This window comes from Cupressus sempervirens, chromosome 7, assembly GCF_028749045.1.
Source record: "Cupressus sempervirens isolate cs-2001-9-10 chromosome 7, ASM2874904v1, whole genome shotgun sequence".
Taxonomy (NCBI): Eukaryota; Viridiplantae; Streptophyta; class Pinopsida; order Cupressales; family Cupressaceae; genus Cupressus; species Cupressus sempervirens.
The window spans coordinates 862,726,250-862,798,338 of record NC_143124.1 but is presented as its reverse complement, the minus strand read 5'-3'; the positions used below and the strand labels follow the sequence as shown (position 1 = coordinate 862,798,338).

The window sequence follows — 72,089 nt, the reverse complement described above, 5'->3', positions numbered from 1 at the left end:
AAAGGGAATAACTTCTCAAACACACTTATGGTTCTATAGAATACATTGTTAGTTAAAACTTATGAGCAAGCAAAGAATTTTCTATTAAAGTCTAAAGAAGATAAATAAAATTAGATATAGTTTTAATCATTATCAACTATATTTTTTTCCATAAAAAAATCTGCCACTAATAGATTACTGATAAAAATGGATTCTCAACAAACAATAAGAGATAGAAATATTCTATTGCACTAAAGAGGGTAAAGTAGCTTTACCTTTTGAATGTAGGACTTCCAACTCCATGGCCTGACTTTGTTTCAATTCTTACAAAGATGGGATTGGTTTGAGGATTTTTTTCTCTTACATAGAATGTACTAAATGGTATGCAATTGTTAATCACAAAATATTTTAGCAAAGACAACCAATCTATTTACCTTCCACAAACAACTAAATATAGAAGAGATGGCCATTGAAGATTTGGAATAGTCAAATTTTATAGAAAATGATCCATAAATAGAGTGGTTATCGCATGGTCTAGCCCTTTGTAAATGAACATAGTTTGATGTGAATATCTTAAATACTCTAGAATTTCCATCAAATCAAATATTAATGAGATGAGAATTTACTCTCATTCATGTATTCAAATGAAACTAATTGCAAAATAGTTATTAAAACTGCAACACATTTCTGCAATAATAATAATAAAAAAATTCAATTATTAGGAAAGGGAGTAACTTCTCAAACACATATATGGTTCTATAGAAACACTATGAGTTAAAACCTATGAGCAAGAAAAGAATTTTGTGTTAAAGCCTAAAGAAGTTCAATAAAATAAGATATAGTTTTAATCATTATCAACTATATTATTATTTGTTAATAATAGATTACTGACTAAAATGGTTTCTCAACTAAGAATAAGAGATTGAACAATTCTATTACACTGTAATGTCCCTTTCATATTTCAGTTCAATTATTCCTTCAAATATACTTGTCTCAGAATTTAGTCATAAGTCTTGTTCTTCAAATTATTATTTTATAATGTTCATTCAATCTTCCTGTCTCTTTCCATTTATCCCTATTTTCCAATTACCTAAATATGATACCTTCTAAATTATAATATTCTATATAAATAAGTTCTCATACCTAGAGTCATGTCCTTTCATAAGTAGTCCATATATTATATTAGTAATATGTGTTATATTAAATATAAAGTTCTAAATTATATTTTTATTAGTAATACTAAATAGTTTTACTTTTTTATATTAAATTTAATTCTCATATTTTAGTAGAAATATAGTATGATAATAAAAAATTATAACTATATTATTATCGATTTATAGTTTCTTCATATTTTAATTATATTTATTGACAATAAATTTATAATTTAAATAATAATTATTCCTATATATATAATTTTATTAAATAATCATAAAAATGATTATTATAAACTTCTTTTATCTCATTTATCGATATTGTCATAATTAGGGCGATATGACAAATCAACCCTTCCTCAAATTGCTTCTCTTCAAGTAATGAATATTTTTGCTAAAACTTTTCTTGTGAAGTGATACACTAGGATGAAAGTGTTGGTTTAAAGAATAATTTTGATAGTTGAGTGTCAATACACTTAACCATTTTTCACTATAAATGCTGAGCAAAGAGTAGGTGCTGAGTTATTTAAGTGCCGAGTAATATCAAGTGCCGAGTTATTCAAGTGCCGAGTGATATCAAGTACTGAGTTATTCAAGTGTCGAGTAACATAAGGTGCTGAGTGATACAGTTTTGTTTAGGTGCCAAGCTATCCAAGAAATAGCATGTGCCGAGCATCAGTAATGCTTCAGGAGCCGAGTAACTCAGGATATCAGCATAAGAGTTTGTAATTGCACAAACTATGATGTAAACCATTTTTGTAAGCCGACATAAGGTAAATCTCGAAAGATCTAGAGATAAGAATGAATCTTTCACATTTTCTATGCAATCTGCATGCAACCAATTGGAAAATTGGAAAGGCATGCAACCAATCAGCAAAAAGGGAAGTATTGAGTGGGAAATTGAGATTCAATGTGGATCGTAGATCCATATCTAACCCTAAGTCTTCGAAGTCTTTTTAAGGAAGAAAAAAACATTCACTGTAATGATGATGTGAGAAGGAGAATAGTGTTAAGGGAAAAACATATATGAATTCAGTAAAAGAAGACATAGAGAGTAAGAGCAGCAATTCAATATTCAATTGATCATAACAAAGCAAAGGTGATGAACAGAAATTAGATCTCAGAGGATCAAAATCAAAGAGAGAGCCAGAACAAGTGCCTACATTCAGCAATCAAGGATTGCAAACTATCAGGTTTATAATACCTAATACTCTATTAACATTGTATTAGAAAAGAAATCCTATATATATAGATTGGCTTAACAGCTATTTGTACATCCTTATCAAAAGGTGATTAAATCCTTTAACAGGGTGACACTTCATGTTAAGTGTTTGTAAATCCTCTAACCAGGTCACTATTGACACAGTGTAAAGCCTTTAATAGGGCAGAACTTTAACAGGGCAGACCATCAGAAGTGGTTGAACAATATTACTGCAGTGAATTTTTTTGGGTATCATCCCCACCCCAGTTTTACCTTCTTATTTTTGGAGGGTTTCTAGGTTACCAAATTCCACGTGTTATGTGTTGTTGATGCATGTCTTAGTTTCATATTTTCATTATGTATTTACATGCATGCAATTTACTTTCAGATAAAAAATTTATTGAATAAAGTGTAATACTTCTGATTCATAAAAAAAATTCATAAAAAAATTTACTTTTGAAAAGATAGAGACTATAGATAAATCTACATATTCAATTGTCAATATCTATATAATAAAAATTCTTGAAGCTCTTATTATTATTTTTGATAAAATGTACTAGCACTTTTACTTGAATGTGTCGATAGTAGCATATGTTGTACAGTTTCTTAAATGTGACAAAAGAAGGGAAATACTTTTTTGGTATAACATTGTAGGGAAATCTATCTAGAATCCATTCTAAATATGAAGGAAATAGTTTTTAATTGCAACAAAATAAAATTCGAATAAAAAAATGGAAAAAAAAATAATGAAATAGGAATTCACTCATTCATGTATTCAAATGAAGCTAATTGAAAAAATGCCATTAAAACTACAACACATTTCTGCAATAATAATATTTTTTACTTTCAATTGTTAGGAAAGGGAATAACTTCTCAAACACACTTATGGTTCTATAGAATACATTGTTAGTTAAAACTTATGAGCAAGAAAAGAATTTTCTATTAAAGTCTAAAGAAGTTAAATAAAATTAGATATAGTTTTAATCATTATCAACTATATTTTTTTCCATAAAAAAATCTGCCACTAATAGATTACTGATAAAAATGGATTCTCAACAAACAATAAGAGATAGAAATATTCTATTACACTAAAGAGGGTAAAGTAGCTTTACCTTTTGAATGTAGGACTTCCAACTCCATGGCCTGACTTTGTTTCAATTCTTACAAAGATGGGATTGGTTTGAGGATTGTTTTCTCTTACATAGAATGTACTAAATGGTATGCAATTGTTAATCACAAAATATTTTAGCAAAGACAAGCAATCTATTTACCTTCCACAAAAAACTAAATATAGAAGAGATGGCCATTGAAGATTTGCAGTAGTCAAATTTTATAGCAAATGATCCATAAATAGAGTGGCTATCTCATGGTCTAGCCCTTTGTAAATGAACATAGTTTGATGTGAATATCTTAAATACTCTAGAATTTGCATCATATCAAATATTAATGAGATGGGAATTTACTCTCATTCATGTATTCAAATGAAACTAATTGCAAAATAGTTATTAAAACTGCAACACATTTCTACAATAATAATAATAATAAAATTCAATTGTTAGGAAAGGGAGTAACTTCTCAAACACATATATGGTTCTATAGAAACACTATGAGTTAAAACCTATGAGCAAGAAAAGAATTTTGTGTTAAAGCCTAAAGAAGTTCAATAAAATCAGATATAGTTTTAATCATTATCAACTATATTATTATTTGTTAATAATAGATTACTGACTAAAATGGTTTCTCAACTAAGAATAAGAGATTGAACAATTCTATTATAGTGTAATGTCCCTTTCATGTTTCAGTTCAATTATTCCTTCAAATATACTTGTCTCAGAATTTAGTCATGAGTCTTGTTCTTCAAATTATTATTTTATAATGTTCATTCAATCTTCTTGTCTCTTTCCATTTATCCCTATTTTCCAATTACCTAAATATGATACCTTCTAAATTATAATATTCTATATAAATAAGTTCTCATACCTAGAGTCATGTCCTTTCATAAGTAGTCCATATATTATATTAGTAATATATGTTATATTAAATATAAAGTTCTAAATTATATTTTTATTAGTAATACTAAATAATTTTACTTTTTTATATTAAATTTAATTCTCATATTTAGTAAAATATAGTATGATAATAAAAAATTATAAGTATATTATTATCGATTTATATTTTCTTCATATTTTAATTATATTTATTGACAATAAATTTATAATTTAAATAATAATTATTTCTATATATATAATTTTATTAAATAATCATAAAAATGATTATTATAAACTTCTTTTATATCATTTATCGATATTTTCATAATTAGGGGGATATGACAAATCCACCCTTCCTCAAATTGCTTCTCCTCAAGTAATGAATATTTCTGCTAAAACTTTTCTTGTGAAGTGATACACTAGGATGAAAGTGTTGGTTTAAAGAATAATTTTGGTGGCTGAGTGTCAATACACTTAACCATTTTTCACTATACATGCTGAGCAAAGAGTAGGTGTTGAGTTATTCAAGTGCCGAGTAATATCAAGTGTCGAGTTATTCAAGTGCCGAGTGATATCAAGTACCGAGTTATTCATGTGTCGAGTAACATAAGGTGTTGAGTGATACAATTTTTTTTAGGTGCCAAGCTATCCAAGAAACAACATGTGCCGAGCATCAGTAATGCTTCAGGAGCCGAGTAACTCAGGATATCAGCATAAGAGTTTGTAATTGCACAAACTATGATGTAAACCATTTTTGTAAGCCGACATAAGGTAAATCTCGAAAGATCTAGAGATAAGAATGAACCTTTCACATTTTCTATGCAATCTGCATGCAACCAATTGGAAAATTGGAAAGGCATGCAACCAATCAGCAAAAAGGGAAGTATTGAGTGGGAAATTGAGATTCAATGTGGATCGTAGATCCATATCTAACCCTAAGTCTTCGAAGTCTTTTTAAGGAAGACAAAAAGATTCACTGTAATGATGATGTGAGAAGGAGAATAGTGTTAAGGGAAAAACATATATGAATTCAGTAAAAGAAGACATAGAGAGTAAGAGCAGCAATTCAATATTCAATTGATCATAACAAAGCAAAGGAGATGAACAAAAATTAGATCTCAGAGGATCGAAATCAGAGAGAGAGCCAGAACAAGTGCCTGCATTCAGCAATCAAGGATTGCAAACTATCAGGTTTATAATACCTAATACTCTATTACCATTGTATTAGAAAGGAAATCCTATATAGATAGGTTGGCTTAACAGCTATTTGTACATCCTTATCAAAAGGTGATTAAATCATTTAACAGGTTGACACTTCATGTTAAGTGTTTGTAAATCCTCTAACCAGGTCACTATTGACACAGTGTAAAGCCTTTAATAGGGCAGAACTTTAATAGGGCAGACCATCAGAAGTGGTTGAACAATATTACTGCAGTGAATTTTTGTGGGTATCATCCCCACCCCAGTTTTACCTTCTTATTTTTGGAGGGTTTCTGGGATACCAAATTCCACGTTTCTTGTGTTGTTGATGCATGTCTTAGTTTCATATTTTCATTATGTATTTACATGCATGCAATTTACTTTTAGATAAAAAATTTATTGGATCAAGTGTAATACTGCTGATTCACGCCCCCCCCCCCCCTCTCATTAGTATTCTTTCCATATTTGAATATTCCAACAATTGATATCAGAGTGGATTAGGTTCTCATAGGAAAAAGCCTAATAGCTTGGAGGAAAAGATCTAAAGATGGAAGTTTTCAAACTTGGAAAGATCATTGAAAATCAAGTGATAGATGTGCAACTTGCTCTGCATAGCTTGGAGGAATCTAGAGATAATTTGAGAAACTCATTGAAAAGAAGGAAGGATTTAGCCATAGCCAAAAATGAGATAAACTACAAGGAGATTGATACCACAAGTATATTTTCCAATGGAGATACTAAAGAGTTTGATGCAGCAATTGTAGAACTGATGGAGAAAAAAAAAGTTCTAACAGATGAGATGAGATCTCTCAAGATGGAACATGAATCACAGGCCATAATGTTATGTGAAATCACTGAACAAAAGAAAAGAGCAGTCGAAGATAAAGCTATGATGGAAAATGACAAAAGGAATCTTTCAAATAGACTTGAAGAAAAATGTACTGAATTAACAAGGATCTCAAACATGCAGATGGATACACTTTCCCAAATGATGAACCTTCATCATGAACTTAATGTGAAAGACATTGAGATCTCTACACTAAAGATGCAGAATGAACAATTGCAGAATGACTTAAGAAGAGAAAAGGAAATTTCAGAAAACTTCAACAAACCCAATGAAGCCATCAAGTATTTTGAGCAATTACTGAAATCCCCAAGATCAACCCATGATACATCAGGACTTGGATACAACAGCACTAAAGTTGGAGAATCATCAAAGAGTGCTGAACAAAGAAGCAACAACAGTAAAAATGTCAAACTTACATGTCATTTCTATGGAAAGAAATGACATACATCTAATGTATGTAGAAGCAAGAATGCCCATTAGCATGATAAGCCTAAGAATGCAAACTATTGTCATAAGTGCAAGAAGAAAGGTCATCAAGCATATGAATGTAAAAAAAAGACTATTAAGACATCAATATTTGAGGGTCACTATCATAATTGCAAGAAATATGGACATAGAGCTTTTGAATGCAGATCAAAGCCTATGTGGACATCAAATCAACCAAAAAAGACATTAAACCATGAATTTTGGGATGGTGTTGTCACTATTGTCAAGAATATGGACATATACCCCAAAATTGCATAAGAACACATTTTAGGGGAAACTATAAAAGATGGTTGAGTCAAATCACATGTTTCAGTTACTTAAAAACTAGTCATATCAGCAGAAATTGCCCAACAAGGTCAAAGGCACCAAGTTCTAAGTTCAACAATGGAAAGGCAAAGATAGATGTTGAACACATCAGAAGTGAGATAAATAAGACATGGAAGAAGAAAGATGAGTGTAGCACATCAAGAGAAGAGATCACTTCACCTAATAGGTCAAGTGATCACACTTCATCAAATTAAGCAAGAATGAGTGTGTGGGATTGATAAACTAAGTTACATCATACATCAGTCCCAAAACATAGAAGAAATCAGCATAAGCAAAGATGCTAAGTCAAAATTAAGAGTTTTGCAAAATTTTCCAAAATTGTCTTCAGGTGCCAAATTGCTAACAGTGACCGAGTTGATAGATGATGCCGAGTTGTGAAATATCAATGGGAGTCGAGCAAAGTGAAACACAATGAGTGCCGAGTCATGTCAAAATCCTTCAGGTGCCGAGTAGACAGTTGTTAGTGCACTAAGCATTAATTACTCTATTTTGAAGAGTACATAGTTCAATTTTTTATCATTTCTTACAATTCAAACACGAAGCAAATACGAGAAGAGTGCAAAAGATCAAGGCCAGCTTAGAAGCCATTTGTGAAGATTTCCACAGTGATTCAACACGAGTCTCATCGATTTGAGGTATTTTACTTAAGTGTCGAGCTACGTAGTGTTTATAAACTTGTTTAAACTATAAACCCTAGTTTGGAAAACAATGGCATCTAGGTCTGGAACCACTAAGAGAAAAGAGAGTCATGAGATACAGTTGGTTAGTAATGAAGTTAAGCAACCAGAATTCAAGCCCATTCCAGAAGTTGCATATAAAAATGATCCCGCAGGTGCATTATCAGTTATTCCTGATAAAGTTGTTATGGCCCAAGATGTTCGTAGATGCTATAACTACAAAATTGGAGCCGTAGGAGATTTAGAAATTCACAATGTGTATGACAAGCTATGTGAGAAAAACATATTGAAAGATGAGTTCTCAATAGTCGAGAGAAAAGGATTGACCGAAACCCTAGAATTTTTTATCATTTTCAAAGTTGAATGGGTATGCATAGTTTTGAGTAGAATACATGATGGAGCCTTTTGGTTAGAAATAGGGCCAGTGAAATTCACCAAGAGAACTATTCATAGGGCTACTGGTATTCCAACCCGAGACTGGCCAAAGACCCTGCGTAGTGACAAAACGGAAGTAATAGAGAGAAACATGGGTGCTAAATGGAATAATAGGGGAATGACTATTTGATACAATTATAGAACCCCTACTGGATTTTTCTATGAGAATCATCTCACACAAATTCTATCAGTCAAGTAGGTTAAACAGTGTGCCTTGTATAGCAGTTGATGTTGCATACAAATTGATTAAAAAGGATCATACCTATGATCTAGCAGAGCTCATGTTTCAACAGATTAATGAGAATCTGGGAGCTATAAGGAAGAGAAAGGGAGCTCAGTGTAAATTTGGATCAGTTTTGATGTGCATTTTTTTCTATGTGATGAAAGAATTCCCTTCTGTGGGTAAGGTGAGATGGAGTCTAGACAAAACAATTTTTGAACAAATCAATGGATATATTGAACAGATGGGTGATAATTTTGATGCCCAAATGACTAGTTATTTTGAGGACTTCAAATAGTCCATGAAACAAAGAATGAGGATTCCAGTCTCATTGACTGACAAATATGAAAAAGACATTTGTTTTCTTGTAGATATTGATTATACATATATACAAGCAGTCATACCTAGAGTAAGATGGCTTAGGCCACTAGGTTATGAACTCGACATTGATCAAGCCTCTATAGCAATAATAGCCCTCCTTGCAGAAGAAGTTGATAAGAATGCAAAAGCCTTTGGAACCTATGATATTGTAAAATCAAGGGTGAAAATAGATTTGAAAATTGCCTCAGTAGTAAAGAAGAAAGAAAAATTGGTAAGGAAAATCAAACGAAAATTTGGTGTTGGAGAAGAAGGAATAGTAGAAGAGAAAGAAGAAGACATTGAAGATGATGGAGATGAACCACAAGGCTTGACTCAAGGGTTAGGAGAAGACAAAGAGGAAAGTGCTGAGGAAGAAGAAGCTGAGGAAGCACAAGTTGAAACCAAGGTCACAAAAAGAAAGGCCACAACTCCTCCTGCTCCTCAACCCAAGGGAAAGAAAGTAGCTGCTCCAGCACCAAAGAGACCTACTACAAGGGCTGCAATACAAAAAGCCCCAGAGGAGGCAAGAGAGAAGAAGAAAACTTCAAAGAAGACTACTGTTGAGCCAAAGAAGAAAAGAAAATTTGTTGCCTAGCCTGAAATAGATGAGGAGAAGACTGAGTCAGAGGACAACAACCAATTTCAAGTGTTAAGGCACAAACCTCAGACTACTATTAATAAATTATGTTCAAAGATCAAGAATGATGATTTGAAAGGTTTAAAGAACCTAACCTTTTCTAAGCTCACCAAAGAAGAAAAAAATAAATTAGAGGAATCAGTGTATGCTATGGTGGCTGAGTATAAGCACACACCTCTAGAATTAGATGAATCAATGCCTAAAGATTTGTACAAAATTGTAGAGGATAAATGACATTTTTGTTTACAAATGGAAAGGGAGATAAGGGAATCAACATTAGCTAGATTGTTGCCTGATTTGACTAAGGATCAAGTAACAAATGCAGTCAAGAGGCATAACAATAGATTCACTCCCAAACATAGAGTTTTCAACATTTTACAGAACAAAATTGAGGAGGTAGTTACAAAATCCACAAGATTGTGAAAGATAGTTTACAAGAAAATAGAAGATGTGTATAATGAAGAATATAAGGCAGAGGCAAGTGTCAAGATAAAGGAGAAGAAGGCATCAGGAATCAAAGAAAAAGAAAAGGAACAAGTGGAGAAGAAGGTTGAAGAAGAAAAGGAAGATGAAAAGGCACATACAGAGGAGAAAGAGAAAGAGAAAGATACAACTGTGCAACAAGATCAAAGTGTGCAAGACACACAGGTATACCCTCCTAGTCCTCCTCATGCCACCATCACACCTGAAGAGATTATCAAAATCAAGGATGTTACAGACACTTCAAGTCCAAAAATTAATCCATTAACTGCAGAGGATTTAGAAATCCTTGACCAATCAACACTAGTAGCAAAATTATGTTCAAATCCTATATTGGTCAATGTTGATGAATTGCAAAATCCAGTAGTCAAAACAAAGGCAGTCAAGGTGAAAAAAAAAGAACCACCTTCGATCATACAACCTACTGGTATTCTATTCCTTCCTCCACCACCTCCACCAAGTGTAGTCACTGACACACTTCAGATGCCGAGTATAGTAGCAGGGGAAATTAAAGAAACATCTGAATAGCTAGCAAGTTCAACCCCACCTAGTGTTCATCAAAAGGATATACAAGCTGAAGAAAAATATAAGATAAGCAAGAAGGAGGAGTCTGCAATACAAAAATTGGTTGCATTACCCAAATCTAGTACTCCAACATAGACTCTTCAACAGTCGAGCACCGATAGGTTACAATTACAAATCAGGACACCAGGCTCGAGCTCATCAAAGGTAGTCAGGAAACTTCACTATGGAATTCCTGAGCTTGATGAAGAAATAAAGATCCCATATTATGAATCCAACACTCTCACTGAAGAGAAGATCAATGAAATTCAGAGTGCATTGGACAGAAGAAGGAGACGAGAAGCACTAAAAAGAGAAGACAAGCACAAGCTTACCTTGAATGAAATAAAAGACATATTCACAGAAGCTTTCTGCTTACAGACTCTAGATGAGTCAAGGCCAATTGTAGAGCAACTATCTGATATAGTTGACCAGGTGACTAGTGAAGACTAGGAAACAAATGCCAAACTACTGGAATGGTCAGAAAGAAAATTCCAAGGCAAGGTAAACAAGAAAATATCTGGTGATATAGCACTATCACAAGTAGAGCTGGCTAAGAAAATTGAAATAGTCAAAACTATACTTGGAAATATATCTTCCCTGTACAACAAGTTGTATGACTTTTCCACATTCACATAGGACACTAGCCAGAAGATATTGAGCTCGTAGAAAAATTTGAAGATTTCTAGCATGCAACTCCCTACAAATCCAGCTCTGAGTGAGAAGCATTTTGCCCAATCGCTTCACACACAAAGAGAGTTAGTTGTCTTAGCAGCAGAGGAAGCAACCACAAAAGCTAAATTGATGAAAATTCAATCCTCTATCACTCGTCATTTGGAAATACTTCACAAGTAGCAGATGAATGTATAGATAGTCCTCAAGAAAGACCCCAATCTTTCTACAGCTAATGGACTTGTACACCTAGCAACAGAGATTGCCATCCAGCATAAGTCATTGGATGTTGCACTAGCAAATTGGGATGCAGCTCTAAAGGTACTCTTGAAGTAAATAGTACATTTTTGGCCAAGTATGGCATTTCCTTATAAGACCTTTGACATAAGTGTCAAAAAGGGGGAGAATAAGTATGGAGTAAGTGTTAAGTAGAGATTAAGTATGGGGAAGTTAAGTATAGAATGAAATGGTAAGTATGATGAAAGGGGGAGATAGAGAATTTTTGACAAATCTTGTATAACATATTAGTCAGAATGCAGAAACAGGACAGAAGTCACAGAATGTACAAGGCATAATCAACTCACAGGGAGTCATAAGCTATATTGTTATTTGTTTCTAAAATTTTTGAAGCAAATAAGAGGATGCATGAAATAATGCCAAGATCACAGGATCTTAGCTAAGTGTTTTTGCCACTCATGTCAAAGGGGGAGATTGTTGGTTTAAAGAATAATTTTGACAGCTGAGTGTCAATATACTTAACCATTTTTCACTATACATGCTGAGCAAAGAGTAGGTGCTGAGTTATTCAAGTGCCGAGTAATATTAAGTGTCGAGTGATATCAAGTGCCGAGTTATTCAAGTGTCGAGTGATATCAAGTGCCGAGTTATTCAAGTGCCGAGTAACATAAGGTGCCGAGTGATATAGTTTTGTTTAGGTGCCGAGCTATCTAGGAAACAGCGTGTGTCGAGCATCAATAATGCTTGAGGAGCCGAGTAACTCAGGATATTAGCATAAGAGTTTGTAATTGTACAAACTATGATGTAAACTATTTTTGTAAGCTGACATAAGGTAAATCTTGAAAGATCTAGAGATAAGAATGAATCTTTCACATTTTCTATGCAATCTGCATGTAGCCAATTGGAAAATTGGAAAGGCATGCAACCAATCAGCAAAAAGGGCAGTATTGAGTGGGAAATTGAGATTCAATGTGGATCGTAGATCCATATCTAACCCTAAGTCTTCGAAGTCTTTTTAAGGAAGACAAAAAGATTCACTATAATGATGATGTGAGAAGGGGAATAGTGTTAAGGGAAAAACATAATTGAATTCAATGAAAGAAGACATAGAGAGTATGAGCAGCAATTCATTATTCAATTGATCAGAACAAAGCAAAGGAGACAAACAGAAATTAGATCTCAGAGGATCGAAATCAGAGAGAGAGCCAGAACAAGTGCCTGCATTCAGCAATCAAGGATTGCAAACTATCAGGTTTATAATACCTAATACTCTCTTCCCATTTTATTAGAAAGGAAATCCTATGTAGATAGGTTGGCTTAACAGCTATTTGTAGATCCTTATCAAAAGGTGATTAAATCCTTTAACAAGGTGACACTTCATGTTAAGTGTTTGTAAATTCTCTAACAAGGTCACTATTGACACAATGTAAAGCCTTTAATAGGGTAGGCCTTTAATAGGGTAGATCATCAGAAGTGGTTGAACAATATTACTGCAGTGAATTTTTGTGGGTATCATCCCCACCCTAGTTTTACCTTCTTATTTCTAGAGGGTTTCAGGGTTACCAAATTCCAAGTGTTATGTGTTGTTGATGCATGTCTTAGTTTCGTATTTTCATGCATGCAATTTACTTTTAGATAAAAAATTTATTGGATAAAGTGTAATACTTCTGATTCACCCCCCACCTCTTAACAATATTCTTTCCATATTTGAATATTCGAACAAAAAGAATACATAAAGTATGCATGTAGTTAATGTCGTAATGCATGAAGTAAATATATGAGTACTTGTAGACACAAAGCAGGCAAGAAGACACATTAATGCATGAAGACACGAAGCATACGTGTGATAAAGACACACAATACACATGTTATGCATTTCCTTGATTGTGAAGTTGCAACCACAAAGTCATTAATACACATTCATATACATGTATCAAGGAATACAAGTTAGTACATATAAGTATATTTTCAAAGAAGCTACTAGTTTTAATTAGGAAAAATTGCTCCATTGTAATGTTCCGGGTTTGTAAATTTTCATTTTTTATTTTTCCAAGGGATCAATCATTGCATTATTTAATCAAAATAATTCTTTATATATATATATATATATATATATATATATATATATATATATATATATATATATATATATATATATATCCTATCGATTACATTGTATGTATAGGCTAGGTCACTAGGGGATTGGACAAGGAAATCACATTAAAGGCTTGACAAGACCTTGGTCATTGCCTTTCTAATGGATACCTTCCATCCCTCACCATGTTTAGATGCTATACCATACCAGAGTCTTTGAAACATCATGGTGGGGTTTTATAGCTCGATAAACCTAAACTCAAGAATTGGTATATACCCCTCTTGCCTTAGGACTCAGCCCTACGCTCTTACCCACCTAGTGTCTTACTATTTAACATAATATTAGGATCATTTTAGAACCATTACTTCTTAATGAATGTCTTACTAGAATACTTGGGTATTGTCGTGGGGTCCCATAGCACAAAGCCTAAACCCAAGAGTTGAATACATCTCTCTTTTGCCTTAGGGATCAGCCCTGCCCTCTCACCTACCTTGTCCTTTCCTCATTAACATCCATTTCCAATTTATCTTGAATTATTTTGTTTTGATAATTAGTGATTAAAGAAATAACTTGATATGATTCCATTATAGTACTACTTCTTATCATGACTATTTATATTCTATAAGTTTCATTATATATCTCCTCATATTATTATCATCATTATTTTCCCCTTGATATTAGAATATTTATTAACTTATTAACCAAAACCATAATTATATTTACCTTTCCTTACTACATAATTCATTACACCCTTTCCATTTATATTTCCTTTTACATGGCTTGGTTCACCAATTTAATAGTTATATATATATATATATAATGAGTCTTACCTTATCCACCTTTTTTTTTTGGGGTTTCTTAACCTTGATCCCATTAGGGGTGACTTTATTCTTCGTATTAAATGACGTTGCGAATGATAATTGGCACCCTTCCTTATTTGACTTGGTCAGACTTCTATGCTTGTGGCGGGCCGTATAAGTATGGGAAAGTTCCCACAATGTATGCGCAGTGATTGATCTTCATTCTCTGAAATAATATTTCATTCCACACAATTCTTCACATATCAAATCCACCTTATTCTATGGCACACGACTTTATCCTTCATGTTCATCGGGATGAGGGTCAAAATGTCTTCTTTCATTGTTGACTTTCATTATGAGTTAATGGGTAAATATCATTCATGCCTCTAATTAAATGTATTTTGATTTGTATTTGTATGCTATGTGAAACAATGGGTTCATGAGCTGGAATTATCCTTGAATCTTAACTGCAGATCAGAGAGTAATAACTGTGTCTCTTACATTCCACCGCCAAAGTCTATTCAACTGTTATTGGAGATTGGTTGGATAAACCGTTTGTGAAATATTATGATGGGCTGATAATATTATTGCATTGTAACTTTCGTGCGTACTCTGCTAGACCTCTGTGTATGGTTGTTTACTACTCTTCAGTAACATCAAATTCTTGACAATATTTTTCGTATTCTTATTGTTATATATATATATATATATATATATATAATATATTGTTTCCTCTTTTCTTTAGGTTGGCAGGAAAATGCTAGTATACTATATTATTTAAGGTAGAGTTTTGACGATTATGTTCCTCCACATTTATCTATTCTAAGATGTGTAGCTCGCAATTAGTGATCTTGCCGAATTATATGCTTAGCACATTTTAGGTTATTTTTGTAATATCCTTTCTTCATTGATTTGGCGGCTGTTTCCTTATTTTGGTTCCTTAGATCTCCTGTGGTTGGTCCATAGATTGTGATGGGCATGGGGAGAGTTGAGAAGTCAACAAAATAGGAAGATGGTCAGAAAGAGAGGCTACAACATCAACTTTAATAAGGTGCTATCAAAAGAAGGTGTGATGGAAAGAGAGTCAACTAGGTAGATTCTATCATGGTGACTAAGTTTCATTGACCCTAAAGTCAAGAATCTCAGGATTTCAGTCCAAAGTGCCAAAAAAGTGCAGAAAGAAAGTGAAAAGGGGGTAGAATAGGGGAAAAACCTAGATCCAAGTCAAAGACCCATTCAAGGCATTTGACATGACCCCATACCACTTACTTGGAGGGCTAAACTTGTCCTAAATGGAAGTGCTTCCATTTTTCGACGATACATAATGATGCCTTAGGAGATGACTAAATAGGATTACTTAAGTGATGTAATTAGATTTAGGTGTCTATAGAAGGCAGCTAAGCACATCAACAATGATGACATATAACAAGGAGGTAATGGGAAACCTTGTCTTGTAAATCTTTATAGGTGAAAATATTGTGTAAATGAACCATTGGTAATTACGTAAGAATTAGCATAAAAAAGGAGATTTATATGGGAAATGAGTTTGGGTCCAAAGCCTAATCACTTGAACATTTTCAAGAAAAACTGCCACCCAATCCTATCATATATTTTGTCTAAATCAAATTGATGAAGAGGCAATTTTGACTAGTTTGTTCAGCCCATTTGAGAGACTCCCAAGCAACCACCAAGTTGTCAAGTATGAATCTCTCACCTATAAAACCAATTTTGTTGTGTCTTACAACCTCTCAAACTATGTATTTAATTATTTTAGCAATAACTTTAAATCAAATTGATGAAGAGGCAATCTTGACTAGTTTGTTGAGCCCATTTGAGAGACTACCAAGTAAACACCAAGTTGTCAAGTATGAATCTCCCACCTATAAAACCAATTTTGTTGGGTCGTACAACCTCTCAAACTATGTATTTAATTCTTTTAGCAATAACTTTAACTATAACCATATATGAAGTACTAAACATAGTGATTGCTCTCCATCCTCAAATGTTGTTCTCGTTTGTGCCTTTGGGAATCAACTTAATTAGACCTTGGTTGATAAATTAACCATGAGAGGCTTGTGCTAAAGCTTATTTATACACCTCATAAAAAAACCCCTAATGAAAGACCACATTGATTTGTAAAATTCTATTGATAAACCACCCATTGTTAGAATTTTTGAGTCATCCATGTCCTTCAGAGCAACATCAAATTCTTAAAGAGTAACTAAGCAATCAAAATATATTTGGTACTCAAGATTGACTTTAGTAGGAATGTAGTTTCCAACCATGTCTTTAATAATATCTTGAAGTTGATCACCTCTAGTAGGATCAATAAAGAGTTGTTGATAATGTTGGAAGAATATAGATTTAATGTCTTTCAAATTGTGATATTCATATCATGTTTCAACTATTTAGTTTTTTGAGTCAAATTCATTGACCCATAATTAAGGGTTTTTCTAATGAATGGTTCATAAGGCACAACACTTTGTAAAGTTTTATGAAAATCTCGAGCTAGAGTAGTACTGGGATGGGTGACCTTCTAAGAAGTCCTAATGCTTCACCTCTATGCGCATCACCTAGATTTGATGTGTGATGAGTGTTCCATTCATTCTCATGAGAGATGGTTTATGTGAACTACTACTCATGAAATATGGGTCAATGAATTTGACTCAAAAAACTATACATTTGAATCTTGATAGAAATATCACAATTTGACTTGTTGTGTAAAATATCTCCTACTAATCAGTCTCTCAAATTGTCACAAATATACCCTTCTTGGTGATATATGGATAAATTTCATTCTTCAGTGTTCATGTTTGGGATGGTTAAAAAATAATTTTGTGCTCGTCTCCTTTTTCATCTAATGAAGCCTTGCTCATCGCTTAACTCCTTCACCTCAATAAAATTCAAATATGCTAAGCTTTGTTTCAACAACAACAACATGTTGGAGAGAAGTGTTGTTGGGCCAATTGGTACCTTAAGGTTTTTTCCATTCTAGATCTTTATCTAGCCAATCTTTTACCATAGGCACATAGGAAATCAGTGCAATAAGCAATAATATCATTTCACCATTTTATCCACATATATTGAGGAGTAGAGATGTTATTCCAAATAGAAAGGAGAGAAGTGAGGCAAACATGGTGCTTAAGGTGAGAAGTGTTGAGCTTGTAGGGAAGGCTACTAGATTGTGATGGGATGAGGAGAGTTGAGAAGTCAAAAAAATAGGGAGATGATAAGAAAGAGAGGTTGCAACATCAACTTTAATAAGGTGCTATCAAAAGAAGGTGTGATGGAAAGAGAATCAACTAGGTAGATTCTATCAAGGTGACTAAGTTTCCTTAGATTACATTCTCTTGAATTAGACCATGTAAATGAATGATTGATACGAGAATCTATTTTGTCTACAATAGGGTCAACAACTCCCAAGAAATTCAATTATATTTAGACAATTATAAACGAGTTTGTATAGTTGATTTGAAATTATCACTTATCTATTTAGACTTTTGAATGTGATAAATAGATGAGTTGTTTTTTTCCTTGCTAACCCTTCTACACTTTTTCTACATACCCATTACACATTAAGATATAATTGTAATCTATGTCATAAGTAATTGTTTCCTTATATTATAAAATACTACAATACACTGTAAAAGATTCTAAAGAATTTATAAAATAGATCACAATGTAGAATTTAAATTTACAATGCTATACATTTTATCATTTTCTGATTTGTACCTCTATTATATCATCATCATCATACCCTTCCTTTGGGCACAAATACTAATAAGTACACTAAATAAAAAATAATCCTAAAGACTCTCTCGACTCAATGCTCACACCCCTTCCGAATGCTTCTTCTTATTTATTAGTATAGACTGGAAACTCATACTTCCAGTCGGACAACGGCAGAAATGGGTTCCGCACATACCTCTGTGACATCTCCTCCTCGTCCGTCGAAGTATTTTAGTTTACATGGAAGTTAAAAAATCAATTGCATCGATATATTATCTGCAAGTAAGATATTCTGTCTCTCTTTCCACGACTTAAGTTTTTATAGGGTACTTGGATTTGTGGGCAACCAGTTTTACCAACCGGTTGTCCTCCAACTCAGGACATAATCTAGTTTTCTCCATTAACTGTACTTATTAAGTATATAATCCATTTTTTCCCATCGAGTATGTCCTAAATACGAATAGTAACCCCTAATTTTGGGCATTAGGATGTATGGGTATCAAGAAGGGACATGGAATCTGATATTGTAGTTAAAAATAGGAGTTTTGTTGGCAGGAATGGTAATTTTATGTTCCTGATTTGGATTGGTGTTTTGGGATCTGGCCAATAATGGCAAGCCTGTCCCAGTGCCTATGTGGGCAGTCATTGTTGATATCTCCTTCGATTGGTCATGGTGCTTTGCGTACTACAAAACCTAGGCACTGCAATACCAAATTAATTGGGCATTTGGTTGCTTCTCCAATCAGAAGACAGCGTACCGTTAGACCACTTTGTCCTGTTAGCTGGTGGCAGGAAGATGGCTCTGCTACTCCCAAGCATTCAAAACAGGTAAATGCATACACTTTATTTTTCGGTTCATTAATTTTGAGTGAGGTTTAGGGGCAGTTGGAAGGATGCTTGTTTTCTTTGAAGCTTAGAAGCCATGGTGAATTACTTCAATAATTGATTATTTACATCCAATAAATATTCATGTTATATGTTGTATTAGAAACTGGAGCATATCATCATTTTCCCCATTTAAAATTACCTAGGGCACGGGCCCTAGCGCAGCACAACAACTTTAGAAACCAGTTAGCTGATATCCAGAAGGGTCAGCAGTAACGCAAATGAAGAAAACATAATATCATGCTAGAAACAAAAGAGAGAGGGTAAGAAGCGAGCTTAGTGAGAATTTGGGCCGAAAAAGCTGAAGTCCAGTAATCAGCAATATACCATCACTGCCTTTTTAACGCAGCAGGGGATAATAAGGCACACATATGCCTTAAAAGATCATGCATGGCAAGAAAAGAAAGATTTTGCATCCATTTTTGCTTTCTTGGATTGTTAGGAAAATTTAGGGTTTGGCAATGATCCAGAGCTGCTTTGGTACCTGTTGGTAAACAGATTTGTTCTTTTATCTTTCGTGAAATTATGACTCTTAATGCCCAGATTACGAACAATATCTATTCACAACAGTTGAAAAGCCATCTTATGGTTACCGGCTTTTCTCTGAATTGGTAGGTACAGCTCCCTATATGAATAATCTTCAATGAATTATGTTTATTCTTCCTATCTAATTTGGGGTATGTTCTTGACCCGAGAACAGCAGAGGTGTAACCAAGTTAGACTTAGACAAGACCTAACTCAGGCGAGTTTGAGTTCTAAGCATCTGATTATTTTTGTGTATTCACAATCTTATGAATTCACAAAACCTTCAGATATCTAACTACGAAAACTTGAAGCTAAGCTACTGCTGTTAATTAATTATACTAAAGTTTCCTCTTTGAATGAACAATAACAATGCTTATTACATTCACTCACTGTATCGTGAACAAGAGAAGTAAAACTCTGTTTATTCCTCGTTTCCATTCCAAACATCAGAGGAAAACACTGATTTCAACAATTCTACGGAACAGAAAATAATTGATATTGAGTACTCTCAATTGTCTCTGCAACAAAAAGCATCTCACACCAAAAATTTGCCGACCTTTGATTAACCATTAGATTTCATACATATAGGATTTGAGAGATGACCGTTACAATAGGAATATCAATCGGTTCATCTTCTCAGATGACAAATGGCAAGATGCCAGTTTGTCGAATTTCAAAAATTTACAAAAATTTATAACATTTACATCAGAAAACAGAAAAGGAGTATTGAATAAGTTATTTAGACTTCTTTCCCTTTTCAGTTTTTGCCCTATATGTTTTGGCAGCCACTATAATTGGGATCATCTCCTTGTGACTAGGCACATGTACATTGGTGAATCTTAAGAGCCACTTTGAATGCTTCCGAGCCAATTCCTTTACTGCACCCAGCTGACTTGTCAACTCTCCAGCAGCCACATGTACGTATCTGCCGAGTGTTTGCAATTCTACCACTCTGTTTTGACTGCTTGAAATCATCCCAGATAGATTATTCAGGTATGTAGAGAAGTTATCCTTCATTACCTCTATCCCAATGAGAGCCTTTCCTTGCCCGCTACTTTGTGGATCTGTGTGTAACCCTTGCATGAGCTCAAATGCTCTGTTTTGGATCTTCTTCACCTTTTCCTTTGTTTCTTTGAGTCCTTCCTCTGCCTCTTGAATCATTTCTTGCTTGAACTGCATGTTCTGAAGCCATTCGAACAGAGGCTCAGTCCCTTTTTTCAAAATATTTGCTTCGATTGCCTCTTTTGCCTTCATTTGAATGACCATATTTAGGAGAGAAACACATTCCTCACACCTTGCCTTTTCTGCAGCTAAAGTGTTATGATTAGAAGTGATATTATCCTTCTCAATTTCTAACCGAAGGATAACATTTCCAATCTGATCAATCAGAACAGCTCCATCTGTACTGAGCTTCTCAATCCATTCTTTTCCGATCTGGCCAAAATGTCTATCCTTTTGGAGTTGTGAGATGAAGGCTTGCACTTCTTCTGTAGTAGGGTTCTCAGTAGCAGGCACACCAGTAATGGTTGCCAATGGAACAACTAGTTGCCTGATGAATCTTTTTAATTCCTCAATCTTTGCTTTCATTCTGATTTTTGACAATTTGAGATCCTCCAATTGTTCCTCTATCACTTCGTTACTCGATCTCCATAGGCCTACTTTTGTATCATGCCTAGCTTCTCCGAGATCATTTGAATGCAGAGTGAAGTCTTCTGGTGTCATATCTTCAATTCGCCCTGCCTTGTTTGGTTTTGCTACCTCCAGAGTTAAGTGTCCTGTTTCTGGATCTTGTCCTACAATTGACAAAGTCTTCTGCTTCTTAGCTTTCACCATGGCAGATCCTGAGCGAACCGCTTGGGATACAACATCTTTCGAAGGAACACCTTCATCTTCCCTTTTTCTCTTCTTTTCCAAAGTATCCTCGAGCCAAGATTCTATACTAATCACTTTGGAGGCTGTTCCAAGTGACTCAATGCTGAACATCTTCTTCTTCATTGGAGTTGTTGTTGCTGTAGTTGCAGAAAAGGGGGTCTTTGGATCCCGAGAAAGAAGCCGAGATGAACCTGGAGCTTTCTCTTCTTTTTGGGCTTTCTTTGCAACTTCATCGGAATCAGTAGATTCGCTACTACTACTTTTATCATCTCCGACCTCTACTATTTGAATAGGAGAACCAGTGGACTTTAGAAGGGGAGCACTTATAGATGGTGTAGGGCTATGATGAGGGGATAAGACAGGGGCGACATGAGGAGATGGAGTTGGAGAAGCTTGAGGAGATGGGGGTAAAGCGGCGTGTGGAGGTGAGACTGGAGCAGGGGATCCATCTTTCTGCTCTTCCGTTCCCTTCTCAGCTTCAACTTGAGTTCCAATGACTGGTAGCGATCCACCTTGACAGGTTGGGGCTATTGGAACATGCTTCTTTGGGGGCTGATCACCTCCTCCCGTAGGTTGGGCTGGTCTTTGAGTAGCCGTAGCAGTAGCATTAGGAGTGGCACTTTGAGATGAAGTAGGAGTAGCTGCGGCTGGAGAAGCTTGAGTAGCTTTGCTCTTGCTTCGGCCTTTCTTAGCTGTCCATTCAACCCACTTCCCAGTTCTTTTGATAATTCTTGCCATCATGACATCGAAATTTTCTTCTATGTCGACATATGGTTCAGAGCTAACGGGAGTATTCCTCAATTTTGTCAAATATGTATTACTATACATATTTTGACTGTCATCCTCCAGCCCTTCCACATCTAAACATATTCCATATGTCTTTATTTGATCAATTGTAAATTTGGCAAAGGCGCGGTCTCGGCTTTCCAGCTCATCCTTACAATCTGCCCAATAATCTTCCATGGTTGTTACATGTTTGATCACGCTTCCAATCTGGAGCACATCCCCGACATATCCATTAGGGTCGAACAGGGGCCTTACTGCTTCATACTCTTCCAATTTGTATTTACTCTCAAATGCTTTGAGTATATTCTTTGCATCTGATCTGGTTTTGCAACTGTATGCTCCAACTTTTATAGGGAATTCATACCCTTTCTTCTTCAGACTGGCACTCAACACGTTCACTTGTACTGCTTGCCTCACAATCTCCACGAGCACGATCATATCATCTGGATACTTGGGCAGCTTCAGTGGGAATCCGTCGAACGCTGCAAGACGCAAATAAGAAAATGATGAGAACTGGATGAAGTAACTGCCAAATTGGCTGATGACCGCCATCGCTTCTGGACTGAATCTCCGCTTTGGGCGTCCCTGTAGTTCCCTGCAAATCCTCATGGTGAATGCATCATTTACCCGGATGTATTCTGCATAACTATTCTGTAATTGCAAGCATGGATAAAACTCAACTTTTTACATTGTCAGGGAAATCCTCAATTCTAGGAAGTCCCGGCCACAATTGAAGAGAAGCCAACATGTATATCAAGAATGAGGACATATAAAAAGAATTATAAAACTTAGCTGCACTGAGAGCCCTAGAAAGTTGTTCATTGACCTCATGCGCCCAGTCAATATACTATGTGTTTGAGCAAATAACTTGCACCAGAAAGAAGTACTGTTCTACGAAATTACAAGCTTCTACCTCACCTTTGAGTCAATGCAATAGAACCAAAATGTCAACAATTTTTGGTTTGAGGTCCGTGTCGAAAAGAGTTTTAGGGACTTTACTCTTAGCTCCCCTTGGCTTCTGAAACCAAGACTACATGATTTCCTTCCTCCAAACCATCTTCTTCAAAGAGTACTCGGACATGGCTCCACTCATCGTCAAATCAGAGAACTCCTCCCGTTCTGGAATCCGCAAGCAATTCACTACTGATTGTCGATTGATTGAAATTAACACTATCTGATCAGGCAATAGAATCTGTCTTGTATCCGGGTTGTAACGATTGATACATTCTAGAATCAACTCCGGGGCTTGTACTGCTACAGGGAACCCAGCTGCTTCAACTAATCCTCTTCCCCGAAGTTTTCCCGTTATGGGATGAATTGGCTCTGCTCTTAACCTCCTTTGAAAGTCTTGCATATCATAGAAGCGGAGTGAAGTATTCGTGAAAGTCGACCACTCCGACGTAATTCCACCCAAACTATCGAAACCCGCGAATCTTGTTGCCATTTTCTATGATGTATGATAGCAACAGCTCGAACAATTGCAATTGATACAAGGAGCGAACTCTGTAATTTGACAAATACTTGAAAGCACTATTTAGTACAACAGTATAACAGTGAAACGGGAGTTTGAAAATCTGTTACTTCCCTCTTTATAAAATAACCTAGATTTGCCCGTTGAATTTCATAAATCGCACCACACGAGCGAAATTAAGGGTAAATCTGTTGGATTGGTGGATGCAGAGGTTCTAACGGATTTATCTTTGTCTTTTCACTGTTTCCGTTGGCTCAACGGTAACTCTCATTAATTACCTATTTACTTCCCGTTTCATTCATCTTTCGGAAAGACAAGAACGGAGTACTTCCTTGGGCAAAATCCGCTTAGGTCAATTCTGCTTGCAAAAACCTAATCAATCCACTGATTTGCTCCAATTTACTCGCCCAAAATAATCTGCAACCAAATCACATACTTACCATGCTTGCAAAAATGACTTTCTTTGAAATGCGAAAAATGGCCTTTGAGGTGCGAAGTCTGCCGGAAGAGAAGTTCTTTCTGAGTTTTCCGACATTGCTTATTCTTTCCCTGTTTCAGCCTGTGGATAGCATTTATAGATTGCTGCGGAGTTTCACCTTCTGGGTGCGGAAACCCGCAATGAATAAGAGGAAACTTGTTTTTCCGCCAAAGCCATTGTTTACTTCCTTTGCTCTATTCACTTTATTTTAAGCTTTCGGAAAACACGAAGCTGACTTCGAAAGTGAGGGGTGGGGCCCATTGGCTTTCTCAATTCCTTTACATATATATCTTCGAAAAACTGAGAACTGACTTCGAAGTCTGCTACGAAGAAGCTCTTTTCTGGTTTTCTGCCAATGTTTATCCCAATCATTTTCCAAGTTTAAAATGGCTCTCACTGTGAAATCATGACATCAATTGAACGATCTTTTTTTAGCATGATTCACTTTACTTCGATGAAGCTTACCAATAGCGTTTACCAGTCTTGCGAAAATTTGCCTTTGGGGTGCGAAAACTCGCCGAGGAGAAGCCAGAACTTGATTTTCCGCCGATGCTATTTTCTTTAATTCCAGATTAAATGGGCTGCAGGAAAATCGAATGATGTAGCACAAATCGAGAATCTCCATCGAGGATGGCTCTAAACTACCCTTAAGACTCGTGACAATGAAGGAAATACCCACCCAAGCCATATGTGATACAGGAGAAGGTAAAAAAAAGAAAACTCGATGGAGAAACTCAGCACCTAAAGAAGAAAGACCTATTGACCCGACTTGACAAATCGTGACTTCAGTTTACTTTCCACTTTGCAAAACTTGTATATGCTGAAAAGTGGGGCAACAGTTGGCTCTGACTGGGGACTTGGGTAGAGTATACCCAAGCGAGGAATCCAAAATCTCTGGTTTCGCAAAAGAAAATAAAAGGCGGCAACACAACCAAAACAAAACAAAACAAGGTAAGTGAGGAAAAGACACCGGAAAGGAAAAGCTAACTAAGACACACAACACTAAGTCTAAGTATAGTACATTACAGGGGTTACCTGTTTTCAATTTGTAACTTGGTAGAGCTTGAGATCCTGACCATTATAAGTCAGGGGCAGTTCTTCACCATCTTCATATGCTAATTTGAAAGAATTATTTTCAAATGCTTTTTGAATTCTGAAAGGGCCTTTCCATAGAGTATCAAACTTCTTATGCATTCCTTTTGGAGCCTTTCTTTTGTCCCAGAGTAACACCATATCTCCTGCCATAAATTTCCGAGGTCTTGTTTTCTTGTCAAAAAGTTCTTTTACTCGCATTTGGTGCTGTGTGATATGATCAACAATTTCCATCCTTTCCTCTTCCAGTTTATTCAGATACAGGATTCTCTTTTCTAGACCATCCTTATAGACATCATCTTCGATTATTGTTCTGAGTTTGCTTGTAGCCAAATCCAATGGTAGAGGTAAATTAGCTTCAGTTCCATAAACCAATTCAAAAGGGGATATACCAACTGCTCTCTTGGGTGTCACTCTGTCTGCCCAGAGTGCCTCATGAATCTTTTTGTGCCAATTCTTTTGGTTATCTGACACCAGTTTCTTTACAATATTGATCAAGTTTTTATTGCTAGATTCCGCCTGGCCATTCCCTTGAGGGAAATAATCGGATGAATGACTGACAATGATCCCAAACTCAAAACAGAAATCAGTAATCTCAATTGAAGAAAAATAGGATGCATTATCCATTACTAATTTAATGGGAACACCAAATCTGACCAAAATATTTTCTTTAATGAATTCACATACCACCTCAGAAGTAGTCTTCTTTGTAGCCTTAGCTTCTACCCACTTGGTGAAGTAGTCGGTTGCAGTTATGATGTATTGATGACTAGTAGTGGATGCAGGAGTGATTGGACCAATGAAATCAAGACCCTATTGTTGAAAAGGTCCTTCAATGATAACAGGTCTGAGTGGTAGTGCGGCTAATTGAGGGCGTCCAGAAAACATTTTACACTTTTCACACTTTGCTACCCATGCATATGCATCTTTGAACATCCCAGGCTAGTAATAGCATTGCCTTAGTATTTTGAAAGCTGTAACTGAAGAAGAGAAATGTCCTCTACAGGCTTCATCATGAAATGCTTTCAACAACTTTTCTTGTTGCGGTTTATCCACACACCTTAGGAATGTACCATCAATAGCCCTTTTGAAAAGCTTGCCATCCCAAATCACATACTTGGTTGCTTTTAATCTAAGATCTCTTCTTTGTTTTGTATTCAAACCTTCTGGACATTCACCATATGTTAAGAGGTAAGAAACGTTCTCAAACCATGAATCGTAGAGGCCTACTGCCAGCACCAGTTGCTTCTTATTCGATTCTTCTAATTCATTAGTGGTTTTGTTTTCTGCAATTGCTCTACATAGAGCATTTCCTCTTATTAGCTTGGTAGGTTTAATCTCAATATCATATTCTTGTATCTTCGCCACCCATGTTCCTCTAACATTGCAACCTAATTCTTGTTGCGTTAGTACACTTTTTACTGCTGTGTTTGGGACGAAGACAACAGAGTGTGAATGTAGAACATAGAAACGGAAATTCTTAAGTGCCCTGACTACTGCATAAGCATGCTTTTCAATTTGGGAATATTTTAGTTCGTGATTTTTCAAAGGTATGCTCATAAAAGCAATGGGAGCTTGTATTCCTTCACCGTTCTCCTGCACAAGAATAGCTGATAATTTATGTTCTGAAGCATAGCAATAAATAATAAAATCTTGCTTGTAATTTGGGTGACATAACACTGGGGCATTAGCAACAGCAGTTTTTATATCTTGAAAAGTTCGCTTTCCTTCCTCACTCCATTTAAAACTTGAATTTCCCTTCATCATATTGATTATATGCTTAGTAGTTTCTGCAAAATCGGGAACAAACCTCCTAAGGAAATTTACTTGGCCAAAGAAAGATTTAACTCCTGTTTTGTTTATAGGCAAACTTAGTCTTTGGATGGCCTCTACTCTGTCAGGATCAATTTTAATGCCCTCCTGTGACACTATGTGTCCAAGTAATTTTCCCTCAGTTACACAGAATACTGACTTTTTCGGATTGAGGGAAATTCCATGCTTCCTGCATCTTTGTAACACTCTTCTAAGATCTTCCATATGATCTTTCCTTTTCTTTGAGAACACCGTAAGATCATCCAAGTATATGACTATTATTCGATCTTTCATATCAACGAAGGTCTCGCTCATACATCTTTGGAACGTAGCTCCAACGTTGATCAGTCCGAAAGGCATCCTGTGATATGCAAATGTACCCCAAGGAGTTGTGAACGCTGTTTTATGTTGATCTTTCTCTTCTACTTCGACTTGGTTATATCCCGAAAAGCCATCGAGCATAGACATCATCTCAGATCTTGCAACTGTTTGTAACAAATGGTCCATGTTCGGGAGAGCGAAATTATCTTTGAGAGATGCCTGATTCAAACTACGGAAATCTACACAAATCCTTATCTTTCCGTTCTTCTTCCTGACAGGCACTATGTTGGCTACCCAGGTAGAGTGATGGATAGGATAAATGATTCTTGCTTTTAACATTTTATCAACTTCTCGGAAAATGGCATCTGCAACTTTTGGATTATAATTTCTTTGCTTTTGCCGAAAAGGTACTGCATCTGGTTTGAGAGGAATCTGATGTTTCACCTCTCCTCCTCTGTAGCTCTTTAGGTCTTCATAATTCCAAGCAAAGACATCTCTATATTCTTCGAATAATCTCTTTGCGGTTTCTCTCTCTTCAGGAGTACAACATTTTCCAACATTAATCATTTTGGGACTATGGACATCTCCAATATTCAATCTTTCATATTCACTCGTGGTTGGTCCCTTTTCTGTTCTTTTCTGCTTAACATAAGCATCATGTCTGTTAAATAACTTTTCCAGAGCTACAAAATATGGGGGAATAATATTGCTTTTCAGTTGAACCTCACTACTTTTGCTATGTTCATTATCCTCACGAGACTCAGTTTCAAAACTGGCCTTATCATTTTCCAGAAACAGTTGCAAACTCTTATCAAATTTAAAGACTTGCCAGGACTCTATATTATCTGGTACAACAGATCTATATATAATTTCAATTTGATATTTTTTATCCTTAAAATTTGGGTGAGGGAGTAACAAGGAAGCAGAGACTGCCAGTAAGTCAGCCTTTGTATTCATTTCTCTTGGCACGGCTCTAATGGAGAAGGCGTCTAAACCTTCTATCTCATCCCACACCCTATTCCTGTAATTTTTATGTTTATGATTCTTCACAGAGTACTGTCCTTTGATTTGTCTCACAATAAGCTCTGCATCACCTTGGGCCTTTAAGATTTTTATCCCTCTTTCTTTTGCAGTAACTATCCCCAATATTAAAGCTTCATATTCCGCTGTATTGTTTGTGTTACCAAACTCCAATTTGAAGGCTAAGGGCTCAGTTTCTCCTTCTGGGGATATCAACACTGCACCAGCTCCAGAACCTGAGGAAGAACAACTTCCGTCAAATTCAAGTGTCCATATGTCAGAAGCCTCTTTGTTTTCATTAGGAACCTTCTCAACCTAATTCTCGTTCATTTGTTTGCCTGAATCATATTTAGTAAATAACATATAATTACCGAATTCCAATTCTTGATATAAAATTTGAGCTTTGGGATCATCCGATTTCAAGACTGTGAATTTCGCTTTTTCTTCAGGTTCCAACTTGACCTTCTTATTACCAATAGGTATCACAGCTTGAGACCGGTCTAGCTTGATTTCTCCTCCTAAGTCTTGGCAGAAACTTCTGCTTAAAAGGAGTCCATAACTTGTAGGAATATCAGCTACCAGAAAGGTTAACAGGAGTTTCTTTTCTGGATATGAGGCCAGAGCTACTTGTGCATCTTTAATTTGTCCAAGCAAAGGGACTTGTTTGGCATCCATAGAATAACATCTCCCATGCACTTTAGTAAGATTCAATTCCAAGGCTTTGGCTACGGAGTATGGCATAACATTATCTGATGCACCTGAATCTATTATGCAATTGCTAAGTTTACATCCATTAATATACAATGAGATATAAAAAGGTTCAGGCTTCTGTCCAGGGGAGGTTGCTAAAACAGTAGCATCTTCTTGATTAAACAAGCCAGACGTTAAGGTTTCGTCTTCAATTTCAATAGTCACATTATGATTCAAGTCTGAGATACCTCCTTTACATTTATCTACTAACCTCTTTAGTTCAGAAGGATGTGACTTTAAATAATCAATAGTAGAGATTTGAACCTTTGACTCTTCACAAAATTGAATGAAATCAAAAGATGTATTGTCCTTACCTATTTATGAAGTGGATGTTCCTTGATCAGTATGTATCTTACTCGTAGAAGGACTAGAGTCATCTCTATGAGTATGACTAGAGGTTTGATTCTTCACTCTTTGTCCACGGGTAAGTACTTTGTATGAGGTTCCATCAATAGTTGCGTAACATTCACCTTTTGATTCAGAATCTGATTCATATTCCAAAAATAAATTTCTAGAGTCGCCGTTTGAACAGGAATCAGGTTCTGAACACAGAGCTGCAATATTCAATTCGTTAGTAGATAGCAATTGCATCATACGAACAGTCTTCGGACAATTCTCACTGTCATGATCTGTGGTTAAATGGAAGATACACATATTTCCCTTTTTTGGTGCTGCTTCGATTTGCGGCCTAGGTTGTGAACCTGTAAGTTGCGGAAATCTACTTTCATTGTTTCTTCCTGGTGAGTTTTGGTAATTCCGTTGATAAGAGTTATTGAATCCGGGTAATTGCTTTTTCATTGCCACCAACTCGTTAGACAACTTCTGAATCATTTCTTCTGATGACGTGGCGTTACTAGAACTCCCTTTAATTTGAATTTCCCGTTTCCATTTTCCCGCGAAAATTAGATCATCTTCGCATTCAATAGCTTTCTTTTGTGCATCAGCTAGATCAGTAGGGCGTGCTCTTCTCAGATCATAATTGATATTTGGAGGCATAGCACTAATAAAGAAAGTTTTCAAATTGCCAGGCGTGGGTCTATCAGCAACAGGAATCCTGCTATTAATCTTATTGAAGTTGGCAACGAAATCTCGCATGCTCATAGTTGGTTGCTTCTTAATTGAAGTCAACTGCGTTAGCAATGCATGTTCATCTTCCGCAGTCTTGAATCTGGCTTCAAATTTAGTTCTCATCGTGTCCCAATCTGTTATGGAACCATCAACTAAATGATAAAACCAGTCTGCTGCGTTGTCTGTAAGGGTCTCTACAAACAATCTTACAACGATATCTTCATGTCCCACCCCCAATATATGGGTAGCCGCAAAAAATGCTTTAATGTGTTCATCTGTTGTGACTTTCCCATCACCTGAGAATTTAGGGAAGTTCTTCCGTGAACCAGTTGGAAGTGGATGATAAGCATTTAGTGCTAACGGCCCTGTTGCCGCGGCCCATGGAGCAGCCATGATTGTTCTAGCAGTATATGGTGGAAAGTTAACAACTGGAGGTGCGGTAACTCCGTGAAGTGCTAGCACCTGGCAAGTGGAATGCGAAGTGCTAGTGTCTTGATTTCTAACAGGGGAAGGGGGTCTACTCCGACTTTTACCTTCACCTTTCCGCCTTGGAACTTCTAAGATAGGAAAACCGAGCCCTGTTAATTTGTCAAAAGTGGGATCTTGCCCACCCTGTTTCTTGGTACTTCTGAGGAACCTAAATTGTTCCAGGATGCTAGGTCTAAGCTTACTGTCTTAGTTGTCTTTCTGCTCTCCGAATATCTCTTCTTTGAACAGCTCTTTCAAAAGCTTCAGCTCTTCTCTCTTCTTCCTCTAATATTTGGCTAGCATTCCAGTAATGTTCAGTGTTCCTTCTGTGCCTCCAAACAAATGTGTTAAGGGATGAAATTATATCCTCTTGATCGTCTTGAAAACCAAGGTTAGGTTGGAGCACTGGGATTATGTTTTCATGAGGCAGTACCATTTTTCCTCATGACATAGGCTTTTTGATCAAGCGACCGTTCGTCTCCCCAGCAGAGTCGCCAAAAATCTGTTGGTAAACAGATTTGTTCTTTTATCTTTCGTGAAATTATGACTCTTAATGCCCAGATTACGAACAATATCTATTCACAACAGTTGAAAAGCCATCTTATGGTTACCGGCTTTTCTCTGAATTGGTAGGTTCAGCTCCCTATATGAATAATCTTCAATGAATTATGTTTATTCTTCCTATCTAATTTGGGGTATGTTCTTGACCCGAGAACAGCAGAGGTGTAACCAACTTAGAACTCAAACTCGCCTGAGTTAGGTCTTGTCTAAGTCTAACTTGGTTACACCTCTGCTGTTCTCGGGTCAAGAACATACCCCAAATTAGATAGGAAGAATAAACATAATTTATTGAAGATTATTCATATAGGGAGCTGTACCTACCAATTCAGAGAAAAGCCGGTAACCATAAGATGGCTTTTCAACTGTTGTGAATAGATATTGTTCGTAATCTGGGCATTAAGAGTCATAATTTCACGAAAGATAAAAGAACAAATCTGTTTACCAACAGTACCGAAGATAATTGCACCCAGGTTTGCAGTCCTGTCCACCACCTGATCCCTTGTCCCTTTAATCCCTGTCCTTTTAATATCTATAAATTTCACCTCATCCATCTTCTATAATTGTTCCACAGTGCTCAGATTGAAATTGCATCTTTTAATTGATTGCTCAAGATTTGAGAATCTTCCTTCACAATATGTCGCTTCCATCACCTCGTTTTAGCTGTTTCCAAACCTTTAAGCATAGCCAATACTTCCGCTTGATTGTTGTTCTCAACACCCACTTTCGTTGTGAAGTTAGAATAGATTGTCAAGTTTCATTAATGAAAGATACATCTGCCACATGCTGGAATCAGGCTGCCCTTGGCAGAAAAATCAGTTTAATGGACTCTTAGGAGGGGGAGACCAAGTGATTTCACAATTCCTGGATGAAGATATGCCACCACTGTTATCAGGGATTAATAAAACTTCATTTTGAAATGAACCAAGTTATAAATATAATCTGGAGAAAAATGGAAACATCAACTCTTTGGCAAATATTAAAATTAAAAATTAATTCCATTCCTTTTTTGATGATCATCATATGAGATGACGTTTATTAGTTTATAATGGCGCAATTGTTTCAAACATAATTATTGGCAGGTTAAAGGGGATGCATATTTGTTTTCTGTTTCATTGATATTACTAATTTTATAAAATCTATGTTCACAAGGTTATTGTGACAGGTTCTATCTAATAAGTTTATTTGGTGATTTGTAGAGTTAGTTCTTCAATGTTTTCTCTGTGAGGCTGAGAAACCCAAGTCATCATATTGAGTACTCTAGTTTGCGGCTGATGTGATTCCTGTAATAGAAGAGTCTTAAGTTTACCTTTTTTGAAATTTCAACATTTGTTTCTGACGACACAACATTACTTCTAGCCTTTTGAATATGTGTTATGCTTTGGCATTGTTACCCTTACACAATTTCTTATACTATTTATCTCTGGCTTTTGATTGAGAAGTGACTTTTAAAATATTAGCCATGGAATCCACTGCCTTATGGGAACCAGAAGAACTTTGGTGATTTTAATTTTAAAATTTCTTTGATGTAAAAGTGATGCATAATAAGATACAAGGAATGGTGGTTTTAAGCAAATGTTAATTAACTTAGATTATCATATATTGTTATATATACTGGAAAGAAAGTAGAAGATAGTATATAATAGATTTTGAGAATGAAGGATCCTTTTTCCTTTGGTCTATCTCTAAGTAAGTCAATTGTTACAATTCTGGCCTCGATTGAACCTTGTTATAGTAATAAAAAACTGGCAAAAACCTGCAAGTTAAAACTCTATTTTTTTTGGAAAAGCCCCAACTACCCATTAAAAAGAATAGTTTAAAAATTGATAAAAAACAGTACATTTTTTGGGAAAAAATCATGAAAAAGCTAATCTAAGAATGATCACGAACCTAGAATCTTCACACCAATTTTGAAAAATTCAGAAACTTCACTTAAACACTAGCCACCATTCATAAGATGCTGAAGATTGCAATTTTTGTTGGAAGGTTGTCAAAAAATTCCTCAAAAAATCTCATGTCTTTGCATCAGACACAATTCAAAACATCATAAGATCCCACTGATTTCTTGAAAGGAATGGTCCAAAACCCCTGTAAACATTTAAAAAAAAAATTACCCTAACCGCAGCCTCTCCAATGTTAATCATATTTCTTTGTAAATGGTAATCATCCTTTGTTTAATTGATGCTATACATAACCGATTCTTAGTGATCGGTTCTTATACATGGGAAAGGGTCTCATATGTGTATTTTAAAGAAAGCCTTATATGGTGTTAAATGGGCTCCTCAAGCATGGTATGAAAGAATAAACTGATACTTGATGAGCTTAGGATTATGCAAGAATGACACTGATGCAAACCTTTACACTTCTAAGTAGTTAATGGCATAGTCTTTACATTAGTGATATATGTGGATGACTTATTTCTTACAGGGGAAGAACATCTCATCTAGATGCAAGGAGTTGACTTCAGAATTTGAGATGAAAGATTTAGGACACATGCACTTCTTTTTAGGGTTGGAAGTATGGTAGAGGCTTGATGGTATCATCCTAAGTCAAAGAAAATACACCATTGACATCCTCAAGGAGATTTGGAATGTTAGATTGTAAATCTATGTCTACACCGAAGGAAACCAACTTAAATAAGTTCAGTGAATCAGCAACTAGTTCAGACCTTGCAGATCCTACTTTGTACAGATAGCTGATCGGGTCCTTGATGTAGCTATGATGTAGGAGCTCTTGGGTGTAAGAGCAATCACATCACCCAAAATTTTGTTTTCTGCTTGTATCTTTTTCAATAAGGGTTTTAGTGCACAATTACTATTTGTGGAAGCTTACTATTTTTATTAAGTAGGTCATATGATCGTAGAATGTTTTGATTTCACAAGTGGAGGTTCATCTTAGATATATCAGTATGTTAGTTGAGTTTCATTGTTATATCATATGTATTGGTGAAGTTATTGGGGATTTTCGGTATAAATATTTGGTATAAAAACTTTGAGCATAATTTGAAGGCCTTAGAGGCTCTAAAATGAGGTCAAAACCCAACTAATAGATGCTTGCACAATGAAGCGTTGTAGAACAGGAGTTGCTGTTTTCGAAAAGTGGTTATAATAGCCAATCAGGTCCACAGTTAAAAAGTTGTGCCCTCCTAAAGTTGGGCTATTTAAAAATTTAACTTGTAATTGTTTTGAGCGGACTCTAATGTAATAAATATGATAATTTTAGGGCTGGTTGGTCTCAAGGGTTAGTTCTGAATTCTAGAACCTTCTCTAGCGGTGGAAAATTGCCAATATAAAGAAGGTCCGTAGGGTTGTCTAGGGTAGTTTTGGGTGGTTGCTTGTGGCTCTACCTTACAAAATGTTGTAAGGAAAACACTCATGTGGCTTTGCATGTTGTATTCTTGAAATTCATAGTTCCATACTTTTGGAGATAATAAGAAGCATATCTTTTGTACTTGCAAATTACTGTTGTTTCTCTATTTCCATTATTTGTTTGTGGTATTAAGGGGAGTACCCTTTATTAATATAGTTAATTCTATACTAGATATTTGTTATACAGTGAGTGCACTTAGCCAGTTCATGTGTGAACTCAGGCAAATACATCTAGTTGCAGCCCAAGCACATCTTGAGATACTTACACGGTACAATTTGATATGGCTTGAAGTATTACCTTAGTTGCCGATTCGCGAAACGAATCTGATTCAGGCACGTGAATCGGATCCGTGGATTCAGAATTTTTTTTTCCCAATTATGATCTATGGAGGATTCGTGTGTGTGTGTGTGTGTGTGTATACACTAAAAAATAAGAGAAATATACATAATTCTAAAACTAAATCATTTCATAGAATGAATCTATGATTCGAGTATGGATCTACGAATCTATTATACTTGATAATTGATTTATTTTCACGATTTTAAAGAAAATCAACACATTCACATTGAATTACTGAATTACAAAATGAAATTATGATCCTTGAGGATCCTCTCGGGCTGTGGCCCAGAAGAATCCGGGTAGGATCCTTGATTATGCCTGTGGATCCTTAGATTGTGGCTTGGATCCTTGAGGATCCGGGCAGAATCCTTGATTGTGCCTGTGGATCCGTTAGGATCCCCGGCCCGCGGATCCTAACGGATCTATAGGCAGAATCAAGAAAGATCCACGGCCCACGGATCCTAACGGATCTATAGGCAGAATTAAGGATTCTGCTCGGATCCTCAGGATCCAAGCACGAATCCGGATCCAGATCGGATCCAAATCTGGATCAGGCCTGTCTAGGACGAATCCGGCAACTAAGAGTATTACTGATCAAAAGGGCTATACAAATTTTGACTAGGCTGGAAGTGCTTCTGATTGAAAGAGCACCTCCCATTGTTGTTTTATTTTGGGATCTGCTATGATTTCCTGTTGCAGGAAACAACCACGTGTTGCTCAAGTACAACAAAAGCTAATTATTTTGCAGCAAGTGTAGCGGCATGAAAAAAAGTATGGCTTTAGAACTAAGTTACCAAATTCTCTCCCGGACCTAGGAAGTCCTTGTTCAATTCTCTCAAAAGTTTGGTCCTTGTTAGATTCTCTCAAAATCTGCCACAAAAACCAAATTTTGTTAGGAATTCTCTCAAAGGAACACTGGCAGAATTCAGATGACTTTGAGTGACTTTGGATTCCAGCATAGGAACCCAGATAGAATTTCAGAGAATTTGGTTAAAAAATAACTTTTTGGTTTACTTTTTCAAAAATTTTATATGCCAAATTAGACAAGCACATGATTAGACTCAAATTACTAATCATATTTAATTTGAATTAAATGCGACTTGAGAAGAATCAGGATGTATAAAACTGTCACACATCTATTGTGGAATGTATGTAATACACCATAATTTGTGCATATAGGCTAACGCGTATAGAAAACTATGGATTAAACAAAATCTAAAGAGATCTTTACTGTGGCTAAATTTGGTTTCAAAGCCTGCTTTCTTGGCTTCATCCAATCTGATCCAAAGCTGCTTTCTTTGAATCATCGAGTATGACAATTAAGTGTGAAGCTCACAATATGGCACAATTGCAACATTGGCCTTAAAAAGGCTTATAGCATTACTCTTTGTGCTTCTAATTTGCAACAGCAGAATGATGATGATTTTCTTGAGTGTTTTTGATGATATTTGATGGTGATGGTTGATTACTAATGTTGACCTTACTGTTCTTGAATTGAAACATTGATATGGTGTTGTATTTTGCTATGTTGCTTTAAAATTAGCATGGTGGTGTATGAACTTATTTGCTGCTGCATATTTGTACATATGCATATATACATTTACGCGCGCGCGCACACACGTACAGATATATATTTAAAAACATATATAAATGTATAGATGAACCGAAAATGAATCCGAACCCAACCCCCCAAAAAAAGTGAACGAATTTTGAACCCAAATTTGTACCTGAATCCAAACCATTAACTTAGCTTTAGAAGCTCCTTGCAAGATTGTTTGGACAATCATTGGATCCTATAGTTTTTCATTGTGATAACCAGAGTTGTGTAAAACTTTCTGTCAATCTTGTGTTTTATGACACAATAAAACATGTAGAGATGAAATATCACTATATCAGAGATATGGTGCAAAGAAATGCTATCCAATTGAAGTACATCAGCACCAATGAACAAACGACTGATATTCTCACCAAGCCACTCGCTCGAGTGAAGTTTGAAAATATTTGAGAGAGGCTTGAAATTACGAAGCCTTGGATCAAAGAGGGTGTCAACATTAGTGAGTCCATGAGATGAACAATAGTAGAATTTCTCTGAGATGGAGAAATTCGAGATGTCAGCCCTTGTAATACAATTTCTTTGAGACGGAGACATTCGAGGTGTTAGCCCTTGTAGTGCAAGTTCTCTGAGATGGAGAGAAATTGGAGGTGTCAGTCCTCGTAGTGCATTTTTCTCTGCAGATGGAGAAAATTGAGGTGCCAATCTTCGTAGTGCAATTTCTCTAAAATGGAGAAATTTGAGGTGCTAGTCCTCATGGTAGACATTATTCTATAAACTCAGATATCTGAGTGTATCCTCCCTAGCTAAGAGGAAGTGATGCAAGAATAGCATTGGGAGGACCAAAATTCATAAGATCGTCTCAAATCACATCACTTGAGATGATACTCAATTAACTATCAACCTACAAAGAATGTAAAGAGTTCGATTTTAGTTAATTCACTACATAAGAGCTAATTGTAAGTAATTGGTAATGTATAACATCAACTAAACAAAGGTTGCTTACCATTTACAAGCAAATTTGATTAACGTTGGAGGGGCTGTGGCTATAATAAAAAGGTGCAAGTTAATGTTAAGAGTCACGAAAACATTTAGTTGAATAGATACAAGTTACAACTCATTCGAAAGCACAAGTATAAGATACTGTTTAACTTGCCTTCCCAAGCAAACACGAGAATTGCATAAAATACATAGATACAATTTACGAAGACATTCAGATCATTGAAGATAATCAAATCGTACCATACTATATCATAGAGGATATAATGACATTCAGATTGTAGCATCTACTGTATCGTAGAGGATATCAGATATTATTGCAGAGGATATCATTAAGATTGCAGCATCTATCTATCACAGATGATACAAAGGATATTATCTCAGATTGCCGTATATATATCAGGAGGTTATATATATATATATATACACACCACAGATTGCAGTATATATATTGTGAGTTTTTTTGGATATGTTATGGGCCAAAGCCTAGATTAATTATTATTGTGTTTATTATTACGTGTTAAGCTCGAGTAGACTTGAACCCAAGGCCTCCAGATGAGAGGCTCACAAGTTATCGTTGTGTTGTAGGCTCTTGCCTTACATATTGGGAGGTTATATATATGTATCACAGAAGATAAATATATTACAGATATTCTAGATGAGTGGCTCACAAGTTACTGTTGTGTTGTAGGCTCTTGAAGGTTTCGCAAATGGGGTTGCAAGCTTTGGGTTTAACCATGGAGGAAACTCCGTAGTTAAGCGCGCTCAGGCTGGAGTGGTACTGGGATGGGTGACCTCCCGGGAAGTCCCGGTGCTTCACCCCTGTGAGCATCACCTAGATCCAATGAGTGCTAAGTGTTCCATTTATTCTCATGAGAGATGGATTCATGTTGAATCACTACTCATGAAACATGGGTCAATGAGTTTGACTCAAAAATCACACAGTTAAATCCTGATAGCAATATCACAATTTGACTTAGTGTGGAAATTATCTTCTCCTTATCAATTGATGAGCTTAAGGGGCTTTCTAATGAATGGTTCATAAGGCACAACACTTGGTGAAGGTTTTGCAAATGGGGTTGCAAGCTTTGGGTTTAACCATGGAGGAAACTCCGTAGTTAAGCGCGCTCAGGCTGGAGTAGTACTAGGATGGGTGACCTCTCGGGAAGTCCCGGTGCTTCACCCTTGTGAGCATCACCTAGATCCAATGAGTGCTAAGTGTTCCATTTATTCTCATGAGAGATGGATTCATGTTGAATCAGTACTCATGAAACATGGGTCAATGAGTTTGACTCAAAAATCACACAGTTAAATCCTGATAGCAATATCACAATTTGACTTACTGTGGAAATTATCTCCTACTTATCAATTGATGAGCTTAAGGGGCTTTCTAATGAATGGTTCATAAGGCACAACACTTGGTGAAGGTTTTGCAAATGGGGTTGCAAGCTTTGGGTTTAACCATGGAGGAAACTCTTGTTGTGAGGTTTTCACACCATTGCCCCAAAATTTTGGGGACCCCTTTTTTTTTGATTGCCTTAGCAATTTTTCGGTCCAGAGGTTTCAAATTTGAAGATTTCACGCCTTAGACACCTTTCGGGCCAATGGGAGAGACTTAGCTTATTTTCACCTGATTTTCTTAAATTGATTTTCTAGAGCCACCAATTCTATCCTTAGGCCGAACAAATTTCAAAGTTAATTCCAACTTGGCAGGATAAAATTGTAAATTTTGTACTTAGACATTTTCTTTTGAAAATTTGGATATAATTGTATAAATTTGGATAATTTTCAAAAAATGAAATTTTTGTTAAATTTGGTCTTTTGGAAAATCTTAATTATTTTTTTTTGGTGAAGAAAATTAATTTTTGTGATGGTGAAATAAAATTGCAAAATCGATTTGAGGCTCTAGAGAAATAATTTTATTTGTGTTAAAATGATAAAATTGCTTCGCTAAATTGATTTGAATTAAAATTGCAAAAATTGGTTTTAAATGGATTAATTTGCCTTGAAAACTTCTAGCCTTTAATGAAATTAGTAATTTAATATTGAAAAATGGTTTTTGGCTAGCCAAAATCTAATTTTAATGACGTATTAATTACTAAATCTTCATTAAATGGAAGCTTTTAACATCTCCAAGGCATTGTTTAATTTCTTTTTACAAATTGAAACTAATTGGCAATTTAAAAAGCTAATTTTCATCATGGCAAAATTAATTTTAGCTAAGTATTTAATTGTGGGCCATAATTTTGCATTAATTATTGTTTTTCTTTCTCCCAGGGTCCAAGTTGGCTAGCTTGGGGGGAATAAGAAAGTTGGGTATAAGAGGAGGCCTCTCTCCCATTTCTTCCTCACTTCTCACTTCTCCTTCTCAAGGTGTTGGTGATTTTGCAAGAGCAAATCTGCACTCTTCTTGCTCGGCGAAATTTGTGGAGGGCGAAATTTGTGGGAGCCAAAATTTGTGGGAGCCGAATTTTGTGGAGGGCGAAATTTGTGGGAGCTGAAATTTGTGGAAGATAAAATTTTGATTTTTTCAAGAGGCTGCGAATTTTGCCCTAGGTTGGGTAATTTTATTTGGAGGTGAATTGCATGATAAATTTTTGATTTGCAAGGGATTTGAAGTTCTTAAGGTCAAGTCCTAATTCCGAAAAGTCGCTGTAAGATTATTGGTTAAGGTGAATTTTCATCATCTAGAGTTGCAAGGGGTCCTTAAGCTGACATCCTTCTTTCATTCTAGTCTAAGGATTGCTCCTCTTGGTTCTACTTGCCTTTTGGTCCACCACTCTACCATCCCGTAATAGGGCGACGAGTATGGAGGATGTTAGTGCAAGTAAGAATCCCAAGCGGACAAGACTAAGAAAGACAAAGAGGATATGATGCCCAAAACGTCCTTCTTCTCAAAAATGAAGAGAATAACCGACACCAATATCGGTATAGTGGACATGATACGGATGAAGGATAGACTAATATAAGGACAATCCCCCTTGGCTATTGGTAGAGGTAATTTCAAATCATTTAAAGTTGCAAGGGGTCCTTAAGCTGACATCTTTCTTTCGTTCTAGTCTAAGGATTGCTTCCCTTGGTTCTACTTGTCTTCTGGTCCACCACTCTACCATCCCATAATAGGGCGACAAGCATGGAGGATGTTAGTGCAAGTAAGAATCCCAAGTGGACAAACACTAAGAAAGACAAAGAGGATATGATGCCCAAAACACCCTTCTTGAAAATGAGACGAATAACCAATACCAATGGCAGTACCATAAAAGGATATACAAAAGGCAGTTGCACATCACAACCCAAGTGTCAACACTTCTATTTCAACCATGATGAGCGATAACGGAGCAGCCCTTGATTTTGAAGACATCAGAGAAGAGGATGTCAACGAGACAGATTTGGATTGAGGTTGGGTGAGTTAGGAAAAGTTGCTATCAAGAAAAGGCATTTGGGCACCCTTTCCTCTCTCAGTGCTTTTATTGGATTTGCGAAGGAATACGAGAAGGATCATGAAAAGATACTACAAGCAGCAAGTGGCGTGGTGAAGTTAGCGGACCTCAGGGCGAAGCACACACCTTGTCCTCCTATGGAAGAAGTTAACGAAAGGCTAGGTAAGTTTATTGCCTTAGATAAGAAATGAAAGAAAAGGGAAGATTTATATTAGAAGATCATTTGATGTAAGCCCAAGTGGCAATTTCCCTTTCTCCTAGAATAGGACAAGTGTCTACTTCTGATTGGCCACCATTTTGGTGCCTTCTCATTGGTTGCCACTTTTTGCACTTTTGTCATTGGTCCATTGATGAGGTGGTAGCTTCTCATTGGCCGATGGGGTGGCAACCCTAATCAGGGTTTTTAGGATCCAATTTGGATCGTTGATCTTGTTTTGATCTCCATCGTCTGTTGTATTTTTGGCCCCTATATAAAGCCATTTGCTCTCATTTGTAAAGGGTTGGAGAAATTGTTGCGAAGATAATACCAAAATTGCTCTCTTCATTGTTGCAATTTGCATGTTGATTAAGAACATTGGGTATTATTGCATGTTTTCTACTTCCACATAGTTAGATTTCCTTTCAAGTTGTTAAAGTTGGTTGCATTTGAAGTTGTTTAAGTGAGGTTAAAGTAGATGGATAGTTGTATGGTAGCATTGGTAGATGTTTGATAGGGATCAATATTAGACCACTATCATCCTAGCGGTTGGTTGGGAAGCCTTGTGTGGTAAACTAGTGTATTATTCATTCGAATCATGGCACCTGTGGAAGTGAGGCCGTTGGTTAGCTCTCATTAGGTTCGATCCTTGTCCATTTGCTGACCTTCCATTCATAGGAGTAAGAGTAGAATAGTGAGTAGTTGGGTAGTCAAAGCTTAGAGAAGCAAGTTAGAGGAGTAAGTTAAGTATCAAAGCACATTCATTCACCTTCCACAACCATTGCTTTCCCATCAACATCATCACTGGCAGACACATCCTTCATCACCACCACCAACATTATCTGCCACCCGCACATTTCACAAACCGAGCCACCATCACCATCATTCCACCAAAGCCCAAGTCATCCTTGAATGAATAGCGTAAGGCCGCCTATGTGATTACCAACAAATCACATCGATAAAACTGAGTGAGTATCCACAAGAGGAAGGAACATTGGAGTTATTCTCATATCCCATGAGCAATAACTTTTTAAGAGAGGAGTTGCATGTTTGATATCTTATATCGAATATTCAAATCCTAATATGTTATGTAAGTGATACAAAACTCACATCAACAACTCCGTATTTAAGCGCACTCAGGCTGGAGTAGTACTGGGATGGGTGACCTCCCGGGAAGTCCTGGTGCTTCACCCCTGTGAGCATCACCTAGATCCAATAAGTGCTAAGTGTTCCATTTATTCTCATGAGAGATGTATTCATGTTGAATCACTACTCATGAAACATGGGTCAATGAGTTTGACTCAAAAATCACACAATTAAATCCTAATAGCAATATCACAATGCTTCTTGTGCCAAAAACACAACCTTTTTAGTAGTAGTATGCAACTTCCAGCATTTTTTTATATGATCATCCTTACCACAACGATCAGGTTGTTTTTTTTAGTGCTTTGGAAATTTACCTTAGTTGTAATGGTTTTAGTTCCTTTTATCCCAGCAGAGTATGGAGGACTATCTGTTTCAAGATAGTGAGCATGATCACATTCTTTTTCAATGTTCATTATTTTGGAAGGAAACATGGGCCTATGGATGTCTCCATTATACTTCTTGAGGACCTCTTCATCTTGCACTAGTGTACTCTTGCACACTTCAGCCTTCTCTCTGTTTCAATAATTGCCATTCCATACATTATTCCTTCATAGGAAGAATATGATAAAAACTATTTCTTAATCATCTTTTGATTTGATCCCAATAACTAGAAGAGGCTTTATTTCTTCATGCCATAGAATGGACAAGGCTATAAAACCAATTAAAGAATGCTTTGCGAAGCTTAATAAAGGAAATCTTCTATTTTAACATAAGATAATGCATGGTGAAGTATAAATCAATTTTTGCCAAGCAATAGTTAAGCTTCTCTGTATCCACATTTCCTTTGGATGGTGGAATCTCCATCTTCGATTAAATATTTTCTTGGAAGACTCTTTTTCACCTTCAGAAGTCTCCTCTTGATTAGAGTTGGCCTTCCATGGTCTCTGTTGATTGTGAAAGGGTTGCTACGGTGTTTTCGATCTTGAGAAGCCTTGCTTTAATTTTTAAATACTCATTCTACATAACATAGATCTTTCCAAAAATGATCTAAAGTTATAATTAATTATTATTTCCAAAGACATCTTAAGTTCGGCTACAAAACCTGAAACAATCATCCCTGATCTCTACCAGACGTTTGCAGTATATATTGAAAAATATTCATAAACAGTTTGCATAAGTGATAATGGCTTGTTCCATTTATTCCACAATGTCTTCAGGAATTGGGTTGATGATGATTTGTAATTCAACAAAGAATTAAAATAGCAAGTATAAATGCAGAGATAAATATTCGAAAAAAAAGTCTGACCTTAAACTGTATAATAGTTTGTACCAGATTATAATTTAGTTCAAGCTTTAAACAATGTGGAATACTTTCATATCCAGTGTCAAAAGTTGCTTTCTATTAATTAGCAGAGGCTTTGCAGTGAAAGTACAGAACACACATTTTTATTCTGCAGCTGCAACTCAACTCCAAACCTTCTTTCTACCTACAAAAATTGATATATTTTCTTAATGTCTCACCAGTGATTAGGATTGCCAATCATTAATAGATTCCACCAATGAAGAAGAACATTGCTAAGGAAGAGAAAATGCCAATGAAGTGTATTGCTATCCTTGGAGGAATGCACTGACAAAAGAAAGCCATCTGTTGGCCATTGCCTCATTAAGGGACTCAAAAGAAGCTCACGAATTAACAATAACTTGCTTCTTAAAGAATGAATGCCATACCAAAATGTGCCGGGGGGTTTACGATACAACCAGAGGCCGCAAACATCCAATGATATGCCCACGATAATATTAACAAGACATCAAACTTAGAGGAGGGCACTGATAATATTGTTAATGCCAAACACTAGATAGACCGTTTTGCATTTTGCCTAAATCAGCTTGTATAATAACATCTAGGCTACTTCAAAGCCATGATTCACAATATTAATTGCCAAAATATTTAGCTCTCCAGAATTCAATGGCTGTATGCATCCCTATTAAGACTTTGGCAGGAAGAAATCCTTTCTATCCCCAATGGCAATGCTTGAATGAAGTATTAATTCAAGCACTAGACTCATTTATCAACATTAATAGATTTGTCCTTGCTTTCTGACAACAATACTGAGATAAGTAGCTGATATAACTTCTGGGGCCCACCAAATATTACACCTCTAGCAGCTAAATTTGTTTTCCAAATAAATAAAATTATTTTCCAAACCAAGTATTCAATAGCTTTATTACTGCAAATTTGGCTCAACTATGAACTTTTTTGCAAATCCACTCACAAGAAGTGAGGTTTTTGTCCAACTTGTGAAGGTTTTCATCTCTACAAATCATAAATCACATATCAAATCCAAAGCATGTCTAATACATCATAGGAACCCCCTTATAAAGATCTTCAGGAAGCATCTAGAAGATGGGCTGACTTGGCATTACTGGAGAAAATATTTTACAATGTGACATAATAAGAATATTTTATTGTTTTATCATTATCTAATTAAATTAATTAATATTAATTTGCCATTTGAAATCTTTATTTATTTTTTACAAATTAATAAAAAATAATTTTATTTTTTTTCACCTTTGGGGACATTGCAATGCTCCTTACCCTAACATTGCTTTCCCTCAAGCGATTCTCTGCCACACTGCCAGGATCCCAAACTAGCCATATGAAAAAAGATGTTATCACTCTGCTGCTCCACTCTGATGCAACTAGCAGTATAGAAGCTAGGAACTCTGTTATTTTGAAGCATTTCCTCAAATCAACCTGATCAGTACTTTGTTACATCTATCAAATATGAGGAGATATAAGTATCACAGGACCTATCAACATTAAACTCTCCAACTCCAGTTGATCTCCCATGGATGTCCAAAACACCCATTATAGGCTAAAAAAAGGCATATCAGCCCATCCTTGGCTGCTGATGTAGTTTTGAACAGTACCCATAAATCTGAAAATCAGACTTATGATGATGATGTAAGAAGTGCTACCTATGACAAAGGATGATAGTGCCTCACTGTTATGCCAACCTCCAAAGAAAAAGAGGCGACCCATGTTTCTCCAAAACATCCAAACAGCTGTTGTCCTCGAAGTGTTCCCAAGAAAATCCATGTTCAGCAGTGTAGAACAGTCAGCACTCAACAAGGTATCTAGGAGTAACCATGTGTTAGGGTTGGAACATGTGTTAAAAGGACACATGCCCTATTGCAAACAGGCACCCTCTCTTTTCACTTCTCAGTTGTACTAGTTTTTAGGGTTTTGGCTGTTGAGTGTCAATTTTGAGTTCCAAAGTTCAAGTCAGGCTTTCTAGTCTCCAAATTACAATTGAAGATAATTTTTTGCCCATGATTTTTCTAACTCTTTCATTTTTATTGATTTTGGTTGAAAATGTTGTTATTAGATGTCAAAGAGATTAATGTAAAACAAGTATTATGAGCAACATTTGGCACTGATGTTAATTACATTAGATTATCTGATCAAGATTTGGCAAAGGATATCAATTGAGTAGCTAACGCGAAGACTATCATGCAGTGAGATTATTCCAGCAAACTAAATACAGGTTCTATCATCAATCTAACATATTGCAGCAATTGAAGGAGTTTTGACAAGGTTGAAATGATTATTAGAGCAGCGATAACATAGAATGATAAAACTTTAAAAGACAGAAAAGAATTAACAGTTGGCAGTTTACTAAGGCTGATTCATATCCAAGGCAACAGACTCTTTTAGTGAGGAGTTAAGAAAAGCTTGAAGAAAACTTTGTTGACAATTAAGAAGTGGTTTATTGTTAGAAAAAATAGGGCTTAAAGAATAAACATCAGTTATTATAATACAAACAGCTGTTAAAAGAATAATCATGGTAGTGATTATGCAGAGATTATGATCGATAAAATGCAGCAAATGTTACTTGATATGAAATTTGTTGTAGTCATAAAGTGAGGCCTCTTTGCTTATGAACAGCCAAATACTTTGTAACTTCCTTAGAAGCAAACACATGATTTTTGAAGAGCAGCAATGAAGATATGTTGAGATCATATGGATCAATTTTTAAGAAGACAAGGCACTGATAATGTTAAAATGCAGCATTTGAAGCAATAACGTGTATAGTAAAAAACGTTATAAAGCAGTGCAAGGATTGAGATTTGTCTGTAGCAATCAGGTTAACTTCCTCATATGGCCAATCCTCCAAACTAGTCGTCTCCCCAACTGACTGCTATCAACATCAAAATAATATTTTAAGAGTTCGTTGTGTTTAAGAAGGGCGTAAGAGAATGATTTGTTTAAGGAGAAGCTAATGCAACTAGAAACATCATAAAAGCTTACCATCCTTTGATACGTTGGGGGACTTTATTAAAGGATAAAGCCTATTGTGAAGCAGTTCTTGAAGTATAACACAGTGATATTGTTAGTGTTAATATTAGCAGCCATTTACATCACAGTTCATTGAATAGTTAAAGAATGACGAATCTATTTTTAAGAGGGTAACTTCAGAGTATTAAGATAGCAACGATCTTTACAAAACAAAGCAGTGATCATTATTGTTTTACTTTTTTGACCGGTAATCGCGTTTGACTAGAGCTTTGAACTAGTGGGGTCACATTTTGGAGACCCCATCCCCAAGGTGATTATAGTACTAATGCTGAGGCATGAATGCCTCCTGAATTTGACTCATGCAGTAGCTTTGATTTTACTCCACTTCATGCCCTCCCTATCACTCCAACAGCCCTTATCTCTGATTTAACCCTTATAAGTCTTTCCCTTATCGTTTTGTATACCCTTATGTCTCCCTTTCTCCTTCCTACAGGCTTCCTGATCCCTCTAAGCTCCTTATCTCTCCATCTGCCACGAGCTGCCTTAGATCTCAATTCGTTCAAACTGCCATGTGTTGTCTTCCCATATCTCTTCTGGTTGTGCACAAAACCGATGAGTCTTTTGCTCACGATCATGCGGACCTATGACTCCAGTGGGTGAATCCTGAGCACTGACCTCCATGCCACTGTTGACACCAGTGACTGGTACCATATGTTGACTGGGTTCCATGAACAGTTTCCATGTCTGCAGCTTTGACCATGTGTGTGCATTCCTTCTGCCCACCCCCTTTTTACAATATGTTTATTTTATCTGTAGAAACCTGCAAGGAATCGACCACAAGACCTCTGTTTTAACATGGATTGCAGCACAGCAACCGCTGGACTGCAGGGTGAACCCAGAGCTGTGATCAATATTAATATAGTACATATTAGCTCTAATACAAGCAGTGGCTATTATTAAGGAATGACGAGATAATAATAGAGTTAAAAAGCCAGCGATTAAATCTCAAGGAGGTGCAACTAGAAGTCGAAGGTGAGGTTTCATGTTTTAAACTAACCTTGATGCAAACAAATGAATAAAAGCAATGATTCATGAGAGGGTGCGACATTAAGAGGTAGGATCCACTTCTAAAGTGGTGACTTCTCATATGAAGGGAAGAGTTACTGAGAGAAATGTTGAAGATATTAGTAGAGATCGAAATGTATAAGGAGATGTGGACTTATGTGAAGAGTTTGTAGATGAAAGGAAATATTTTATCAATTAGACACATACAGTTCTACATATAAAGATATAGAAGAAAACTTTAATGATGATCAATCTCACATTCGAGCAGATCTAACAAGCAGTTGTAAGGAGAACCCATGAGCCAATATTTATGAAGATTTGTGTAGACTTGTGAGCATTTTTTTATTAAAAAATTATTGCAAATTAAATATAGATGTGGAGTGGATTGCAAAGAGGCATAAGACTACGTTGGTGTCTTGAATAAGTTGGTGCCTCTTGTGGGTTGGTGCTTACAAATTTAGGGATTGGTGCCTACAAACATTGAAAAATCATTAATTTTCCATGGTTTTTCCCATTAGGGTTTCCACGCTAACATTGTGTTCTTATGTGCATGATTGTTGAAATTTAGTAAACAATACTATTGTGTTTGTTAAAGTTTAAATTGGCAAAAATTGTTGTTATACTGATTAACCTCCTTTCTCAGTATAATGGTGTGCTTTTCAATCTGAGTATAAAAAATGGGTTGCTTTAACCATATAAACTGACTGCACAAGATTTGTTTGGCAGAAATGGCAATTTTTCTGGTGTACAAAAGACAAATCAAGGGATCCCACTGCTTCCACCACCAACTCTGAGGATATTTCACAACAATCAATCAAAGATGACACTGCCTCACCACACTTCATTTTGAAGCAGATTGAAAAGCTACAGAAGGTAAGATTCTAACTCATTTTCTGTTATAAGATTCAAAATGTTCTATGAATTAGGGCTCTTTTGACTCCAGAATGTTGCACCAATTTCTATTAATGAAATTGTAACACTTTAACGAGTTTCCTTTGGCTCTTTTGATGTCGAACCCAATTACTAATGACATTTCAATCATATATTTTTATCTACGTATTATTACCTTTAAAGTCACTAACCATGTCATTACATTTGCTTTTTAGTTTGCTGTAGTATATTCTGAGTCAAGGATTTCTGTCAGCATTAGCATATCTGAGGGCAAGACCTTTCAATGTTTAGTTCATGTTAAGCATTGTTTGGATGGCTGAACTTATCTGGTGTTCCTGGTGTACTTAAGCTACCATATCAGGAGCTCCCACTGCCTCTAGACAAGTTTTCACTGTTTGTCCTTCCTTTCTTCCACTTCTTTGCTGCAACTGTTATCATAATAATGCAGATATGCCCCCTGCACCACTAAGCTCACTGTAAATTGTCATCATTGACCATGTTGTCAAGTTCAAAATTGTTGTCAAGACTAGACCAAACGGCATGGACATTCCCACCTCAGTTGCTGTTCACCACTGTGACACTTTAGCAGACTTGTAGAAATTTGTTGATGCTTTGTCCTATTTTTTCTGTTTGAAATGCTACAGCAGTGTATCCGGACGCATATTTAACTTTAATTTCAATTGCAAACCATAAATTGGGTTTATTATAAATTTACTGACACTGAATCCACTAGCACAATTTCAGGCAAGGAAAAACCACTTTTTTTTCCCTGATGAGCTTATTTAATGTCTATAAATATGGCCATTTTTTGTGTGCAACTATGTGTAAACTCTTCTGGTAAACAAAAAACAGACTCAATATATCTAGAAGATAAAGAAGACAAATGTACTAAGATTTTTTAGGTTGGTTGTTTGCATTGTATGAAAATTGAAGATGTTTAAGCCAAAAGACCAATTTTTTATGTAGATAACTGTTAGTGAAATTTTATACCTAAATGAAAATCACACAATATATCTAGAAGATAAATGCAATGAGATTTTTAAAGTTTGTTATCTGTATCATGTAGAAATCCAAGATGTTTAAGTCAAAAATGCCTCTGTGCATAATTGTTTGAGTAAATTCTTCTGGAAGACAAATGCACTGATGTTTTTAAGATTCTTGTCTGCATTAGATTAATATCCAAGATATTGAAGCAAAAAATGCCTATTTCTTTATGCATAACCATTTGTGTGAATTAATCGTGTAAACAAACCTTAACAGTTAGCCATTTGCATTGCTCTTGAGTGTTTCTTCAAGAACCCTGGTAAATTCGGCCAACTGCAGCAGGATTTTGTAAACACATCATCCATGAATATCCACAGGGAAAAAGAGTTTGAGAAAACTGCATTTCATCTGATATGCAAAATTTATTGAAGAATGTTTTGTCTAAATGATTCAAAGATATTGTTGGAGAAATTATGAATCCCAAATAGAGTAGTTTCTGATTTTGATGACAGTGTTTAAAATAAGAGTAGCAATACATGACAACTTGCCATATATGTCAAGAGCATTTACAAATTTTAAGGGCTGTTTAATTATTGTTTTTTACAACAGGAGGGATGCTTGACCATTTGAGATTGGGGTTGGCATTTACCAACAAGAATTGGCTGATGCAATAATTTCCAAGCCAGAAATTGTGCTTGGGAGTTAAATTTGGAGGCTCATCGGGATAGACTCAATTCGGATACCATCCAAAATCTTACATGTGACACTTCTCCTTGTTAGAGTAAATGATTCTTTTCCATTTCACTCGTCTATTAAGTTTACTTAGGTGAACTCATAAATTAGGAGGAATTATGTATTTTGGATATTATTATAAGGAGGATATTGTTGAGTCATCCCTTTGACTCCAGCTATTCCTAAAATGTCACATGTAGTTAATTCCAATTTAGACACCACCCTTCTAGATTGTAGGTGGTTTAGTCCATGAGGACTCTACTTCCTCCAAGTTGAGACACTTGTCTCAATCTTGTCCAAGCCTTCTATTAACTCATGCCTATATAAACAAGCCATCTCTTTATATTTCATATTTCAGATATATATCAAATATATCATACAACACATTAGGAAATATTGATGTTATTATGCCTCTGAGCATTTATATCAGAAATTGATCTCATATTGATATAATTATTATGTCAATTTCATTTTCTGTTGTTTGATCTAACTATTTCAATAACTTTTGGTTTATATATTTGTTTTTACAAATTCTAACATGGTATCAAAGCATTTATTGAAAGATTAGATTATTTTTAGTGATCTTGGCAAATCCTGTATTCTCTTCTTTTGCATTTCTATATGAACTGGAGAATCAGAAAGGATTCTTGAAGACCTATTAATCTTTTTTGCATATATATTATTTCTCTTGATCTAGTGACTGCAGCACTTTGAAGGATTTCGATCTTGAGGACAACGTTCAAATCTATGTTCCCCCAAGTTTTTGGTATGGGGATGGTGGGGGACAGCGGGACGGGTTTCTAGGACGGCAATTTTTTTTGGTGATTTTGGGGATGGGGGGACGGCAAATAGGGACGGCTAGATATATAGGGAAATTTTAAAATATACATTGAAATTTGCAAATAATAAAATATACATGTTATTCATATGAAACTAGGCACAAAACATGTCATTTAAACACTATAGAACCATAATATACAACATTTGAATGCCATCTAGGAAATAGTCTATGTTACCCGGGGATGCGTTTCCGGCAAAAATTGACCCCGTCCCAGAAACTCGGAAACTTCTGGAAACTTTTCCCTTGGCTATCCCATAAAATTAATGTTTCAGTTTTGATAATTTGTTTGATTTTCACTCTCACGTGAACTCTAAAGTTAAATTATTTAACACAAACATTATATATTAAGGTTCTATAATTTATATAAGCATGCGTTATCCATGTTTTTATATGAATATTTAAAATTTTCCTGTATATTTAAAATTTTCCCTACTTTTTATATAGCTGTTTCCATTGCCGTCCGCTGCCGTCCCTTGCTCCGAGAAAAAAAATCCATCCCGAAAACCTGTTTCCCCGTCTCCACGTCCCTCCGTCCCGGAAACCTAGGGTAACATAGGAAATAAGTTGTCGATTCGGGTTCGGGACGGGTTTGGGTTCGGGGTTCGGTTTGTGGGTTCGGGCAATTTTTTTTTCCCCATTTGGGTTCGTGAATATATATATATATGCAAAAAAAATAAAAACTCACATAGTTGTAAAAGTAAAACTAAGTCATTCCGTAGTATGAATATATCAATGTTACTTGATTATTGATCAATGCCAAATGTCAAAGATAAACATTAAATACTCACTCATTAATCTATGCTAATGTTGTAAATAAAATCATACATTGAATTACTAAAATGCAAAATGGAATTTCAAAACATAGACTACTTCATCAAATTGATAGATAATAAATTATGACTTAATAAAGTTTGAAACTATGAAACATAGTGATAAATCATAAATGACTCAATGAGTCAATGACAAATGTTTAAACATAGTTTATCAAAGATGCAAATGCCCTTCAAGGGCCAAATGGGTCATCAAAATATGAGGGATCAATGGCTTCATCCTCATCTATATCATTGACATTTTTCACATCATTGGAATCCAAACCGGTTCCACTAGCCCCAGATGCAGCCACATCCTCCTTCTCGTCCTCCTCAACATCTAGCAAGGCAATTCTAGATATATCTTGGACAGTCATATCCAAGTTAGAAGTCTCAGGTAGTACATCCCACAACTTCTCTGGTCCCTTCTTATATCTTGGATCCTTGCATGATAGGAGGCGCCGGTTGTTGTGAATAAATACCAAGTCCTCTGCTTTCTTCGAACCCAACCGGTTACGCTTCACTGAGTGGATAAAGGAGTATGTACTCCAATTCCGCTCAGCAGCAGAAGAGCTCGCAACCTAGAGAGACAACCAACAAATTTTAAAAAATTAGCTAATTAATTTTACAATACTAGGAATTTAAGAGTGGTAATTCGACAAGCTAAGTGGCCATAAGAAAAGGAAAAAAAACTTAAATACATACTTGTGACAAGATCTTAATGGCAAGAGGATGGAGGTACATGTAACTTTCCCCATGTAAGTACCACCATCCAATGGCATCCAATCTACTTTGGTCATTGATTGCATTAGGCTCTGCATTTTTGCTTGAGACAAAATCAACAAACTCTCTCCTAACATTTGATGCCACATCAGGATCACTAAAGAGCCTATTAAGTGCCCTCTTATACCCAACAGCAACTTCAGGATCTCTATATGGTGCCACTCTACCAGGAATATCAAGTATCTCATTGCTATAATATCTAGGAGAAAGTGCATATACCAGGAGGTGTAAAGGTGTAGTCATCTTGTTCCAACGATGTAGAACAATTTTCTCCACCTTAGTGTACAAGGTATCAGGATCCTGCTCTCTCCTCTGAATGACCTGGGATGTCAAATGATGTACATGTAAGTTATCTTGATGTAGTGTTAATAACTTAATTAAAATAAAAAATCAAAATCTCTCAATAAACAAGGATAAAGTATTGTATAAAAATTTAAACTTACTGATTTCATTCTTTTTAGCATGGAGTCCATGGCATCATATATGTTCCCCAAACAAGGCTCATCCGTGTCGGCATACCGAAGCATAGACATGATGGGCTCGGTGAGTTCTAATGCATATTCCACCCTATTCCAAAAATTATCACTCAAGATCAAATCTTTTATAGTTTTGGCCTTTTCTGTATCAGCTTGCTTCCATCCACCCCATTTGTTGCTAATAACCATTTGACCCAATGCCTCTTTCACCCTCACAAGTCATCTAAGGACGATTGTGTGTGAAGCAAACCTTGTTTCAGCAACCTATTACCATGTTAATTCAAATTGTAAGTTAATATGATAAGTTGATAACACAAAAATTTAAGAATATGTATTAAATTTTGTAAAGTATGACACAAAAATTAAAATGATAAATGAAGCTAAATAAAGTTTAAAATTTACCTTCAATAATTCCAAGTGGGAGAAAGTTCTGAAAATTGCTTGTGACATATGGTGGTTTGTCACAAACATTTGGATCTGCTCACCCTCCTCATACACATTTTTCATCCATTCAATTTGGCTGCCCATTGTTTTCATCACCAAGTTCAAGGTGTGGACAGTGTATGGTGTCCAAAAGATATGCTCATATCGTGCTTTTACCAAAGCACCTACAGCCTTACAAACTTTAGCATTGTCCGTTATTACTTGGACAATATTGGCAACTCCCACGGACTCTATGGATTCAATGAGAAGTTGGGCAATAAAATTTGCATCCTTTACTTGCCCTTCACAATCAACCGCCTTCAAAAACATTGCCCCCTTGGGGCAAACAACAATCGCATTTATTAATGGACGGTTTTTGCAATCTTTCCATCCATCAGAGACAATGCTCATCCCCATTTGGATCCAAGAATCTCTTATTGGTTTGAGGAGGTTTTCTACATTCTTTCTCTCCTTATGCAATATGGTGGTTCTCAACTTTTCATATCCAGGGGATTGGTAACCATGAGGTGCATCACTTATTGCTTTCACCATCTCTCTCCAATAAGAGGATCTCACTAGATTGAATGAAACACCATTTGTAATGAGGCAACGCCCAACCTTTGTGTCAGCAATTTCTCTCGTCATTTTCAAATGCTGTATTTAATGGGCCTCTCTTGCGGGATGCGGGTGTTTCTATTTCATCTTCATCCATAGATGGGGTAGGTAGGAAGGGATGTGGTTTACTAATTGTTTGAGAGGGTGGTGTTGGTGGTATTTGCTTTGACTTATCTTTTTTTGCCTTTGACACTAACCTATCAGCCTCTTCTTGTTCTTTTAACATGCTTTCTATTTGAGGACCAAGCAACCCTTTTTTACCTCCCTCTGGGGGCCCCTCACATATGGAAATCCCTTGACCTGGTGGACCTATCAAATGATGTTTAACTCGGAAATAGGAGCTTCTATATTGGTTTTGGCAAAAATTGCATTTCCATATATACCCTCCCCCACTAGCACATTGCTTAATTCTTGTTGTATACTTCCACAAAGGAGAGCCTTTATCAATTTTAAATCTTTGGGATCCCACCCCACCCACTAAACCCTGACTACTCATTCTTGGATTCTTGCAATCTCTAAAAACAAATTTAAAAAAATATTTCAAAATTTATACAAAACTCGATAAAAATTTAGAACAATAAATATAATTTAAAAAAAAAAACTAAAAACAAACTATGAAAGAAGCAAAATGAAGGATCAAATGCATACCTGGAACACTCAACACTGATTATTTGAAGGATTTGAGACTCCACAAACAATCTCTACAACCTCCTTTTCAAACTTGCAAAATGGCCACATCAAAATGAGAGAGCAAAATGACAAAGCAAATGAGAGATTAGATGAATGAAATGCATCTAATAGGCCTTACTTTAGGGTTTGGCAAAAAAAAATAATGAAAAAAACATAATTTTAATGCTTTTTTGGGCCACTTTTTGGCCCCACCTGCTACGGGTCCGCTCGGATTCACTTGGGTCTGCGACGGGTCCAGGCAGGGTCCGCATTTTGGCCTGCAGGTCCTCTCAAGTATGGACCCGAGAGGACCTGCAGGCCAAAATAGCACGGACCCGGGAGGACCCACAGGCCAAAATGCGGACCCTGCCCGGACCCGTCATGGACCCAGGCTCAAATCCGGAGCCGGATGAATCTGGACCCGGACCTGAGCTCCAGGGTGCGAATCCGGCAACATAGAGGAAATAATATCCGATTTCAGTACTCAATTGTCAAAATGCATATCAATATCAGTGAACAATATCATAATGATAAACATGATAAATTTGAAAATCTAAATCTAAATCTGCCTAAAGCTATACGCCCAAAGGCTAGAGGGCTGCCATCAAGTAATAAGTATCAATGTATCATAATCATGTTCACGTTCAACATAAAAAACATAACATAGAAAAATGAAGCAGATTGTTGCTCCCATTCTGCCTCTACCGCATTTGGAGGGGTGGGGCCCACCTCGGTGACCTAGTAAGGAGCCTTAAAATTATTTTTTAATATTCACTTTTAAATTTTTTTGCATTAAAAAAAATTATTTTTAAAAAAAATATTAAAAAAAAAAAATTGGGGACGGCTGGCTGTACTCGGTACGGTTGGGGGACGTTTAGGTGTCCCCTTTTTGTATTGGAGACGGCCAGCCATCCCCCTTTTTTCCTAGTCGTCCCCAAGTTTCGGGGACGTCTCCTGGTAATTTGCCTTTTTTGGGGACGGCTAGGGGACATCTTGTACCTATCTCCTCGTCCTCAAGACGTCCTCGTTTTCGAAACTTCTAGTCTTAGGCCGGGTACGTGTCCCTGGGGAACATAGGTTCAAATAGATATTTTTTTGTCAATGGGGCCCACCAACCTGTGGGGCCCACCCACCAGTAGTGTCCTACATCAAGCAAGGTCCACTTCTAGCGGGTCCCACTTCTAGCAAGGCCCACACAAAGTCAGGTGCACCTCCTGCGGGGCCTACATCAAACGAGGCCCACAATAAGCAAGGTCCACATTTGGCGGGGTCCACCTCTAACGAGGCCCACATCAAGCAAGGTTGGCCTTCAACTACCCATATTAAGTGGGGCCCACCTCTAACAATGCCCACCTTGTGAGGCCCACCTCTTGTAGTGCCTTCTTACAGTTCTTGATGACAATCCTAAATTTTGCAACTTCTGAGGCATCAGTTGAGCTCACACAGACACTTTTTTAGGTGCTATTTTTTAAAAGTGCATGATCTTGTCTACTTCTCAGCTTTGATATCAATTCTGAGATATCATGGGTAGACATAGTACTTTAAGAATTTAGTCAAAATTGGCCTAATTTGACACTTGTACTCTATTAGATCCTTGAGTGATCTAATGTCTTAATTGTATGAGTATCTTAGTGCTTCATATTTGGAGTTGTAATTATCAAAATTAGAAGTCCACTTTGGTCCATTTTAGCAAGTGGCAATTGTTCATGCACTAAAGAATAAAGTGCCAAATCATTGCATCTTGCAGGGGTGATTTTTGGTCTAGTAAATTTGGGAGGGTGATCATGTTGTTTTGGTTTCATTGGTTCTTTCTTCTATTACACATGAGGAAATCACAAATTGAACTCCTAGCTCCATATAATTATAAATCATGGAAAAAAACAATATGGAATTATCTAAGGTAAAAAGATTGCATAGCATATGTAAATGAAACTATTACCATACCTACTAATGCGAATGCTCATCAAGCATGGGAGATCAATTGTGAGAAAGCTCTTGGCTACATTTGTTCATTAGTCTCTTTTGATTTACGATTTCATTTGGAATCATTCAAGACACCTTAAGAGGCTTGGGATGCTTTTGAAACTTTGTTTGGTAAAACTGACAAGATTAAGTGTTACCAAATCAATAATGATTTGATGAATCTTAGTCCAAAAAGTTTTAACAACATCCAAGACTACATTTCCAAGATTAAACAATTAAGAACACACCTAAAGGATTGCAAGATAATTAAGAAAGATGCACAATTGATTCTCAATGTGTTAACTAAGCTTGGTTCTGAGTATTCTGTATTTGTTTCAACCTTTCAAACCAATCGGGTTTCTATGGGAGTTGCATATGTTGATCCTACTTTTGATGTATTTTAAAATCTTCTAATCCAAGAGGAAGTAAAACTAATTCAAATGGGTATATCAAGACATCCAAGTCACAAGCATTAATTGCAAGTGAGCCTAAGGTACAACAAGAAGTAGGGAATCCTAAATAGAAACAAAAGAATAAACATAACAAGTTACAGAGAAAATTTGAATCTTCTTGCTCAAATAAGGATTCATCGAGAAAAGAAAAGCCTACTTGTGCATATTGCAAGAAGAATGGACATGAAGAACACCATTGCTACAATAAGGACATCAATGAACTCAAAAATATTCTTAAGAAAAATCAAATAAATCTACCTTCAAGAATGACTACTTCATCCTCTTCTTCTCATTGCAATGTTGCTAAAGGAAAATATAACAAGAGAAAATGTCAAGCCTTAATTGCTACTTCAAGTCATGATTTAGGAAGACGACTTATAGATTCAGGAGCTTCTCATCATATGGCATCTTCACAGTGTTTGTATTCTTCATTTGAACTTTGTAATGCACCACCTATTTTGATGGAAAATCATACTTAAATGAATGTGATCGGGAAATGAATGATTGATAAGGGGGAGGAACCTTCAAAGATGTGTTGTGTTCCCAACCTAACTCATAATTTTCTTTCCATTTATCAACTCGCTAATGGGCCAACAAGGAGAACTGTGGAATTCACTCCTGAATCAGTTCTTATCAGAGACTTAGAGAGTAGAGAGATTATTGCTACATGAGTGGTTGATCATGGGTCTTGGATTTACTACTTTGAAGACTTTTCTCTTGATGATGATAGTGATTCTTCAACATATTGTGATCACACTTCTAGTGTTGATTCACATATTGAGGAGAACTTTGGCTACTTGAACTTGGGTATTCCCACACGTGATCAAGTTCTTGAGCCATCCATTCCTTCTCCCTCTCTTGATATTGCATTTATTAGTATTCTTGATGATGCTTGGGTTCATACCACCATGGGTTCACATGAATCCCTACAACAATTAGAGGAGATCACTTTATTGGTAGAGAAGATTTTTGATTCTTTACAACATGTTCTAAATTCATCCTTAGTTGATTCTGTTTTTTCTTTTTCAGTAGAGTGCCCAAGTACACATTTTCACATGGATTAGTTACCATTGGCTCCTTGTTTGTCACCTTCTTCTATTGGGCTTGATCCTGATTTGTTTGTGACATATTTTTTCAGCCTTGACATGGGGACACTTGAGCACATTCCAGCAATTCCATACTTTTTGAGGTTTCTTCCTTCATATTGGGGAGGCTTCATTGATGCACCTTTGGTTTTCTTTCTTCCTAAAGGGAGGAATGTTGTTCTTTAGTCATGGCGGAGTTTCTACATCGAACCTGGAGCATCTACCACTTTTCTACATTCTACATTTAAGAAGAGCTATTATTTATCTCTTCTTCTCATACTTATTGATAGTATATGCATGATGTATGTTATAATGAGGTGGTCTTGATTATATCTTCCGTTTATGCATATTGTTTTTTTCCAGCTCTTTCTTTTTGGGGAAGGTTTTTTCCTCCTTTTTCTGAGAGATTGTATGCTCTTAGTTGTACATGGGTACCTAACATGGCTTTGTTGCTAGGACCCATTAGCTATATATTGCATTAAGTACTCCCTAAGTTGCACATTAAGTACTCCCTAAGTTGCACTTAAGGGGGGGTGTTAGAGTAAATGTTTCTTTTTCATTTCACTCTTCTATTAAGTTTACTTAGGCAAACTCATAAATTAAGGAGGAATTATATATTTTGAATATTATTAGGAGGATATTGTTGAGTCACCCCATTGACTCCAACTGCTCGTAAAATGTCACATGTGGTTAATTCCAATTCGGACACCACTCTTTTAGATTGTAGGTGGTTGAGTCTATGAGAACTCTACTTCCTCTAAATTGAGACACCTGTCTCAATCTTGTCCAATCCTACTACTAGCTCATGCCTATATAAACAAGCCATCTCTTTGTCATACCTTAGATATATATAAAATATATCATACAACATTTTAGGAAATATTGATGTTATTATGCCTCTGAGCATTTACATCAGAAATTGGTCTCATATAATTATTATGTCAATTTTATTTCCAGCCGTTTGATCTAACTCTTTCCATAGATTCTGGTTTATATATTTGTTTTCACAAATTCTAACGCTCCTAAATGTTGAAACTAGTGTCAAGTTCGATTTTTGTAACTTGTTATTGAGTATTTACCTTAGGGTATGTATCCCTTGCATAATTTGACTTGTCCTCTATGGGGGCCGTTTTAGGGACATGGATATTGGCTGGATACAACTCTGCCCCATCTCCAATTTTGGAAATAAAAAACTCAGAAGCATTTCTGAAATGTCAAATTACAAGTAGGTAATGGTAGGGGAGTCTCTTGACCATCCTGGAGATGGCTAGCTCTCCCCTATCTTAGCAACCTAAAAATAATTTAAAAAGTAAAGCAAAATTTAATTAAATAGGTGGTCTCAAGGATTGCATAATGTCCTTAATTTTTTATCGACTTAATTAAATTAATGGGTTAATTAAATTGCCCAGAAATTAACATTTTTCCAAAAGGGATTACTTTAATTGATTAATTTGATCAAAATAAAGTGAAAATAATAAAAATAAATAAATAAGTCATTTTTATTTTTATTAAACAAAGATCTCCCGTTTTGAAAAATATTAACATCGGCTAATCTTCGGGATATTCCTGTAGTTCTTCATAAGGACGCTGGTTGGGTGTTGTAAGGCTGCTTGTTGGATTTGATATGAATGTATGATGCTTTCTATAAGCTGATTTTCTGTGGACAGAATCCTTCAGAAGATTAAGAGAAGGGTTGGACAAATACCCAGGTCTTCCTAAAGGGTGGACTACTGATGGAGTTCACACCTGGGCCAAATATGTTAAGTCTTTCTCCAAAGACAAATTTGTAGTAATAAAGTTATTTGCAGTTCTGAGGTAGTTTGTATCCATCTGGAAAGTAATGATATTTTATTATAATTGCTACCTAGTGAATGCTGGCATCATATTTGTGGGTCCTTATTTGGGCTTCATACTTAGTTTTGTTTATAGGAATTAGTGATTATATTAAAGGGCTGTATAGTCACAGTGAAGCAAATTAGAGGCTTCAAATATTTTCATTGTTTCGCATGAAAAGGGAGAATCAAGGTAATAGAAGATTAAATATTTATGTGACTCACCATTGTTGGGAACTATGGTATGTCATATCGGCACTTTAATAGAAATTATTTTAGCTCGATAATGGTTACATTTACCAATGTTCATTGTTTTTGAAGCTGTTTATTATTGGGGCATTTTATTTCTCATGGACAGGAGCTGGCCAATTCAATTATCATGCCTTTTACAACTAAGATGAAGAGATCTTCATGCACATCAAAGGTATCAGGAGGTTTGCAGATTTGTACAGTATCAAGAAGTTTGCAGATTTACATTTCTCTGGTATTCATCAAGCTGGTTGATCATTCCAGTCAAAGGTTATTATGCTTTTAGCTGCTGGGGAAACGTACTTCATTGAAATTATTTGTTGTCTTGGATGCCAACCTCTGAAAATAATAATACAGGTATGATGGGCATTGGAAGTGCTGTAATTGTCTGATTTATTGTTTGATGTGCAATTTGAACTTAGATGTGAGTGTGAATACTTCAATGTAAGGGTCAATACTTAAGTTGGTGCTTGCTGGTGACAGTTGCTTGGTGCGAGCCAACTTTTTTCAGATCAAAGGGGTTAAACTTAAGATAACAAATCTCCATTTAAACATCAAAGGAATTGATTCTTTCATTACCAGAATTGCTGATCTTTGCAGGGCCTGAGACATATTTGAAGATTGAACCCACTCTGCCATCTTCAAGTCAAGTAAGAAGAAAACAAGACATTCTGTTCATAGAACCATACCTGTGTACTGATATAGGGAGGATCATTAACAATAAGGTGCATAATATGTAATGATAATTGTATATTAATAATGAAACAAACTTTACAATGTATACTATAGGCAGTTACATTACAATGTTTCTAAACGAAATAAATGTAAACAGAAGTTGGGAATAGAAACTACCTAAACTAACAAAGACAATGAAGAACATAAAATAAACATTACATTATTTTAATACCCTACCTTAATGGTCATCATTTTAACTACCCTACATAAGACAATTTGCAGGTCTTTTGGTCACGAATGCATAGAAAGCTGCCCCCTTCTCTTCAGGATGCTTTGCAAAATGAGTCTTGTGCTGAGACCCTCCCTGATTTGCAAAACTTCTGACAGGAGCAAGATATTCCACAAAACTTCCCACTTGATGTTCGGTAAATAAAAACTATCCCCCCCTGCTAAGTTACCGATTTGGATGCGGATCTGGAAGCAGATGCGGGAAGTGGATATGGGATGTGGAAGATTTATTTTTTTATTTTTTTAAGGGTACGGATGTGTTTGGAAACGTGTGTGTGCGTGCGCATGCGCAAAGAAATTAAAAAACTTATAAATACAAGAAGAGTTAGAAACTTAGAAATATACAAACACGCATCATTTGATAGTATCATAATACATACGATACTTCACCATTGATCAAGATTCAAGATATTTCATATGTCAATTTCAAATTAAAACTTCACAGGCACAAATATTCATGTTCTAGACTCCATGTCCAAATTACAAAATCAAAAACCATAGTTCATGATTCAATGTCATTGTTCACTAATTAGAATCATAAAGATTCTCAAAAATATCTGAATCCTTCTCAGCTCCATCCATTGCAAGGTCAATGGAAGCTTTGAAAATGCCAAAATGGAAATCAAATGAGAAGAGTAAATCCAGTTGCAAACAAAATGGAGATTGAATGGTTGGAAGGCCTCTATTAGGGCCGTTTTAGGGTTTGGCACAAAAAAATATAATAAAATGTGCAAATAAGCACATGTCTTAAATGGTTTTAAAGTGGAATTTCTGTTTTTTTTACTTTTCCTGCGTGAATGCTGACAGAAGCTCCTGGGGTTCCCTGTGGGTGCCACCTAGATGCCACTCACAAGCATCCGGATGCTTGAATCTGCCTGCATCCAGGTGGCACCCACAGGCATCTAGACGCATCCGGATGCCTATGAGTGGCATCAGGGTGGCACCTGTCTGCCTCCGAGCTTCCGCGCGCATCTGCTTTGGTATCCAGTCATTCCAGGCAAGTATCGGTATCTGAGCCTCCCTGAAGTCAGAGATGCTGAGAATGTTATTTGCAACACTTGTTGTCTATGTAATATTTTTTTTTCCAGAATACTTGATTTTTTTCCTGTTCATTTTCTGATTTCAATGTTTGTTGTAGGCTTTATCTGATTTTTAAGTTATATATGCAGGTTCAGCCGCTCCATCTGCAGGTTTAAATGAGGTTTAATTTAGACAATTTGAATAAAACTCTAGAGTGCATAATCAGCATACAATTGAGTCAAACTCTAGAGTGTAAAATCTGTGCGCTGATTTTTTACACACAGAATTATTACTATGAGAGAAACAACTTTGTATGTGATCTGGGATTCATCCTCAGTTCATCATACGCATAATCTAGTTGTTGAAAAGGCCAAACTACACTTTCACAGCAGGATATGATCCAACAAGTTCTCAGAGAAGGATAGAAACATGCTTAGCTATCTTCTTTCAATCAAAGTTGTGAACAGGGACACAACTATACATGACAACTTGTGACAGGGATACACAACTGGCTATATTTGATTAGCTGCATTGGATCTTATAGATCTACAATGCTTCATGAATATGGACAATTCTGGACCTGCCCTTGAAATATATGTTTCTCTAAGACTTATTGAAACCCTTTTTTACCAAATTTTCTACTAAAGCCATTTCTCCAAGTGGAAGTTACCTTCCAATCTCTTGTGGTCATCAAGCCATTGTCATCTTCATGTTATGTAGGCTCATCCAAATGCTCATGTGGATCACATAATGCACCATAGAGATCTTCAGGGACTCTCATCTAGTATCTCAATGATATTGGTCTTGTCCACAAGAATGGACTTGCTCCCCCTTCCAATTTATGTTTATAGATGTGATGATTGCCAAACTAGATAATTTGCTGGAGAGAAGAGCCAGCTGTCTACAGTTAGATCCCTCTTTATCAACCAGTGAAACAAGAATCTTGTATGGTTATATTTGGGATTAAAACTAAGTTGCTGATTTGGATGTGGATGCAGATGTGAGAATCGGGTGTGCAGATACACAAATTTGATTTTTGGGATTTTGGATGCACACACACACACACGTGCGTGCGTGTGTATGCATCCCAACAAATCAAAATATGTGTATGCATCCAAAATTCCAAAAATCAAATTCGTGCATCTGCACACCTGATTCTCGCATCGGCATATATGTATGCAAAGAAATGTCACAAAAATATACAAAATTAAATCATTTAACAGTACGATACTTCACCATTGATTAAGATATTTGATAGTTCACAAGTATTTAAATTGAAATAACTAACAACAAACATGACATATCAGATATGTCTATGTTAACGATTCCAATGCAAATTAGAAAATCATTACAATTATGAATTATGCAATTAAAAATGTTAAAATGAAAATTGCACATGTTTTAATGTGCTTTAAAGTGTTTTTTTTGGTCAAAAAAAAGTCAGAGTGGGCCTTTCTCACTTGGAGGTATCTGGATGCTTCCAGATGCCATATGGATGTCACATCCAGGGCATCCGGATGAGCTCTGGAAGCTCAACTGAGCACCCACAGTGCATCTGGATGCCCTGAATGCGCTTTCTGTGCGCATCCTCAGGGCATCCTGCTGTGCTTCTGCACCAGAACGCCTCTGCTACGGATTGCTAACTAAGGTTTAAAATAAAGGAAACATTCTGTTTCCAATCTTCTGGTTTTAAATTGTTGCAAAATTGAGTAATTTGAATTTGCATTTTCAACCATCAAGCTATTTGTTTATTGGGAAAGCCCAATGGAGATGGCCAGAGTTTTTACAAGTTATTATTTTGGTTTGAAATGACCAAACTGATATACCTTTTCGAAGATGCTGACTCAGTTACTTCTTTACATTTTGGTTGACTTAAGATATTGACTGTATGCAGGTAGATCTGTCACATGCAATTCTTGGGTTCTCAAAGAAAGATGAAACCTGGGCAGTGCCATGGACTAGAGAAACCATCTTCCAGGTAGTTATTTGTCCCAAAATATGTGCTCTGTTTCTGAATACAATTTGGGAGAGCAATTATTATAAACAGGAGTTCAAAAGATTCACAAGTTTTGACTCTTCTTGAGCATAAGCTTGCATGAGAAATATACAGAATAAATTGTTAAAAGATAGGAAGGAACTTAATTATTTGACTTAATAATTGTTTTCCATCCTTTTTAGAATCATAACTAGCAGAAGGTGAAGTACAATGTGCATGGCCTGTGGTAATTGGCTTTTGCATTTTCACATTTCATTGATGAAGCAGCATTTCAGTTATTCTTTTTAGAAATATGTTCCAAATCTGTCATCATCTGTCTTGCAGGTTATGCTTCTTTGGTACTCTGCTTTCTGGCTTGTTGGATTCTGGATAATTCCAATTCTGGCTTATGCTGCTGGTTTTAGTAAAGAGTCTTTATCATACAGAGGTCAAGCTTTATACAGTCTTGTAACAGATCTTGCTGAGGGAACAGTTGGAATGACTATATTGTATCGATGCTTGATTCGTGTCCATCCTCTTCCATATAAATGGTTCTATATCAGTTGGAAAGGAAATTGGCTCATCAATGCTTGTTTAGGGTGCTTGATGTTCCCTTTGGTGCACATGCTACAGAGAGTTAATCTAGACTTGTTGCCTATTTCACCTCCTTTAACAACATCTCATATTTTAGAACAGTCAATACTGGCTCGAGATCCTATTGCTATGCTTCTCTATGCCACAGTTGTTTCAATTTGTGCACCCATATGGGAAGAGGTCATTTTTCGAGGTTTCCTTTTGCCTTCTTTGACTCGCTATATGTCCATATGGAGCGCTATTTTTGTTAGTGCCATTGCATTTGCAATAGCACACTTTAGCGTCCAGCGTTTTCTTCCCCTTACATTCTTGGGTCTTATAATGGGCATTGTTTTTGTACGTTCACGCAATCTTCTTGCATCAGTGCTCGTGCATAGTTTGTGGAATGGGTTTGTATTCTTGGAATTATTCATGTGATGTATTTTCCCAATTGATTTGTGGATGTGCAATGTACAATAACAGTAAAGAGCAACAACTGCAGGGTTTACTGGTAAGTCAAGATATGTCATATTTTTATCTCTATTCTCATTCATTTTCTTGTGGCTGACTCTATTTGTTCTGAGATGGAAGAATGCTTACCATTTTACTACTGATAATGGTAATAAAAATCCTCTGGAAGAGCTTGTAGGAGAGGATAGGTATTGATTTTGAGTCAAAAAATTGAATTTGTTAGTTCTGTACTACTAATTTCTCCCGTCTTTCTAGCTTGCCAGGAAATTTTTCAGTGTGATAAATTTATAATTGATTAAAGACTAAAAGATCTCATCGATTTCACCTGGAATCAAATAATTTTTTTGAGTATCTGTTTTATTGTTTTTGAGAAATGTTTACATTGTTTTTATATGTTCCATGATGCCTTTGGTCACGGGGTAAGAACATGTTTTTGAAAACATGATTCATGGGCTCTCTGTTTTGTGCATAAGCAATCCAATATGGTGATTAGCCTTTGGAGTGTCTACTTCTTAGTGCTCTTAGAATTGTAAATTATTCCTTATTTAAAATTTGATTGATATAGGAGGGTTAGTACTTTTCAAGTATTGATGATGCATATTGAGCCAAGGAGAACGAATTTCTCTTGTTAAGATGTTATGCCATGCTGTGTGGAACATATTTCTGGTGCAGTTATGTGGTTATGGGAATCTGATCCAGGGTTGATTTTATGAGTAAATGGCTATCATCGTCAAGCTATCATGGGCATGATTAGGCAATTAAAGATCATGAATTCTGGGTTTTGTCAAGTTTTAGGCTAAAAAGATGCTGTAGACATACATAAGTTAGATGAATAAAAAATTTAAATGAGTTATACATAAGCAGTCTAGCAGGTTGTTTGAACATTTGGGATGGCATTTTGTTCTTAGAATTAAGAAGGCTAGAATTTTAGTACTTTTTTAGGAGCAATTTCCTGTTGTTTTCTGAATAGCTAATGTTGTTTATTAAATTGTGGATATTTGTGTTGAATGTCTGACAATTAAGTCACGTTCAGATTGTATATCGTTGAGAATAAGTGTTTTGAATGTGCATGCATGATATCTAAGCACAAAGAATGTTCTATTTGTTGTTCTAAAAGATCTCAAAATTGTCTTAATGTATTTGTTTAACATTTTAAACATTTTTAGAAATTAAAACCCAAGCTCATGTTCAGTATGGCTGTGCTTTTAGTTTGACAGTATTACGGATCTCAGTTTTTTTTTATGGTTAACTTTGGGGAGTTTAAAAACAGTTTGATAAGACTTCATATGCCAATGTTCACATTGGTTCCTTTTGCATCCACAAATGGAATAATGGATTTCTTTTCCTTCTCCACTTTACTCTTCATTATTTTCGTTGTTCTTGCTTTAACCATTTCTAGGCTAAAATAGTCTCTGTTTCTTTTTTCAATTTTTGTTTTGAAAATCCCAAGTTGCGAATTAGATACAAATTTCTCAAGTGTTACAGCATTTGGTAGACTATTTACACCATCAAAAACTTTCTCAAAGGCAAAATGTTATTTGAATAATTTTTATTGCATATTTTGTACTCACCATTTTAAAAAAGCCTATCTGCAAGTCCAAAATCATTATAGATCACAAACCTCAATAAATTTTATTATAGATCACAAACCTCAATAAATTTTGACCAGTTCTGCATTTAGGCCCAGATTGGTGTTTTCTATATTGTGAGATGCAAGTCAGTCTTGAGATATTTTACGAGCTTAAGGACATGTTTTTACTAATTTATTGCTTGGGAAAATTCCAAAACCACGCATGGGTGATATGTCCGTAACGTTACTGAGCTCTACTTCTATCTCTTGTATGGAAGGAATGTAAGGACATGGCTATTATAACAGGTATATAAGCTTTATGGAATGAGATGGATGGTTGACCATAGAAGACATTCCTTCTAGTTTCTGGGACTCATACTCTATAAGCTGCGCTATTTTAATTCAATAATCTTTTGCACTTGACTTGGTTTTTGAGCATTACAATTTTGGATTCCAAATTGTATAATTCATCAATATCTGCAAATTTATTAAAAAAACAATTAATTACTAAATATCAACACCCATTTGGAATTTAAATCCTAAACAACCAATTTAATTGAACTTATTTGTCATTTACACAAAAATAATTTAATTTGATTAAATAATCTTAAATATGCAAAAAATGATGAAAATTAATAATTAGAAAAAATAATGAATTATCCTCTCATTTGTTCTCAAAATTGAGAAAAACAAAGATAAAATAAGAGTTTGAGTTCAAAAGTTAAGTTGTATAATTCAATAAATTAGAAAAGAGTAAACTATGTACAAACTTAAATAAGAGATGAAAATGTAGACTCAACCATGCAGATTAGATTAATATGTTAACTCTGCTATCTTTTAAAAAATACAAAAGTAATTGGTTAACTCAACTTTCACCTTTTAAGTATTTGATAAACTCAAACTGCATGCTTTTCATCGTAGCTTCAACTCATCTTTGAATTAATCTTGAATGTTAATTGCAATTGAAGAGTAAAATTATCATTGAGAATTTTCTCTAGCAATATTGTGCATCAAATTTTCTTATTGTGATCTTTTAGATTAATTTTGTATTATTATTGTAGAATAGTAATCATATTTTTAACATAGAAGTACAATCAATTTTCAATTCTATAGATTAGCTTTTCATCAAGCTTATTCATCATATTTGCATAGAAAATACAAATAAATAGCTTAGTTTGCATTTATTAAAAATGTCTAGTCATTGATAGCTTGAAAAATCTAAGAACATTTACACTCAAATTGAATAGGAGGCAATATGTTGTCTTGTTTGGTTATTTATGCTTATATATTTCATTTATCTATTGAATCTAACCATACATACAAAGATCTATTGAAGTGTTGTGATGTAGTTGTAGAATCAAAGTTTCTACACATTTTTGGTGCCCATCATGGGGCTGAAATTGATTTTGACCTCATAATTTTTGAGTTTTGTAATTTTTTGTCATTCGTACATTTTTAAGAACTTTGGACAAGTTATTATTTAGACTCATACGAGCATATGCTCAATTACACTTTATTGTGTAGTATCAAAACCCGATTCGTAGGACATTTTACATCACATGTAGTATTATATTGTTTCATTTGTATGAAAATCCAACAGAAAGGAATGTGGCTGTATGGCAATAATTCTTCTTTGTATAAGTTTTCTGCTATGTTGCATTTTATCATTTCATAAATAGAGCATTGATTTTAGGGTTTTATGGTTAGATTTTAATTTTTTTTTCTAATGTTGACTTGTATGAAAAATTTAGTGACAACGTAGAATAAACTATAAATTGATGAATCAAATCAAATTATGCACACCCAATAAAGATTACAAATGAAAAGTTGATAAGATAAGATAAATTTATTAATGTCCAACAAGAGACCAACGAGGATCTAAGAGACTGGAAATAGTACAAAGGGAAAAACGCTAGCAGAGGGAGCACCAAATGACGTTCGTAGAAAGAACGTGAAAGCAAAACAACAAAAGAATCGAGAAAAAGGAATAACAACAACTAAGAACTCCTCACAGGCGAGAAGTAGTCCAAAATGGAAAGGTGGACATTAGGGCAATCAGGTGCTCTGGAAGGTGGTCTTTGAGGTCTATTAGAGGGACGTTGCCGAGTGTAATCTTTGCGGGTTCTCACAAATCTGGTGTAAAGTAAGATAGTGCAGAGAGGCCGCTTTGATCCTTGGGCAAGACCTATAGGACTGAAGAAAGAGGTGATGAGCTATGTAGGGGTTGATGTCGAGAAAAGCTGGAGCTGTATAGTGTGATTAAAAATGCAAGTTTTTACCTTCATCCACTAAGTACAACTTATCTCTGAGACTCACTTCATCTTCAAGTGCCCTATCTATTATGAGATCAAAGGTAGGTTCTACTGCCTATTTAGAGATTGCAAATCTGTCTTGGGCTTTTTTAGTTATTCTGACTAGCGATGCATAGCGCTCTACCTCAGGGAGGCCTCTTAACTCAGAGACCATACTTTGCAGATCTTGTTTCCTTAGAGCCAGAGCTCGGATCAACTCATCATAGACTTTTTTCCTTCTATGCCCACCACTTTTACAGGTGTGAAACAACCATATGCACCCATCTCTGGAAACATGAGATCGGTCAGACCTCACCTTGGGTTCCTCAAACAGCGACACCCTATCCGCATTGCTATATAGAGACAACAAAAAAGCCAGGCTCTGACCCTTTCTCGTCCTAGGCCTTATCCTTGTGTGGGATTTCTTTCTACCTAGAAAGGATTGTTGATCCTTCTCTCTTCTTGTTGTTTTTCCCCCTTTTTCTTTTTTTTTTTTACCCTGGATGCCTTTTTGGCACTCTTGTTGTGTTATTCTTTTCTGCACTATTGTATCTTTCAATCCCATAGACCCTAGTTGGTCTCTTGTTGGACATTAATATCATTATCTTATCTTATCTCCATTGTCATCCTAGCTTTGAGGTTTTGATTTGGTGAGCTCTCATATTTGAACTTTCTTCTTCTTCAAGATGCTTCACGGTGTTGGAGAATTATGAATTCCAATGCAAGAACTAGAACAATGATACTAGAATGCAATAAAACTAGAGGAAACTGATGGAAGATGAGAAATGTGTTCATAATAATAATGATGGCATTATGGAAATGAAATAAAAATGATACTAAAATGCTAATGAATTTCTAGAATGCTTGCTTGCTCTTAGATTGGTAGATAGCTCAAAATGTTTAGTTCTCGAAGATTGGCTAATTAGCTTGCAATTGGGAATGAAGATTCCTTTTACACATTTTTTGGAGACCTTAGCCTAGGTGGCACAATCCAACCGTTGAGAGTGAAAGTTAGACAAGTGTAGGTTTAGGATTGACTTGGTTGAGGGAATTGAGAGAAATGAGGGTTTGGTTGGGATGTGAGAGAAATAATAAGGGTCACGTTCCTCTCACCTTGACACAAAGCCGTTTGATGTGGAATGAGAAGCCACACGTTGATCGTCTCACAAAGACCATTGAGAGAAGGGTGACGAGAGCCTACTCTTAACAAGAACTCTTTGTACAAGTGTTCTATAAGTAACCTTTGACTAAGTTAGGTGGCTTGACCAATCACTAAAATGTAGGGGAGGTGGCAAGGACTTTGTCACAAAGAGGCAAGTGCCCCTAGGACCAAGTCAAGTGAGGGCAAGTGTCCCTATGACTCATTCCTTTGAGGACAAATAATCCTCTTTGACCCCTTAGGAATAGGATTAGTGGGTGATGACAAATAGGCCTAATTAATAATTAATTAAAATTAATTATTGGTAAAAGTGTGAGGTGTCATGTGACATGGACTAGGGATGTGGATTGGGAGACTTAGTCACATCAATGAATGTGAGTAATTAAATAAAACACTTAATATGACTATTTAGAAGACTTGGGACAGTGGAACACAAATTTTATTAGCTTTAATTAATTTATTAAAGCTAATAAAATAATGACATTAGTCAAATATTAAAATATTTAATTAATTGACTTGACCATTTTAAAGTGTATATGTGACCCTTGTTTGTTCTCTACTTTCAGAGTTATTTTTTAGCAATATAACGAGTTATTGTAGGATGCTTGACTAAGACACTCCTTTTGAGACTACTGATGTATCTATGCTGTAGGTTGCTTTGGAGATGCAAATAAATATTGTCTTTATTTTACTACTTTGATTTCTAGGTACCTTAAAAAGATTCACAAGTCATATTTGGTTTGGTGTCAGGGAATTATGTTCTTGACCATTTGGGTCGTATCAAAAAGCCGAAAACATTACATTGATCATATGTTAATGAAAATAGTTTATGAACAATCTTAATTTGTTTGGCATGTCTTGGAAAAAATAGAGGCCATAGAGTATTTTGTTGGACATTTGAGTTTAATACTAGTCTATTTACTTTGGTGGTTGTGTAGGGCTTCACAACTTCAAACCTGTTCACGAGACTACCATCACCCTAGTACTTGTATACCACTCTTTTGTGTGTTAATCCTATTTATGAGACTACAATGGAATATATTGATATATGTGTAGGGCCGAGAGGTCTCAATTTTGCTTGTCAGACTACACTATATCAAGAGTACTTGTAGGGCCAAGAGGCCTTAATCCTACTTGAAGGACTACAACTATAGGTATAAACCGATGTCCTTACTAAACGCCATAGAGTACAAGCCAATCATGTCAATTTCAAAAGTGTCACTATACCTACATCTCCTGAAGATTACAATGGATGTTTTAAAGCATGAGTGTGGCATTAGAGGGGTCTTGTGACATGAGCATTTTCACTCCTCTCTTGATCTACAACGTATATAGTCCTAAAAAAATTGAACAAGACACTATATTAAGTTGTGGGCAAAGGTTTTGCTACTAGCTGATTCCTTTAAGTAGACTTGCTTGAAGTGTCTTTGATTGTGCTAAATCAGTGGAAATCTTTTGAACACACACTTGATCCCATTATATCCTAAGTAAAATCAGGCCTCCTCATTTATGTATCTTGGAAGGTTTCTTTGCTACTAGCTGATTCCTTTAAGTAGATCTTGTTTGAAGTGTCTTTAATTGTGCTAACCCAGTGAAAATATTTTGAACATACACTTGATGTTATTATATCCTACATAAAATTAGGCCTCCCTATTAGCATTGAGTTAATTATAACTAATCAATACCTTTTGGTTTGATTTGTCAGTCATGGTAATTTCAATGGTGATTTG

General features: G+C 35.9%; 1 protein-coding gene across 7 annotated transcripts; it reads left to right on the top strand.

The window, feature by feature from the left end:
- Positions 1-18,163: 18,163 nt before the first annotated feature.
- On the top strand, positions 18,164-65,417 carry LOC149550196 (uncharacterized). 7 transcript variants are annotated; one of them, XM_089793297.1, is made up of 7 exons: positions 18,167-18,364; positions 18,710-18,910; positions 48,261-48,407; positions 60,447-60,512; positions 60,602-60,694; positions 64,215-64,298; positions 64,641-65,417. In XM_089793297.1, exons 1-7 carry the CDS (start codon positions 18,323-18,325, stop codon positions 65,304-65,306), a joined length of 1,299 nt encoding a protein of 432 aa, XP_089649423.1. In that variant the 5' UTR covers positions 18,167-18,322; the 3' UTR covers positions 65,307-65,417. The 7 variants fall into 7 exon arrangements, with proteins under 7 accessions (XP_089649430.1, XP_089649423.1, XP_089649425.1 ...); XM_089793299.1 differs by having other exon boundaries at positions 18,170-18,364; positions 18,638-18,910; XM_089793298.1 differs by having other exon boundaries at positions 18,171-18,364; positions 18,623-18,910.
- The last annotated feature ends 6,672 nt before the right edge of the window (positions 65,418-72,089 follow it).

What these genes read in the sequence shown, in the direction of transcription:
- LOC149550196 (XM_089793297.1), top strand. Translation starts at nt 18,323, where the DNA reads ATGGAAGTTAAAAAATCAATTGCATCGATATATTATCTGCAA. An exon ending in CTCTGAAAATAATAATACAG is followed by an intron (nt 60,695 to 64,214) that starts GTATGATGGGCA and finishes GACTGTATGCAG; the next exon opens with GTAGATCTGTCACATGCAAT. An exon ending in CTAGAGAAACCATCTTCCAG is followed by an intron (nt 64,299 to 64,640) that starts GTAGTTATTTGT and finishes TCTGTCTTGCAG; the next exon opens with GTTATGCTTCTTTGGTACTC.